We start from the raw sequence: 72089 nt of genomic DNA on the forward strand, positions 1-72089 counted from the left end.
CACTAGAAAGAGAATATACACAACAAAGCATTCAGAAGCTGATGGGTGGGTTGCCTCTGCCCCACTGACCCTGTTTCTGATTTCCATCTCTTCTCCCTGTGTTCCCTGTTGCTCTTGTTGCTTCAGCTGTCACTTACTTTCATCTTTCAGAGTCCACTGTCTTCCATGAGGGTATGAATTTCATTCCCTCAGGGGCTGATGTCAGCATTCCTGTGCTCTGCATGCACTGTCTTGCTAAGTAGCTCTTAAAGTGTATATTTAGATATTGTATCTTCCTTTTGCTGCTTAACAGGGCTCTTCTTTGAGAAAAAGGATTCACTTTCATGTCATCCCTGCAAGCACATTGTTTGATGTTTATTATACCCATGCTATTTACAGTTGCTACTTCCTAAGCAGTAGTGGTAATAATCACTTGGTTTTGTAAGGGTGAGATTCAATATATGTTTTTCTGTGTGCATTCTCTTTCACCTAAAATCCTGCCTTTTGTAAATGTATTCTGCTATTAAAACCACTGGCACATTTGCACAAAACTGCTACTGATTCAATGGGCTCCATATATACAGGACTATTGTAACCAGTTCACACCACTGACTTTCTCCATGTGCACAGAGTGTGAACTGGGTGAGCCAACATAAATCTCTGTGATCAGACAGCATTTTTACCCAGAAGCCATGATTACAGATGGCACCTGGCTCACATATTAGCCAGTTGGTGCCCACCTTTCTCCATGTGGTTGTATATGTGCAAACATAATCGCATGGAGAAATTTGGAATGCCTTCCATGAATGGGTGAATTTGTTCTCTCCCTTTGGATTGACCTGGAAATTAAAATATTTTGCTCAGGAGGGGGGACAGTCTGTTCATTTCTTGAACCAATCCCGGGGCTTGGGAAATGAAGAGGGTCTTCACACCTCCATCAGATCTGTGGCTAATGGGGAAGTGGTAGTTTATGCATCAGTGGCGGGGAGGTGAGGCAACTCAACATGATCCTGCAACTCCCTTACATATTCTTTCATAGCATGAATGGTTTCAATTGAACCACCTTTCTAACACCTCTCTGAAGTGGCAAATAAATACTGATATTCCAATATACAGAAAAGTAGACATTTCCGTTTCTCCTAGGAACTGCTGAAGCCTCTTTAAGAAGCTTGTCCCAGACTTCAACTTTGTTTTGTTGAGCAGGTGCAGTTATCAAATAACTGGATAGGAAATGACATCTGGCTGGGTGACCAGCCAGATGGGCGATTAATAAATTTAATAATAAATAAAAATAAAAAAATCTCAAGCAAAGCTTCTCTGCAATCTGTGATTTATTGATAAAATCCTCAGAGGCCTATGGTGTATTTTTACAGGAAAAGTCATTGGTGCGTGTACTCTTACTAGTTTAGAGTTTTCTGAACCACTGAAAGCACAGCTAAATGTGTATGTCTTTGCATGTGTGCCAGAATGCTACTTTCGGTGCAATAAATAATTTCTACTTGTTGTAGCCTTCTTAAATCACTTATTTCTTTTCTAGATATGCCTTGTTTACATTAATCAGAGCGTGCTATTTATTGAAGAAGCTGGAACAAAATGTGGTCCACTGGAGAAGGAAATGGCAACCCACTCCAGTATTCTTGCCAAGAAAACCCCATGGAACGTATCACAAGGCTAAAAGATATGACGCCGGAAGATGAGCCCCTCAGGTCGGAAGGTGTCCAATATGCTACTGGGGAAGAGCAGAGGGTATTTCCAAGTAGCGCCTGAAAGAGTGAAGCGGCTGGGCCAAACCCGAAAGGACACTCAGCTGTGGAAGTGTCTGGTGGTGAAAAGAAAATCCGATGCTGTAAAGAACAATATTGTTTAGGAACCTGGAATGTCAGATCAATGAATCAAGGTAAGCTGGAGGTGGTCAAACATGAGATGGCAAGATTGAACATCGACATCTTGCGAATCAGCAAACTAAAATGGACAGGCATGGGTGAATTTAATTCAGGTGACCATCATATCTACTATTGTGGGCAAGAATCCCTTAGAAGAAATGGAGTAGCACTCATAGTCAACAAAAGGGTGGGAAAAGCAGTACTGGGGTACAATCTTAAAAATGATAGAATAATCTCAGTACGAATCCAAGGCAAACCATTCAACATCACAGTAATTCAAGTCTATGCCCCAACCACTGAGGCCGAAGAAGCTGAGGTTGATCAGTTCTATGAAGACCTACAACACCTTCTAGAACTAACACCAAAAAAAGATGTCCTCTTCATCATAGGGGATTGGAATGCTAAAGTAGGAAGTCAAGAAATCACCGGGATAACAGGCAGGCATGGCCTTGGTGTACAAAATGAAGCAGGACAAAGGCTAATAGAGTTTTGCCAAGAGAACATGCTGATCATAGCAAACACTCTTTTCCAACAGCACAAGAGGCGACTCTACACATGGACATCACCAGATGGTCAATATCGAAATCAGATTGATTATGTACGTTGCAGCCAAAGATGGAGAAGCTCCATACAGTCAGTAAAAACAAGACCTGGAGCTGACTGTGGCTCAGATCATGAGCTGCTTCTTGCAAAATTTCGGCTTAAATTGAAGAACGTCGGGAAAACCACTAAACCATTCAGGTATGACCTAAATCATATCCCTGATGAATATACAGTGGAGGTGAGGAATAGATTTCAGGGATTAGATCTGATAGACAGAGTGCCTGAGGAACTATGGACGGAGGTCCGTAACATTGTTCAGGAGGCAGCAACGAAATCCATCCCAAAGAAAAAGAAATGCAAGAAAGCAAAGTGGCTGTCTGATGAGGCTTTACAAGTAGCTCACGAGAGAAGGGAAGCGAAAAGCAAGGGAGAAAGGGGAAGATATACCCAACTGAATGCAGAGTTCCAGAGAATAGCAAGGAGAGACAAGAAGGCCTTCTTAAATGAACAATGCAAAGAAATCAAGGAAAACAACAGAATGGGAAAGACTAGAGATCTCTTCAAGAAAACTGGAGATCTCAAGGGAACGTTTTGTGCAAAGATGGGCATGATAAAGGACAAAGAAGGCAGGGACCTAACAGAAGCAGATGAGATGAAGAAGAGGTGGCAAGAATACACAGAAGAACTATACAGGAAAGATCTGAATGTCCCCGATAGCCATGATAGTGCGGTCACTGAACTTGAGCCGGACATCCTAGAGAGTGAAGTCAAGTGGGCCTTAGGAAGCATTACTAACAACAAAGCTAGCGGAGATGACAGTATTCCAGCTGAGCTATTTAAAATCCTAAAAGATGATGCTGTTAAAGTGTTGCACTCAATATGCCAACAAATCTGGAACACTCAACAGTGGCCACAAGACTGGAAAAGGTCAGTTTACATTCCAATTCCAAAGAAGGGCAACGCCAAAGAGTGTTCAAACTACCACACCATTGCGCTCATTTCACATGCCAGCAAGGTGATGCTCAAAATCCTACAAGCTAGGCTTCAGCAGTATGCGAACCGAGAACTACCGGAAGTACAAGCTGGGTTTCGAAGAGGCAGAGGAACTAGAGATCAAATCGCCAACATTCGCTGCATCATGGAGAAAGCAAGAGAATTCCAGAAAAACGTCTATTTCTGCTTCATTGACTACGCTAAAGCCTTTGATTGTGTGGATCACAACAAACTGTGGCAAATTCTGAAAGTGATGGGAGTACCAGACCACCTTACCTGTCTCCTGAGAAACCTGTACGAGGGTCAAGAAGCAACAGTAAGAACCAGACATGGAACAACCGATTGGTTCAAAATTGGGAAAGGAGTACGACAAGGCTGCATATTGTCACCCTGCTTATTTAACTTATATGCAGAGTACATCATGAGAAATGCCGGGTTGGATGAATCAGAGCTCGGAATTAAGATTGCTGGGAGAATTATCAACAACCTCCTATATGCAGACGATGCCACCCTAATGGCAGAAAGCGAAGAGGATCTCAAGAGCCTCTTGTTGAGGGTGAAAGAGGAGAGTGCAAAAGCTGGTTTGAAACTCAACATTAAAAAAACTAAGATCATGGCATCTGGCCCCATCACTTCCTGGCATATAGAAGGGGAAGAAATGGAAGCAGTGACAGATTTTACTTTCTTGGGCTCCAAGATCACCGCAGACGGTGACTGTAGCCATGAAATTAAAAGACGCTTGCTCCTTGGGAGGAAAGCTATGGCCAACCTAGACAGCATAGTAAGAAGCAGAGACATCACCTTGCCGACAAAGGTCCGTCTAATCAAAGCTATGGTTTTCCCAGTAGTAATGTATGGCTGTGAGAGCTGGACTATAAGGAAGGCTGAGCGCCGAAGAATTGATGCTTTCGAACTGTGGTGCTGGAGAAGACTCTTACGAGTCCCCTGGACTGCAAGGAGGTCAAATCAGTCCATCCTAAAGGAAATCAACCCTGAGTGCTCATTGGAAGGACAGATACTGAAACTGAAGCTCCAATATTTTGGCCACCTAATGCGAAGAGAAAACTTCCTGGGAAAGACCCTGATGCTGGGAAAGACTGAAGGCAAAAGGAGAAGGGGACGGCAGAGGATGAGATGGCTAGATAGCATCACGGATGCAATGAATATGAACTTGAGCACGCTCCGGGAGAGAGCACAGGACAGGAAGGCCTGGCGTGCTATGGTCCATGGGGTCACGAAGAGTCGGACACGACTGAACGACTGAACAACAACTGGAACACTGGTTTGTGATGCTAGGGTGCTTTCTGCCCTAGGGAATAAGAGTGATCAAATAGCCGTGCAACATAAGCTGGTCTAATAAAGAGTTCCTGTGCTATTTGAATCAACAGCTATTATTCAATCAAGTTAATAAACCTCATTCACTGATTGGAGAGCTGACATCTGGATATGCTGATATTCAGTCAATAGGATAATTTAGAAAACTTACTCCAGGAAGACAGAGAAAGGAAGAACACACCTTCAAAACTGGATCACAAATTTCACTTTTCCCTGAGAAAGCCCACTCTCAGTGAAATTATATATTTCTTTTCTTATTTCACTGTCTGAAGAGTTTCACCCTAATCAAAGACAGATATATGGATTCTAGTAGCCAGATGGTAATATAAAGATCTTTTTCTGGGGCAAGAGTTGGCCCTAGGAAGAAATATAAAATGTAAAGCAATTGCATTTCTCCGGGTGGATATATGTTTGCATCCCATTTGTTCAAGAAGGCACTAGGTCTGCAGTATCCTTGGCCCTCAAATAGGGTGGCCACTGACACATCATCAAAAGAGGGGAAAAAACTGCATATACCGATTTATAGGTGTAGATGAAAATTTAGCAATAACTATAATTTAAACAGAAATACAACTTGTTCTTCTCCACTATGGTGAGACGACTAGATGATCTCTATGCCTCTGTCCAGGTGCTACCTGTGGATGGGCATCTTCGAGACCTCCGATTCTCCTGGTTAGGGTTCTTTATCTTTAAACCTGACTTGAACTCGACAGCCATTCAAACAGAGGATGTTTCAGCTGCAAGGCTAGGCTCTGACAACCCTTCAAACAGAGGACTGTCCTCTGTCAAATACAGCACGTGGCCATCCAGTCCTCTGCAAAATTCTCAGCCACTGAATTAGTGCAGGAGACTGAGCCAGCCGCTGAGCTCACCTCGTCACTGGCCATTGCCTGCAGCTGCCATGGCCCCTTTATTTGCACATGTTCCACAGCCTCCCACTCCATCTGCTTTACTGACCAGACCTTCTGGTTCACTTTGGGATTGTTTCCAGAATATGTTGGTGCTTCTAGCAAGTTCCCCCTCTCCCTTCTTTCAAGTACCCATTCCCCTTTCTCTGACCCTCTCAGCCCAGACCTATTGAGAACTACTATCAATGGTGTAGAGGTAAATGTTGAAGTGCAGGCACTCATCATAGCTAGGGATGTACGGATTGTGTAAAATCCCTTCTGTCTGACTTTTGTCCGCCCATCCATGGAACTGGATTTTTTGTTGCCAAATTTGTGTATATTCGCATTTCCACAAATTCACATTCTGCACAAATTCACATGTGCGAAAATGCACAATTTCCCCAAATTGCACATATTCACACTTTAGCTTATGGGAAAAATGTGCATTTTTGGCTGGTTTTTTTTTTTTTTAATCATGTGTTTTCCTACGACAAAATTTGCACAAAATTCAGGAAAGTTCTAAAACTGGTCTGCAAGTCTGTGGAACCTGTCTGACAGGGGAGAAGCCGGTCTGCTGCGGAATCCATGGGTTGGATTCATGAAAATCTAACTGATTTGGTTCCACTGCAGATTTCTGTAACATTCCTACCCGTAGCCACACCTCAAGGAGAATTTTAAAATGGAGGCTCCTGTGTTGATCCATCTCTCTGGCCCAGTTCTCACATAGTGGGAAGCCATGGTGGGTGAATTCCCCTACACGGCTTCTCATCACAGTGAGGGGTGCACCGTAGCATGTTGTTATATGCAAACCCAGTGAGGGTGTGTTGTTGGGGTGATTGACAAGCTACCCACAACCCTAAAACAGTCCATGTCCTGCCTTGACAGTAACAAACTCTGACTGCCGTGAAGTCAGGAAAGCTTCAAGCCTACAGTTGGTGATCCAGTGGGGTTCAGGCTACAACAGAGGTAGCCTAAATCCAGGCAGTAGTCAGAACACAGGTAGTCAATCAGACTAGAGGATCAGGCAGCAGGACTGATTAGGAAAAGCAAAAGGTCAACCACAGCAAACCAGTCAGGTACATTACATAATCCAGAAGCAGGGTTGTTAGGCAGTCCAAAAGGATAGGAAGCAGAGCATCAATCACAGAGCATGGTTCAGGAGTCAAGGTACATGGCAGAGAAGGAATGGACCAAGTTCTTCCAATGCTAGCTGGGTTTCTAGTGAAAGTTTATAAGCCCAAAGCCTACTAGACTCCACCCAGAGCTCAGCTGTAACAATCAGAGCTTGCTTTCCAGAGCCCTGCTCCAGAGGACTCACAGAGGTGAGCACTCCTTCACACAGGAGCCCTACTAGCCTGTCACTTGAGGCAATAACACTCTCAGAGATCAGGGGTTGCTCAGCTTCTGCCTCAGAGGCAGAGCCCTTTTCTCCTGATCGAGATTGTCCTGCAACCACCTCCCCTCAAGCTCCTGTGGGTCTGGTGGCAGTCCCTGGTCTGGGGTGCCCTGGGGTTCTGGGGCCACTAGTTCTTCCTCTGAAGAGGACTCCAGTAGTGGCATAACAGTCCATGGGTTCTGGGTAGCTTGTCAGCCACACCAACAACCCACTCCCATTGGGTTCACACAAAACTACAAGCTACAGTGCCCCCTCCGCAGCTTGAAAATGGCAGCCACCACTGCAACAAGGAACCCTGCAGGGAAATTCCCCCAAGGTGGCTTCTTGTTACATGAGAAACCAGATCTCTCTCTGTGAGTGTCTGTATTAATAAATCTCTTTTGTAAAGCTAATGGGTCTTTATTGCTCTTTCAAGACCAAGCTACTGCAAATATTTTGCATTACAACACAGACAAAATATATATTGCTATTGAGAAAATCATAGAATCATAGAATCATGAACAGAATAGTAGGATTAGAAGGGGCCTACAAGGCTATCGAGTCCAACCCCCTGCTCAATGCAGGAATAATTGAATAAATCAATTCCCCCCCAGCTACTGTGAGGAATGCAGCTAAGCTCAGGGGGGACAGAGAAGTCTGAGGGGTATGGCAGATGACATCATCATCCCTGCTCATTAAAAAGTCCTGATGCTTCACCCCTATGAGCCCCGGCCCCACTACATCACTGAGTACCAGACATTTCCTCAAGGCCTTTAGAAGGTTTGGCAAATAGGAAGTTTTCCCTTCAATTCAACTCCTTACACTGGCAAAATAACTAGAAAAGTAAGTCCTAAATCTGCCCCAACATTTTTGGTGGAAAATAATGATTATGAATACACTGTTATTCTTAGTAGTTCTTAACAGTAAAATGTTGTCCCCTTACTTTGCTCCTCTGGTAATTAGGCAATTACCAGACTTATTTGTTTGAGTGTTTGTGCCCCGTTTCTCACCTGTTCTCCTTTTGCTCAGCATATTAGAACTAGCCAAATCACAATGTCTCCCTTTTTATTTTATTCCTGTTCATCACAACAGACTCTGGTGATGCGCTGTTTTATTATGCCACTGGCTATTTGTGTTCCCCTGACATGTCCTTGAAATTGAAGCAAACTTTACTGGTTGTGGCCTATCAAATGAAACTCTCTTCATACATCTCAGAACTTTACATTTACTAACCTAGATGGATGATGCACCTAGTCCTTGATCCCTTTTTCCTCTTAGAACTAGTCAGTAACTAGTAACTTTTTAAATAATCCTGATTTTATGAGTGGTTCAGTCACTTCCTGTAAGTAATTCTGTGGGCAAGATAAAGAGCAAACAAAGCAACTTGCTGACTAGGCTTCTGGAAGGTATATTTTACTGCACTAAACAAGGATAACAGGCCACCTGCAGCTCAGCGAACCAATCCCGAGTGCAGATTGCAAATAGCCCTATAAAGGAATGCTGTGATGGAATTACCTTTTTGAAGTTCCCAAAGCACTGACTGGCTCAGGAATGACACAGTACTCCAGGTGATACAGACTGGAACTAGGTAAACCACTTCACCGTTACTGCTAACAGTGACAGCTAGGGCAGACGAAGCTCTTCAAGTGAGTGTGGATTCGATTTTCCTCTTTAAATAGTTGGCAATGAGATCACCCCAGCAGGCAACGAAGGCAGGAAGGGATGTATCTTGAGTGTCTCATTCTGCCCTAAATGGTTGGGTTTTGATGCAACTGTTGGTGGAGGAACTACTAGGGCCAGCACCACTTGGTCTGCTACTACTATCTGATGTCCGCTTAACACCGACGCAGGATCTGTTTCGTGTCATCATGGTGCTCTATTTGGTCGGGTCCCTTCTGGATCCAAATATGTACATTAAGAACAGTGGAGGCTGGTGGCTCTGATTTTGGTCAGGCTGTGATCCATTCTAGGTTTCGGTCAGAACCAGCCAGAACTCTAAAGGAGCTACCCAAGGTTCTGAACCCCACAGGTTCAGCATGTTGGATAACTCCTTTCGAGTTCCGGCTGGTTCTGACTGAAACCCAGAATGGATCACAACCCAAATGAAATCAGAGCCACCAGCCTCCACTGATTAAGAAAGAATTTTTGTAAGTTTTTATATGGGTAACTTAACATTCTTGACCCACATGGAGAAGAATCAGATCAGATTTAAAGAGGGGATTTCTCTTTCTGCTGCCTCACAAAGCCCCAGGCAGCTTCTAGGCCAGGGGAGGGGCCCACAACTGGAGCCGAAGCCTCCATGGGCTAGATAGGCAAGCTCCACAGGCTGGATTAGGCCCATAGGTCAGAGGTCTATAGGATACATATTCAGGTTATTGGGCTGTAACAATCTCTAACGAGATAACCCATATAGTGGCCAGACATCTTCAGGATAACTTCATTGCAAACATCATAGATGGGAAAGCCCTCTGGAGAGTTTCAAAGATGGAGTGGCAGCAGATGCCACTTGATACAAAAGTGGCAAAATATAGCAGTTTCAATCGTTATGATCGTCTTGCTCATAAAAGGTTCCCTCCATTGTTTTCTGAGCAGCAGGGCCTAGCTCTTTCTGTGTGCCAATTTGACAAACATCTTTCAGCACTAGAATCTGCGCCAGCTGAAAGCGCTTTTGCCAGGTCAGGCAGAGTAAGGCAGCTGCCGCAAGCAGCTGATTTTGGGTACCAGGCCAGCCCCTGAAATATCATCTTCTTCTTCTTCTTCTTCTTCTTCTTCTTCTTCTTCTTCTTCTTCTTCTTCTTCTTCTTCTTCTTCTTCTTCTTCTTCTTCTCCTCCTCCTCCTCCTCCTCCTCCTCCTCCTCCTTCTCCTTCTCCTTCTCCTTCTTGACATTGCCAGGGAGGGGGAGAGGTGGTTATGGGGTTTTCTGCCTCAGGTGCCAGAATAACTTGGCTGGCCTTAGGTACTATGCACCTTCACTGGGGGTGAGGGTGCCATTTGGTGTTCTACCTCACACAGTAAAATGTCTTGAAGCAGGCCCTGCTAGGGGATTAATTCAATGATACAAAAAAGATCCAGTCACCCCAGTTTAAAACCCAGTTTTTTATGATACACATTGCAGGTGCTGTTCCTTGCATTTCAGCTCTTTCATTCACCCTCCCAACCCCTGGACAGTTTATCTCCTTGGGTCATCTTATCTCCTTGATTTTTTTAAGGGTGAGTTGAACACTTTTGTTGAATGAAACGAAGCAGTGGCCCAGCAGTAGGGTACCCAAACACTCACCCATTTCATACTTGTCCCCTATTCACCAATGGCTGCCCACAGCGAAGCACCTGGGACAATTTGCCCTGGCACCCTGCAAAGCAAGCCCCCCCCCAGCCCCTGTGCATGCAGTTGTTCCCTGCCCCAGACCTGTCACATTGCTCACCAGAGCACACGCACACATGCAGAGGGACCAGCGGCAGGGGCCCAACATCACACCTGCCCCGGGTCCCATAAACTCTCTGGGCAACCTTGCATCCACTCCCTCATCTCCTATGTCTCTTTCTACCCACCCTTTTGCTGCTCACATCCCATTTGCCTGTTCATCCCTATGAGACTTAAGTAAAGAGGGTTCAGATAAGGAATGTACAAAATGTCAAGGCGCCATGTACCCATGATGTCCTTCTATGTCACTTCATCGTGACATCTTAATTTTAATTAGAGATGCAAGCAGCAAATGCACCCTGGAGAGCCACGCTTCTAAAACACCTGAGAGCCATTGCAAACCCTGTCCAAAAGGCTCCAAGCTCATTCCTAAAGACAACTAAGCCCAAAAAGAAGAACTGTTCATGCAGCAGGGCCCTTGGATTGACCTTGCAAACAGGCCCTTCGTCTCTTGTGTGGGGCTTGCGGCTTCTGCTGGAACACTTTAAAGACTGACTTTTCATCTTGACATCCAATTCCCACTGGAACCAGGATCTAGGTTTTTATTACCTATCTGCTCTGGAGAGAAAATTGTACAGCCATGGTGATAGACTAAATGAGGGTCAACAATTCAAGTAGCAAAAGAAATAGATCCACTGATTGAAAAAGCAAAGAAAAGAGTTTTCATGCACAGCTTGCTGTAATGCTGTGTGTGTGTGTGTGTGTGTGTGTGAGAAGTATATGTAGTAGGGATTATGGCAGAGCAATCACATGACCACTTTAGTCAATGCATCTTTTCTGGCCACAAAAGTCTGTCTTTCATTATTAAAGGAAAGGAATGTTCAGTGCACTTAGGGGGACATCAGGGTAATTTTGTGCATGTCAGCACATGCAGCTTACTATAATGAAATGCCTTGTTATATGCTGTGGTGTAATCTTTGAAAGGCTATTTTGATTATTTCTCTCATAAGGTTATTGAAGACACTTCAGTTTGGTAATTAAAATGATAGATTGAAAGTGCACAAACATGCCCACAATTTTTTGCATGTACAAGGTCAGTTTGCTAAGTGCTTTCTGCCCTTCTTTTAAAGCTTTGCCATGATGCTTTTCTCCTTCATTATCTATTGCAAAATAAATTCAGTATCATCAACTGTTTCTTTAGGAATCACTGTATATTTTCCACCAGCAAAATGCTGCACTGGCTACAGTGATCCCAAAATAACTTAATGGCTCCTGTCCAGCAATGCAGCCCCGTGCACACTAGTGGGGCTCTTTCGTTGTGGTGGAGTAAATTGTCTATTGTGTTTATGGAGCTCCATCTGCCACTGAGAGCAATAGGAGCATTTTGGGTGGGATCCAGACTTAGTCCCGCCTAAAGATTTCATTGGATTTACTCTAACTATGACAAAGTCTGGCTCTAACCCTTTGTGAAAATGGGACTTTAGATGACTGCAACAAATATTCATGCTGCTATTTTGACACCATTTCTCTTTTACTCTGCATTTGGTGCAGTAATAATCTGACCATGATGGATTCACATTCATTATTATGGGCTGGAGCAACACCCCAGCCTTAGATTTTTCTTTCTAGTTCCTTTCAGTTAATTTCCAATGTTATTTCAGCAATAAACAGCCTAGTTTGGTTAGCCTGTAAATAAACTGAGTAGGATTTTTTGTAATACATATAAAGGTGTTCCTAGACAAAAGGCGCATTGTGGTCTAGATAACACTGTGACATTGAACTCTTAGACTACTACTATCAGAGTAGTAGTACTAGACATGGTTTGGCCAAGGAGAATGACACAGATCTGAGCCAGCATTAATGCTTATGTTAGCATGGGTGGGTGGGGGGATTGTCTACAAGCCTATGAGGAGGAGCAGAGGAAACACTTATATTGTAGCAAGCTGCATGAATAAAATTATTTTTGTTTTAAAAGCACACATGGAGGGAGGGAGAGTAGGAGGCAGACTTAGTATAGTAGTGGGCTTTAGTAAAAAAAAACCCTTCCATATTCAAGAATTTTGAGCTGCTTTTTTTAATCAACAGATTATGTAGCATAATTTCCAACCATGATCCTTTGTAGCAGGTTAGCCCCAGAAGGCATCTGCTAAACAGCCTACTTAAAGGTTCGTTTTGGTAGCCAGTATATTGCTGGTAGTTAATGTTCGCTCTACTTCATTAATTTCAATATGCCATAATATCTGCTCTAGAAAATATAATTAAAAGTTATGCAAGTCTGTCTCATGCATCTTTATATTCCATGTTTAAGTGTATTCACTCCTCCTTCCAGTTCAAGATTTAAATGGGGGCACTGGGCATCATTCTGGTCCTCCAGAGATACTTTATGTGTAACACGAAAATGTTCATGGCACCTCTATCTTGCACAGAAAGAAAAAAAAAGAGAAAATTTTGCCACTTAATTTATCAAAGAATTCACAGTGTGTATAATGAAACACATAAATCTAAAAGAAGGATTTCCATAAATGCTGGAAATCAAATATGAAGAAAAATAACAACAGGTCAAATAGAGTTCTGAAATCAGTCATCTACAGACAAGTTTTATGATCTTAGAAATAGGATGTCAAATACCTTAGCTACAGTTGAAAAGCCATAAAAAAAATAATGTATATGCCATATATCAACCCTTAAGTGAAATAATGTAGAGCTCCTCCTTTTTGTTTTTCAAGCAATAGAATTTGAAGCATATTTTATCACAAACCATGTTGTCCACAATCCAAGGCTACACCCCCTGCCCCATCCTCCAATCCATGTGGTTGGCTGCTTCCTCATGTGATCTCTCACCTGGTTGTCCTAAGTGTGTGAGTTACATACGCAGGGCTGAGCACATTGACCTTCCACACTCAGCTGGAAAAGAAGGCACTCGAATGGGAACGATGCAAACAGCCAGCCTCACCAATAGGGATGCACTATGCACTCACATAGTGCAGCCATGTGGGAGAGCACGTGGGAAGCAGATTCCACCTAGCCAGAGAGACCTGAAGCTATAGAAGGCCTGGATTGGTGGCTTGTGAACCAATAACCTGTTGTAGGGTTGTGGGGTGGTTTGTTAACTACCCCAACAAGTCACCCTCGCTGGGTTCAGATGACACAAGAAGCCGCAGCAGTGGAGGTTTGAAATGACAACTTGGCGCCTGCAAGCACTGCAACCCACCATGGCTAGTAAGCCAAAGTGGGCTGTGGTGATTGTGCGAACCAAGTCAGAGACTGGCTCAAGGTGGGTCTCATAGCCAAGAGGGGATTTGAACCTGGGGCTACCCAGTCCTAGTCCAACATGTTCCCCACTACACATATGGTGCAATCAATCTTATTATAACAGATTGAGAAGTATGTCTTTGAATGGAAGAAGTTAAAATACATTGGGCTGGCTCAAGACAGGAAGTTAGTTCCACTTAAGCCCTATTCAGGCATTAAGGGAAAAGGAGAAGTCACCACACAAGCAGTGAGCAGGGCCCCAGTGACTAGTTCCACCTAATGAATGATGTGATGTGCATCATGTAGACCTGCCCCTAATGTCTGTGCATGCAAAGGCCTGCTCCCTACAGACATTCATGCTATACACGTGGACGTGAGGGGAGGGGTGACATGAAGTATGTCATGTTGGTGGGCGGAGCTACTTGGTGCAACCCCACTCACCACTTGTGTGGTGAGTTACTCGTTTCCCTTAATGCCTGAATAGGGCTTGGGTTCCCACTGAAATCAATGGGACTTAAGTCATGAGTAACTTGTTCCATTAATTTCAATGGGATCTAAGTTCAGCTGTCTAAATGTGGATCCAACCACTGAACCATGCATTCTTCATAACATTCTTCATAACAATAATGGTATTACACTACATGGACTTTTGAACATATAAAATGTGTTTCATAATTAATAAAAATGAAAATATGCATGTAATTTAAGAATTAGTAGCTTATTACATTAACATTTGTGGGGGATTGGGAAAACCTAATTTTTTCAATACGTTAAAAAATTGGTCTGCTAACTATCTCATGAGAAGCAAAGAGGCTTTGTTCTTAATAATGCCTAAATTCTGACTCAATCCTCAATTGTGGGCTTTGATAATTAAAACAACCCCACAGACTAAATAGAATTTCTCTATTGAAGAGATGGACTTGACCATGGTTATTTTAATGAGGGGGGTGGGTCACACTTCTATAGAAGATATAATAATCCCCTTTCATGGATGAGATAGCTTTTGTGTTATCATGAAAGGAATACTTGAATGTTACATTTGTTCACATTTAGACATGGGGTCAAAATCCAATACAGTTTGTCACACTCTGTGCTATGGTTTGAATGGCACGCTAGGATGGCAAGTGACAAGTGATTTCTTGGCAAAGCTGTTGTCAACATGACAGACCAATCACCATGCAAAGGCAAGGTTTCTACTATTCCTGGGGATACTGTATACAAGCTACTGTGATACTGTACGGTATGTATGTACATTGGCAATAATAGGGCACACCAAAATGAAAACACTTTTCTGGGAAAGAGTCACAGATCCTGCATGCTTTCCTGAGAAATTGTTCGATGTGTCCTTCACTCATCACACTGGAGTCACAAATACAAGATTGTGTGGGAGGAGCCAACATGACTCCTTCCCAACCCAGCACTGCTCCAGGTTTCAAAAGGGGCAATGCTGATGGTAGCACATGCATGCTGGTGTTAGAAGTGTCAAATGTTATCCAGGCAAGTTAGAGTCAGTGGAATGTTGGGGTGTGTGTGTGTGAAAGGTGGGAGGGGCTTGTGAGTGAAAGAATTCTAAGGAGTTTAAAAGGAGAGAACAGACACTTCAACATATATAGGGTTTAGAGATTCAGTGAATGTACATCTAGTGAGTGGGGTTTGGTGTGAAGCATTTAGAAGGGATAGGTATATAGGTAGGCTAGGAATAAGTATAGGATTATTAAATAATAACCTACATAACTCCTCTTCTATTTAATAAAATTTTAGTTGTTTTATTATATATATCTAATCCCACGTGTTAGTTTGATTCATTGATGTTACCAAATAGAAAAGTCTATTATCCTGTTACTACTCCTGTATTGGTTAAAGGAAACCAGTTAACTTATTGGGTGTCTCCTTGACACAAAGTAAAAGGGCTGAAGCTTTGGGATTCAGTGAGGACAACTAGCCAAAGCTGAGGCAGACGTCCTGGTTCCCCCCCGCCCCCCAGTTTCAACAGATGGAAACTGGAGGGAGAATAACCCAAAGCAGGGACGTCACACTGATATAGGAAGGATATATGATGGGATCCTCCCACATGCTCTTGGCTCTTTCATTAACAGCCTGGCCCAGGTAGGACACATGCAGTGATAGCTCCTATGTGATTAGGACGCAAAAGTTTTGTAGGACTTTTTTCTGTCTAAACATGGCATGCATAGAATTGCACTCTAAATCTATTTCTTTATTTAACAAGTATATACCCCTTCTTTCCTAACAGTTAAAGGCAGGTAATGATGATAGAAAATACTTAACACATGTTTTAAAAATGTCATCATAAAACATTTCAAACAGAATACATACAACATTTCCTCATTAAAACCAGCAGCAGAAAACATTAACAGTCAAACCAGTCAGAGAAGAAGAAGAAAACAATAAAACCAATCACAGCATAAAACAAAGAAATAGATGATCAAAGCTCAAAGGCTTTCCTTAAAAAATGGAGAGTTTTTGCCATTTGACAGAAAGCCAATAAAGAGGGGGCAAGGCGAGCCTCTCTCAAGAGTGAGTTTCACAGCTTACATTGTGACTACTACGAAGACCATCTACCTGGTCTCAGACAGACACAACAAAGGTTGATGGAAAGAAATCCTCCATCAATGACTTTACTAAGTGGGCAGGTTCATAGGAGAAGGTGATCCTTCAGATGACGCCTAAGTTCACTTGTAGGCTTCTCTTCATAAGAAGTTTCAGTATCACAGGCTTAGGGAGCAATCCTGTGTGGATTGATGGTTGCCTCTGAACCCGGGGGCGACTGCCTATCCAGTGCAGGGCAGGAGGAGTGGTGAGGAGCAGATCTCCTCCTCGCTCCCCCTGCCCTGCTTTCGTGGCTAGGCAGCCAGTTTCAGCTGTCTAGCTGTGGGACCTTGGGGCATGGGAAGCAGCAGCTGGACAACACATAGGATGTATCATACCAGCATTTCTGACCTCTCTGCCCTGCCCCGTCCCTGGGAATGCCCCGTTTTCTCCACTCTGCGCTGCTCTTACAAATGCAGAGCACGGGGCTGATCCGCGCTGCCTACGAGGTGGTGTGGGATGGGGTGGGGGTTGGTTTTCCAGGATCCAACCTTGGAGCATGGGCTCTGAGGTCAGTTCCCGGGAACCGACCTATTCTATGGCCATCTAGCCGCTGACTAGCAGCAATAGGATTGTGCCCTTAGACGTTTTCTGTTAAGATAGTGGGCAGAAGGCGGTGATTTTGCTTTATAATTAACAATAACAAAAGCTGGGTTTTGTTTCCTTATCGGACATACTCCACATGAAGTCCATTACTAATTATAAGAGCAATTCGGTTGTGGGCCCTAGAGGAGATTCAGACATCTCATATGAAAAGACCGCATGCCTGCTAAAGTTGTGGTAGAACAGAAATAATAAACAGCAAGGGGGTGGTGAGATCGAAGATTTGTGAGAGATAATTAGGAAATTTGGTAATTGCTTCCCATAAAAAAACACACACACACACTGCAAAATGAGCAAAAAAAAAAAGTTTCCACTTCATCTGAAGAATGGAAAAGTTATTTGTATTCTATTGTCCACTAGGGAGGAGACTTCATTGCATTTGTCCATGGCATAATGGAGTTACTCTGATAAGTGTATGCTTGCTTTTTCATTAGGAAGTAACTCATGGGAGCATTCTGTTCACTACAGGCAAAGAATTATGGGATTAGGGTGATTTGCTGCACTTTTCCTTTAGTCTCCATGTGGCATCCATATGGAATAGCAAGAAAAGATGCGCTTCAGAGCACACGGACATCAGCTAGTTCCCTTTAGGAATGTATTTTGTTTTCACTGACGTGGTCAAACCACAAAAGATCCAAGGGAGCCTAAATACAGCCCCTGTTGTGAATAAGGATGCACAACCTATTTTTTGAGAGCCTTTACACAGATATTTGGTTCTCACTTAATTCCCCCCTCCTAAACACCATGTTTTTTTTTTTCTTTCCATCATACTTAACTCACATTCATATTATAATAAGAAGCATCTGTCATCAGATTGGAACATTTCTTTAATAACATGCACTTCTTTGTTATCATAGAGTAGACCAAAATTCATTTCAGTGGTGTTAATTATTGGGGCAACATCCCAACACAGGCCAGATTGATAGGAAGAATGGGCAATTTTGTAAGGTTGCTATAGCATCTGTTCCACTGGAGTTCCCCTAGGCTAATGAGTGCTGAAACAAAACAAAACAAAACAAAGCAATAAAGCAATAAAATACAATACAATCTCAATCACAGCCATTCAAAATTTTATACCTATACATAATTTATACATTCAAATGAAGTTTTGACTCCATGCTCCAATTTGAACATATGCAAAAAAGTATCATGTTCTCCAACATTTAGATTTTGATGGTGAAATTCAGGTGATATAATTTCAAAACTGAAGTGACCTGGTTCACACTTAGCCCATGGGTTGAACAACAATGTGCTGTCAGGGCTGAGTGGGAGAAAGAGAGCACACTGCCTTCCATGCATGAGGAAGGAGCCTGGGGAAGGAGGACCAGCCAGCAGCTGCACCAGGTGGATCCTGAGCCTGCTTCTGCCCCCGCCCACAGGTACTTAAGGCGGGGCTGCCAGAGGCTGCTCGGGAAGGAGCCTGGGGAAGGAGGACCAGCCAGCAGCTGCACCAGGTGGATCCTGAGCCTGAGCCTGCTTCTGCCCCTGCCCACAGGTACTTAAGGCGGGGCTGCCAGAGGCTGCTTGGGAAGGAGCCTGGGGAAGGAGGACCAGCCAGCAGCTGCACCAGGTGGATCCTGAGCCTGCTTCTGCCCCTGCCCACAGGTACTGAAGGCAGGGCTGCCAGAGGCTGCTCGGGAAGGAGCCTGGGGAAGGAGGACCAGCCAGCAGCTGCACCAGGTGGATCCTGAGCCTGAGCCTGCTTCTGCCCCGGCCCACAGGTACTTAAGGCGGGGCTGCCAGAGGCTGCTCGGGAAGGAGCCTGGGGAAGGAGGACCAGCCAGCAGCTCGGTGTGCGCCTCGGCGTCGCGCCAAGTGCGACGCTAAGTGCGCACTTAGCGTCGCACTTGGAGTCGCAAGATCTACCCACCTGCCTCTCCAGAGACACCAGCAGCCACAACACCAGCAGCAAATAGCAGCAGCAGCAGAGGGCAGCAGCTTTAAAGACCAGGGGAAGGGGCAAACGTGGACTATCTGCTCCTTCTTAGCTGCTGTTCTCTTTTATCTCTTTTATATTCTTTTAAACTGTTGTATATTTTATATCTTAATATTTTAATATGTGCCTGGGAGGACTATTGGACAACTCAGGGGGTGGGGGAGGTGCCACCATAACTGTGGTCACGGGCAGGGGGAGGTATGGCGTTGGGGAATTAACAGGCCAGCTGAGGAGAAGAGGGGCTAGACACCTTACAGCTGTCCCCTCTTCTGGTTCTTCCCCCAACCTGATGGTTCCTGGCAGCCTTACCAGTCTGCCCTTGGGTCTGGTGGTGCTGCTGCTGAATGCCAGGTCGGCCCAAAATAAGACCTCCCTCATCCATGATTTGATTGTGGATGAGGGGGCTGACCTGGCATGTATTACTGAGACCTGGGTGGGGGAACTGGGAGGGGTCACTCTCTCCCAGCTGTGCCCTCCTGGGTACTCAGTGCAGCACCAACACCGACTTGAGGGTCGGGGAGGGGGGGTTGCCGTGGTCTATAGGAATTCAATCTCCCTCTCCAGGCTTCCTGCTCATTCGAGTGCAGATCTTGAGTGTCTGTACCTTGTGTTGGGTACCCGGGACAGATTAGGGATTCTGTTGGTGTACCGCCCACCCCGCTGCCCATCAGACTCCCTGCCTGAGCTGACGGAGGTGGTCTCGGACTTGGTGTTGAGGACCCCCAGGATGATGGTCCTGGGGGATCTCAACTTCCATGCTGAGGCCGCTGTATCCGGGGCGGCTCAGGACTTCATGGCCGCCATGACAACCATGGGGCTGCCCCAACATGTCATTGGCCCAACGCATATAAAAGGACACATGCTTGATCTGGTTTTCTCGACTGGGCAGGAGGATGGTGATCTGAAAGTAGAGGAATTAACATCTGTCCCTTTGTCATGGTCAGATCACTTCCTGCTGAGGTTTAGACTTCTGGAGGCCTTTCCCCTCTGCAAGGGTGGGGGACCTATTAAAATGGTCCGCCCCCGGAGATTAATGGATTCCGATGGATTCCAGAGGGCTCTGGGGGATTTTCCTGCTGGTGTGGCTGGTGCTCCTGTTGAAGCCCAGGTCGCTCTGTGGAATGCAGAGATGACTCGGGCGGTTGACACGATCGCACCCAAGCGCCCTCTCCCTCTGAGCAGAGCCCAGCCAGCTCCTTGGTATACACCTGAGCTGAGGGCAATGAAGCAAGAGGGGAGACGGCTAGAACGCAGGTGGAGGAAAACTTGTGCTGAGTCTGACCGAACACAGGTAAGTGCCCACTATCGAGCCTACTCTGTGGCGGTGAGGGTGGCAAAGAGGCAGTTCTTTTCCACCAGCATTGCATCTTCTCAGTGTCGCCCGGCAGAGCTTTTCCGAGTGGTTCGCGGCCTGTTACATTCTGGGCCAGGGAGAGAGACGGTGGAACCCTCGGTAGCACGCTGTGACGGGTTTGCGCAGCACTTTGAGGATAAAGTCGCTCAGATTTGTCATGAATTGGACACCACGATTAATGCAGTTCCCTTGGTAGAGGCGTTCAGAGCACCGTCTGGTCCAGTTTTATTGGATGAGTTTCAGTTACTGAGGCCTGAGGATGCGGACAAGGTGCTTGGCCAAGTCCGATCGACCACTTGTGTGCTTGACCCTTGCCCTTCATGGCTTATTAAATCAAACAAGGAGGGGTTGTCCGGCTGGGTCCAGGAGGTTGTAAATTCCTCCTTGAGAGAGGGAGTGGTGCCTGCCGCTTTAAAAGAGGCAGTAATTAGACCACTCCTGAAAAAGCCTAACCTGGACCCAGAGGATGTTAACAATTATAGGCCAGTGGCCAACATCCCCTTCCTGGGCAAGGTGCTTGAGCGGGTGGTTGTAGGACAGCTCCAGGCACTCTTGAATGAAACGGATTATCTAGATCCATTTCAATCGGGCTTCAGGCCTGGTTTTGGAACGGAAACTGCCTTGGTCGCCCTGTGGGATGACCTCTGCTGGGAGAGGGACAGGGGGAGTGCGACCCTGTTGATTCTCCTGGACCTCTCAGAGGCTTTCGATACCATCGACCATGGTATCCTTCTGGATAGGTTGTCTGGGTTGGGAGTTGGAGGCACTGCACTACAGTGGTTCCGCTCCTACTTGGATGGCCGATTCCAGAAGGTGGTGCTGGGGGATTATTGCTCTGTGCCATGGCAATTGTGCCATGGGGTTCCACAGGGCTCTATTCTATCCCCCATGCTGTTTAACATCTACATGAAACCGCTGGGGGAGGTTATCCGGAGGTGTGGACTGAGGTGCCATCAATATGCAGATGACACCCAGCTCTACCTCTCTTTCTCATCAAACCCAGGTGAGGCAGTGGCTGTTCTGAACCAGTGCCTGGGCACGGTAATGGACTGGATGAGGGCCAATAAACTGAAACTCAATCCAGACAAGACGGAGGTACTGTTAGTGGGTGGTTCGTCTGCCCGGCTAGGTGATAATCAACCTGTTCTGGAGGGGGTTGCACTCCCCCTAAAGGATCAGGTTCGTAGTTTGGGGGTGCTCTTGGATCCAGAACTGTCACTTGAGGCACAGGTGAACTCAGTGGCACGGAGCACTTTTTATCAGCTTAGGCTGGTATACCAACTACGCCCTTATCTGGACAGAGATAGCCTAGCTACAGTTATCCATGCTCTGATAACTTCTCGTCTGGATTACTGCAATGCGTTATACGTGGGGCTGCCTTTGAAAACGGTCCGGAAACTTCAGCTGGTCCAAAATAGGGCAGCAAGATTGTTAACAGGGACTGGCCTGCGAGCTCATATTACGCCAGTACTTTTCCAGCTGCACTGGCTGCCGGTCCATTTCCGGGCCCGATTCAAAGTGCTGGTGTTAACATTCAAAGCCCTTAACGGCTTGGGGCCAGGTTACCTGAAGGATCGCCTCCTCCCATATGTGCCTGCCCGGACCTTAAGATCATCATCAGCAGCCCTTCTCCGTGAGCCCCTGCCAAAGGAAGTGAGGCGGGTGGCTACTAGGAGGAGGGCTTTTTCTGTTGTGGCACCCCGGCTCTGGAATGAGCTCCCTAGTGAGGTTCGCCTGGCGCCTACATTGTACTCCTTTCGGCGCCAGGTGAAGACCTTTTTATTTTCCCAGGCATTTTAGCTTTCTAAATTTTTATCTTTGCTGTTTTAAATCTGTATTTTAAACTCCTGTACTGCTGCTAGGTTTTATTGTGGTTGTATTGTTATATTGTGGTTTTAATGTTCTATATATTTTAAATTGTTTTATTGTGTGTTGTTTGGTTTTAGTTTTTGTGAACCGCCCAGAGAGCTTCGGCTATTGGGAGGTATAGAAATAAATAAATAAATAAATAAATGAACCTGTCACTTCTGCATTTACTCAACAACCTATAATTGGCCCATTCATAGGTTGTTGAGCATGATATACGGACGTGGAACACTGGTTTCTTAAGGGGCTGAACAACCCAGCAGTTAACTCTACAACAAACTACATGGAATTCTCAGCCACCAGCACATCACAGCCTGATTAACATCCAGACCTTGACACAGTGGGGGCAGATGAAGATGTGGGACCAAGAAACTGCCTGCTGTGTTTTCCCAGCAGTGATAGTGCCTTATGGTAGGTTAGGCTTGTCTTCTTTTCACCTGGAATGGAAAGTTGTATGAGGACCACTGGCCATTCATGTTGAAGCATCATGAGGCTAAAATCTGAGCCCATAAATATGTCCTCGTAATTGTATGGTATGTTATTTTAACAGAAGTTGAAATCACAGATGCAAATAATCCCTCAATGAAAAGCAACGTGAATTAAAGAAGCTTTGAATGAAGAAAGAATCCAATGACTTAGTTTGACACAACACTTTCAAAGCCTTCCCCATTTGCTTAAAGAAATGTGATCTATAGTAGTAATTGACTCAAGCATGAACAAGTAGACAATGGTCTCAGGATCCATTAATATCTGTCTGATATACCCAACCAGGCCTCACTTCTAAATTAGTGTAAAAAGTGGCATAACATTCTAGCTTTCATTGCTCAATGGCAGTGTGTGTCAAAATAACAGTGCCATGTCGCTGATCGACGTTGGCACTGTTGCACTGCCACAGTTCCTGACTATCATCATTGTAGTAGTACACACTGTTGCCTCTTGTGAAAGTCCAGACAATGCAACTGGCACAGACCTATTGAGTCTGTGCTCTTGGCCACCCTCCTGAAAGTCCAGTATCCTTATCAAGAGGTTGTTTTTAGTTCATATTCATGGCTTCTTTGTGCATGATTTAGGCATGAATGACTGTTGAGTATGGAGTCTTCTTGCTCTCTCTTTCTCTCTCTTTTTCTTAAAAAAAAAACCACCTTCTATGAATAGCCCTTGAGCATTTCAAAGTGTTTCATTATTTGTCCTATGCCAATGATGGCAGGAACAGAGTTCCAGCTTTCTTTGCAGCTGTGTGTATGTAGCACAGGCCAAGGGACATGTCTGCCCCTTCCTGCAAAGTTCAAACATGAATACTCATCATATCATGTCACTACGTTCTTCCGCCAGAAGCAATGGTTCATTCTATCCCACCTGCTAGTTTAAAAGGCCCTCATTTGAATTTCTCACTACAGCTGAGATTTTAATCCTCAATTTGAGCAGATGGGTTGTATTCATACAGAAAAGGCCCTGAACTCATTTAATTAACCCCAGATTTGTATAATGCTGCGTGTGCTTCACCATGGAGTCAGCTAGAACGCCATTATTACAATGGGATTTTATGCAGCCGGCATATACAAAAGAAAGACCACAATTTAACAATTCTAAACACATGCACAGCTCAATCCAATGCACATTTACTTGGAATTAAGGCCCCTGAGTTCAGCGGGGCTTACTTCCAAGTATACATGCATAGAATTTCAGCCTTAGGGCTTTTTCACATGATCCTTTGAGCTCATGTTAACAGTGCTTTTCAATCTGGCTTTCAGCAGAACGTTTCAGCAGCCTTAGCCACATGCTGAGGCGGCCATATGTTTGCCAATCGTGTGAATGATGGATGTATGAATTCATCCTTCTCTTTTGATGTTCATGCAACAAATGAATATATGATGGCTGTATGCCTGCCTGAAATCCTTTGACATATTCCCAGACATTTTTGCCCTCTAAGAAGCAGGTCAGGGGGAAAGTGTGCTGTCAGCAGGGTCAGCCCTATCATTAGTCAGAGTGAGGCAGCCACCTCAGGCAGTGGATGCTGGGGTATGTGAGTGGGGGCAGTGGTAGCAACCCCCTGACCAATCCTCATGAATCCCCTGCCTGTTCCTCTTTGTTGGAGGACAGCAGGGATGGGTGAACCCCCCCAATGTTCGGTCCGGAGGGAGGTTTCACCACGGAGAAATCTGGGTCACTTGGTTCACTGGATTTCCTCAGAGTCCTGTGCGCACCTGCCAGATTTTGCAAGGCACCTTTCCAGTTTAAAAAGGCAAGATCTGCAAATGGCGGCTTCCATCCATGGACCTTAGGGAAATTACAGCCATAAATTGCATATTTTATGCCATTTGCAGCCGTAAAGCGCTTACATCTACATCAACTGCAGCCATAAAAGCGCCTTTATGGCTGCAATTTATGTAGATGCATGTGCTTCATGGCTGCAAATGGCGTAAAATACCCAATTTTCCCCAAGGTCTGCGAATGGCGGCTGCCATTTGTGGACCTTGTCTGTTTAAAACCTGGAAGCCATCCCGTGCAGAGTGTGGTGGGTGCGGATGTAAGGGGAGCCAGTCTCCTGTGTACCCCACAGGTGAGTTTCTTGGGAATCCATCCTTATTTGAGTCTGCAGCAGATTTCTCCAGTGTCCCTAGAGGACTGTGCTGTGTGTGCCACATGGCCTGCCCTTCATCCGCTAAACTCACGTGCTGCTCTCAGGTGCGGTGGAGGATGCTATCCTGTCACCACTGTTGAAATAAGATTCAGCCAGTGGTCTGGTCAGCTTCTGTACCTGAAACAGGAGTAGGGGGCTCCATCTTGTCCTTCAGGCAGCAAAGTGTCTTGGGTAAGGTCTGCAAGTTGTTAGTTCTCTCAGTCAAGACAGATCCATTCTCCAGGCTTTAAACGGCTCAGATTTGGACACACACACCCCAGCATAATTTCTTAAGGGAGAAGAGCTGTGCTATCTCTCCTCATTATTATATCAGAAGGTTTACTGAGCCTCTTAACGGGCTCCCTTGTTTCAGGTAAATTCAGTGGCTAGTCTCACTGCACCACAGATACATATTTTTGTCTGTCTAGAGGCTCATGTTCTGGATAGCTTCCATGTAAGTGACCCTATCTGAATTTGTCTGCACAGAGGAGAACCTTCCCCTCCCCCCTCCTTGGCCTAAAGCCATTTTGGATGATTGCCCATTACTAAGTAAAGAGGCTAAAGTGAATCTTTCAAACTTACATTTAAATACTATTTTAGTTGCATGTGGATGAGATCACTTCCTGAGTTAATAACTAACAGGGATGCTGGTTTAGACTGCTTGCTGGGGTGTGTGTGGAGGGAGAGAGATTAAAGCTCTGGATGGCTGCGCTGAACTTCACAGAATTTCCCATTTTAATCTGGTGCAGTGAAAAAGTCAGGCAGCATGACTGCATAATATACAATTTTTCTTGAATGTGGAATCTCTTTAAGACCTCGCCTTGGGAAGTGGAGGTACTCTGAATGACATTTTGGCATTATTAGATAGCTCCAGATGCAAGAACACCCTCTATGAATGATGGTGCCCCAGGAGTGGGAAACCAAACTGTGCTCTGTCTGTGACCGAAGGGCAGGGCTGACCAAACACATTTTGGTGCCAGAGGTGCGGGACAAGATGGTGCCCCTCGCATTCTATGTACAAAAGCTGACTGGACTGGTAGCTGAATTTTTTCAACACTGGCAATGGTGCAGCATCCTCCACCACACCTGAAAGCAGCAGGCTAGCTTTGGGGCCACACGGCCCACAACTATCACCTTGCTGCCACCTCCCAGCATCTGCTTCCTGAGGCAACTGCCTCATTCTGCCTAATAGTAGGGCTGGCCCTGTTGAAGGGTGCAGTTCCAGAAGAATGATAATCAGGACTGTAGTTACTACCATTATGCTGGGATCACTTACTTCACTTTGGTCAGGGGACTAGAGCTGAGGGAAAATCCCTCCTTCACTTTTGCAGCTCCTTGGGCTGGTGGCCATGAAAGGAGGGCAGCATTTCAGCTATTTTCAGGGGTGTGGAGAGAATTTCGAGGACTGGAGTGCAAAACTCACCAGTGTCCTTCCTGGCTCCTCGGGCTGGCGGCAGCCATTTTTGTTTTGTAAGAATGTTCTGAAATGATGCTGTGTTGTGATGCAGCATCATTCCAGGTAACATTCTAGGGGAGAAAGGTGACCTCCAGGATAAACTATTTCCCCCCAGAAAAATGACACCGTCGATCTGGAGTGACACAAGATCAAGATGTAGTGTCTTTCTAGGTTATTACCGGAAAATAAAAAAGGGTGTATCCCAGCAAAAGGAAGACCTTAGGAGTGCCATTCAATCTTGCCCCCACCCCCAAATTCAACCCATAAACATGAAAGAAGGAACAGAATGTTGCCCCTTCTTTTGCAGTTAACCCCTCCAATTTAACAGACAGTTATCTTTTGAGAGCTTTCAGCCCAGTACTAAACTGGATGTAGTATGACCCACACCTTTTAAAGTGCTGGGACTCTACAGGTATCAATGGCAATATAAGCACCAGGAGAAGTGAATGGACTACAAGCTTTACAACTTTATCTCATAAAGCTCCTTGAGGAGGCTTTGCCTCAAATGGCAGTATACACTGTAAATAAGTAATAAATAAATGAAGTATAATTGCAGATCTCATTCAACAGCTCTACTCATTTCTGAATGGTTTAAGCTATGTTCCAGAGAACCCTGAGGTTCCATGGATGTTCATCAAGGGTTCTTCAGTGAGAAGATCAGAAATGGCAGACAAGCTACACAAAGGCAGCTTCCTCATCACTACCAATATTCTTCTGCAACGTGCAGTTCCAGCAGAGTATTGGGCCTATTATATACTGAATTCACACACAGCCATGATGAAGCTCAATTAGGCCTGCCTTGCATTAAGTCAGGTGCAAACTACACTTTACTTTGAAGACGTAGCTATGCCTTTCTTTCTCTGAAGTAACTGCAGAGGGCCTGATCTGGATTAGGATCACAGTGGAGGGCAAAGAGTTAAAGCCCCTTACAATGCACACCAGGGTCCCACCCCAGATCAGGCTTTCTGTGCTTGCTTTAGAGTAAGTAAGAGCAAACTAACGTGCAACTTGGCCCTTATAGTGCACCATACAACAGTTGGCTGTAACATGCAGTGTTTCCTGAAGGTATAACATTTGAAAACTGCCTAATTATGATGCAACACAGAACCGGCAAATCAGAAAATGTAAAATGCTTTGGTCCATGTAACACATGCACGTACTTCATAATTTTCTTGCCTTTCCATTTTAACAGGCAAGATGTGACCAGCAAATAAAGTCAGGAAATAAAGCATGGACTCTTATTAGTAGTCCTATAGGTTACACATTCATTATGGGTACAGTAACTGACTTCTGGCTAGACTGGTCTGTGAAGCTTAGTTTGCCTTTCAAGAAAACTTTGAAGCTAACATCATGGCAAATAGAGTAAGTGTTTAATTACAGAAGCTTACAGCCCCTTGATACGGCCTTATCAGCTTTGAACTTCAGTGACAGCATCAGAAAGAGAGATTAAAATACCCTTAGCAGGGGAAGTCTTTACTTTCCAAATGTTTCCGATTTCCAGCATGTGAAACACCTTTGCTTTTGAAAGCTGGGGTGATGCAATCATGGAAAAGATCTAGGCTTTACAAAGTATTATTTCCACCAGTTGTTTTTTGTTCACACTGACACCTTAAAGAAGCATCAAAATAATAATGATATGTGAGAGCCTGGCTTTGCCAATTTCTCTTTAGGGTCAGGATCTAGCTCAGCCATGTTCAACAACAGAAGTACTTCTCCCACAACAATGATTACAGGTGTAGTCAATCCAGTTCAGGCAATAGCACAAGATAATTGTAACTCACTCTAGCGAACTTGTTTTGCTTTTCCCAGCCAGTTAAACATGGTGAGAAAATATTCCATTCTACTTTGTTCAAGTCCTCAGAGAAAGATTTGTCTAGAATTTGGTCTGGGTAGCATTAATGCCTCAATATTACAGATGCCATTTGTGGTTTTTAAAGGAAACAACTGCTTCCAAAACTTGGCAAACTGTCCTTTAATACTGAAGAGGTCCAGGTTGCTCCAGCCACATGCAGTACAAGTCTCTGCCCTCTCTATGCTTAAACTTGCTCTCACTATCCTCAGTATTCTGGTGTTGTTTGGAGCCTTGCAAAAATACCCAGGTCTCTGGAAGTTTCTCCCCTTTTCATTGACATATATTTAAAGGTGCATATGATGCTATATATTTTTTGTTTTCCTTATCAGGCAGCTTGATGTTGAAAATTGGCTCAAGCTGCTGTAAAGCAGACTCGCACTTCTAGGTAGCGCAACCTGTGCAACTTTGTCAGAACTACCCAATGGGCTCTCGCAATCCCAGGCCCCAGCCAGGGCAGCACAGGGGTTCTTGCCATCGATGGTAGCTCCCCTGACATTGCTTGGGTCTAGTCAGCTTTGCTAAGCCTTGTTATGGTACACCAGGGATGGGGAACATGTGGCCCACCAGATGTTGTTGGACTCCAGCTCCCATCTTCTCTTCTCATTGGCTATGCTGGCTAGGGCTGATGAGAGCTGTAGTCCACCAACTTCTTGAGGGCCACATTTTCCCTACCCCTGTGGTATATTATTGGCTGAGAGGTTCTTCAGCCTGATCCTAGGAAAATAATGCTGACCTATGGACTGGTCTGCAAGTTTATGTAACTCCGCAGGATCATTTGCCAAGTGGTAACTGGCCATAGTGTAGGGCCACAGTATAATTGACCAAGTGGTAACTGACTACAGCCTCTCAGTAAGCCAGTAACCTATAATATCCTGCTAAATAGCATCCAGAAGAAGAGGGCTCTTGTATACCAGTTGCATAAAAAAGGGAATTTCAGCAACAACAACCTCTCCTGTCCCTGCTTGATAAGCTCCACTGAGCTTGTCTGTAGTCATACTTTTAACAGATTGGGCTTGATTCCGCTCCTAAGATATTCCATTTACATACACTCGGAATATCTTAGGAGCAGGGCTGGATCTGAGCCTGGAGCCCATGATCAATGGCAAGACTCAGCCTTGAAACATGTGACGAAATAATAAGGTAGAGAGTGATGTGTGTGCAGAATGCTCTTCTGGCACAATGATGCAAGTAACCCACAACCCCATCCCCTACATTTGTCATTCGGGTAGGGGTGTCAAACGTCTTTCAGCCCAAGGGCTGAATTAAATTTCAGAGCAGTGCTCGGGGGCTGGATTCCAGTGGTGGGTCCGGCCAAAGGCAAAAGGGCAAACCAAAATTCCAAAAATACCATATTTGGCCTTAAAGCACTTCCTGCCACTAACTAAGCCATGGAGAGGCATTTCAACATTTTAGAATGAAAGAACAAACCTGCGCAAAAGCCAAGAAACTACCAAACCCTAGATAGTCAAAGGAAGGGTGTGTGGCCACCTGAGGAACCCCAAGTAGACGAGGCTTAGGGGGAAGAGTTTCAGGTCAGACAGTATGGTTTCTAAGCAGTCCTGAGCTCAGGGAGGAACCTCTAGGGATTAAATATGGACTACTTCTTAGGATGGGCCCTTGAGTTCAGGCCTGTTTTCTCACTGGCATGCAGCTGGTGAGATGGAAAGCAATGTTAATCACTAGATATTCTGGCTGAGTTGGCTCCTCAGTTTTGCTTGGAGAATGCAGTGGGTTACACTTCTTTGCAGCCTATCCTGAGTGGGGCCACACCCCTAGCCCTGCCTCCAACACTGGGGCCCATTCCACCATGCCCCCGTGTTCCCACTGTCTGCTACAAGTGAGAATCCAGCCCTTGCCAGATTGCTACACTCAATGCATAGCCAAATGGAGCTGGCATGGTTGTGATGGTGGAGTGGGATGAGGAGGTGTGACCCCCCCCACTCCGTACATTAACCCCTGTTGTAGAAGGAGCTGATGAAGAGGGGGATGGAATTTAAACGATGGGAATCTGATGTGGTGGGGAGAGTAAGTGAAGATCATACAGAAGGAAAGGGGAACAAAAGAAGCAGATAGCACATAAGGGGCTCCTTCACATGGAGCTTTTATCCTGCGACTGAGATTGCTCCTTCCTGAAGTTTGCAGACTCTTTATGACGCCATGATCATTCAGGGCATCTCCTGCACTCAATGCCCTTTGTTTCGTTTTTAAATAGATTGCAGATAATGAGCTATCAAATTTCCCTGTTGAGTTCCACACTTCAGTTTCCTCCATGAAAAGAGTAACAGTGGCAAGAAGAGCCGCGAGATCAATGAAAGGTAATGGAAGACTCAGATATGGGGAGAAGGAGGGGGAAAGGGGAGGGGGGAAAGGAAGCACGTGAAAAAGGGAGTAGTGATCCTGCATTGAAAACGGAAGCAGAAAGCCCCATTTTAAATGCAGGATTTTAGGCTGGTATAGAGATGCCCAAGGTCATACAGGGAGTAAGAAAAGAAATACAGGGAGATGGAAAGAACTTAATCCTGTGACAGGAAAGGGATGCTGGGTGACATGTCTTTAAAGGAGGCAGTTTTCTTGTATATTATAAATGTATTGTATATTAATTGTATAATTGTCCATTCTCTTGCTCTTGTGTGCAATGAGGCTCCTAGACCTTGTGTAAATGCACAGATTGATGTCTTCAGCATATTGTTATAGTTAAAATGAAACAGACTTTAGGCTGATAACTACCATGTGTTGCAAGTTTGCCTTTCTTACCTAGAACATCTTCCAAGTCCAACAGCTACTTTGTGGTTCAACAGTTTGTGGAACAGAGAAGATAATTGGATTTCTCTCTCTCTCTCCCCCACCCCCACCGCCTGGTTTGTGTGTGTGTGTGTGTGTGTGTGTACTTTGTTTTGTTATGGAGGCCAATAGCTTTGGCTCTCTGCTTAAAAGGGATTTTTTTTTAAAAAAATGTGCTGTTTAACTGTCCCTTACTCAGACTAATAATTTCAGGAAGAGGTATTCGCCTAAATGTTTGTGATGTTACTGAGATTCAGAATGGGTGTGCGTGTGGTGGAAACAAGCTTTACAACAAGCTTTTTACATACTTAGCCAAAATTACTTTGAATTTTTACTCAGCTTGTGAATAAATGCTGCCCATACTGAGCTACCTCTATGCCCTTCCACCCCTCCCAGCAGCAGTTGTGGAAGGCTGCTCTTTGTGCCTTCATTAGGCCCAACACACCCTCATCAGCGGGATGTTCCCAATGGAAATACCCCTGGAAATTGTAGTTTGTTGATGCTTCTTGGCCCTTAACAGTTCCCAGAGATCTTTGTGTGGAGAATTTCCTGTTGTTAAAGCTGTCAGAGCAAATGAAGTCCTGAGGAGTATTCCTCCCTTTGCATCCTCCTCATTGCCACTGAAAGAAGAGTACATTTTGGAGAATGGGAAGTAAACAAGGGGCTCTCAGAGAGCTAGAGGCTAACTGGCTTCAGGGAAGGTTGTGGGCAGAGAGAGGAAGCCTAGCAGGGATGGATCCAGAATAAGCTAGGTCTTTATGGGATATCCAGGTCCCCAAACCTTTGGGCTGGTGGACACATGGGAATGTTGACAGAGTATTGTGGGTACCCTCACAAACCGGCTGCCGTGAGATAGGGCTTGTGCATTCATAAAATAAATTACAGCCATGATGGGCACAGCTGGTCACAAAGCACTAATTTCACAGAAGACAAACTGCTGAGACTAAAAGAAAAATCCAAAAATAGATACAGCCATTAACAGCCTCATGTTGAAAAATTCTTTGTCAGAATAGGATGGTATTTATAGGCATAGTAGCCCTTTAGAAGGGGATTACACCTGCCCAGAAAAATAGGTGCAGAGGGTTTTTTTGGTGCTATATGCCTTTATGTTTTGACTTAAAATTAAAAGGGGGAACCACCAATAACATTTTTATTTCATGAATGAATTAGATGGGAATTGCAAGGATAGTTGCCCCTTCTGAGGCGATCAGGCCTGACACATTTCAGAATGATAGCTACATGGGGTTTTGTGCAAGAGCAGCCTTGACATTTTGAGGGTATCCAAAAGAGCACATACTTGTCTGCCTGTGTGGACCTTCTGAACCATCCTTTTGAAAGGGACAGACAGCCTAGTGGGTATCTAAGAGCATATTTCCTTATTTGGTCGCTGTAGTCTACGTAAAGATTTCATAGACTACGGCGACCAAATAAGGAATGCGAATGGCGGCTCCCTATGGGGGCCGCCATTTGCGTACGCGCTTTTTTTTTTTTTTAAAGTCACCCGTGATAGGCTACGTAAATGATTAACGTAGCCTATCACGGCTGACTTTGCAGATCTAGCCGTGATAGGCTACGTAAATCGTCACGTAGCCTATCATGGGGGCATGGTTTTTTTTAAAAAACCTTTTTATTTCACGGCCGGGCGAGGCGCCTCCTCCCCGGCCCGAATTTCGGCCGGGCGAGGCGGGAAGCCTCCCCACAAGGCCTGAACTTCGGGGGGAGCAGCGAAGCGCCTCCCCCCCACCGCGAAGCAAGCTGCGAGACCAGGTAAGTGACTTTCGTGCACCCCTAGAAGAGCAACAGCAAGCTGAGGCAGAATAGGAAACTGCGGAGGTAACAAAAATGAAGTAGAGGATACTCCTTGGAGAAGGGTGACAGGTAGTGATGTACGAAAGGGACTTACCTGGTCCTGCAGCTTGCTTCGCGGTGGGGGGGAGGCGCTTCGGTTCTCCCCCCGAAGTTCATGGCGGGGGGGAGGCGCCCCGCCTCGCCCGGCCGAAATTCAGGCCGGGGAGAAGCGCGTGAAAAAGTGAAAGTTTTTTTCTTTCTTCGTGAAAGAAAAAGTGAAAAAAAAAACCCGTGATAGGCTACGTAACGATTAACGTAGCCTATCACGGCTGACTTTGGAAATCTAGCCGTGATAGGCTATGTTAATCATTACGTAGCCTATCAACGGGTTTTTTCTTTTTTTTTTTACTTTATTTTGTAATGGCGGCGGCGGCAGCCAGTCGGAAGACTGGTCGCTGCCCCCACCCCCAACGAAACGCCGATGAAACGCCTCTGGGACCCGCCGCCGGGAGGGACATTCGCAGGAGGTAAGTCCCATCCCGGGGGGGGGGGTGGCGGAGAATTTCACTGCCAATTTCAGGGGGCTGAATGCGTTGGCATTTGGCCTCCCCAAGATTCGGGGAGAAATTCATGGCCATCCCTAGTGACAGGAGCAGAAGAACTAGAAGACACTCTACACCAGTGGAAGCAGTGGAACTATGGAACCGTTTCCAGGTAGTTGAGGATGTGACTGGAGGGCAGCCTGCAAAGGAAGAATTACAGGGGAACCTGCATGAGAGCGATCAAGAGGCTGAAGGTCATTCAAGCAGAGGCCATGAAACCAGGGCCTACAGCAACGAGAAGAGCAGAGTAGTAGTAGTGGGAGACTCCTTGCTGTGTGGGATCGAAATGCAAGTATGTCGTGAAGACCCATGGACTCATCAGGTATACTGTCTCCCAGGAGGATGGATTAGAGATGTGACTGAAGGGTTGCCTGCACTCATAAAGCCCACTGACAGCTATCCCTGTCTTCTCATCCATGTGGGAACAAATGATACCGCCAAGCGGAGCTACAAAGGAATCACGTCAGACTTCGAAGCTTTGGGAAGGAAACTCAAGAACTTTGGGGCCCCGATAGTTTTTTCATGCATCCTTCCAGAAGTTAGAAGAGGGATAGAAAGGGAAAGAAAAATACTCTGCGTGAATGACTGGCTATGAAGGTGGTGTCAGCGTGAGAGATTTGGATTCTGGGACCACAGGCTATACTTCCTGGAAGATGGACTGCTGGCAAGGGATGGGTTGTACCTCACAAAGGCTGGGAAGAATGCGTTTGGCCAAAGCATGAAGAACTTCATCAGGAGGGCTTTAAACTGAATCCTACGGGGAAGGGAGACGTAAAGTTGGGGATAATAATGGACGAAGGCTAGGGATGTTAGAGAAATCCACCACGGATTCAAATGAGGCCGGATTCTTTGGAATCCGGCCTCAGAAATCCATGGCTGATCGGCACCACTTACCTCCGCTCCAGGAGGATTGCAGGCAGAACGGCACTCAGCTGCTTCTTCCACCGGAGCTGTTGGTATCCTCTGCGCCCATCGCCATTTCTTTTCTTTCTTTTTAATGGCAATCGGCAGGATGTGCCCATAGACATATACGCAAATAGAGCTGTGAATCTTGCATATAAGTCTATGTGTCCATAGGCTTATACACAAGATTCACAGCTCTATTTGCGTATAAGTCTATGGGCACATCCTGCCGATCACTTTTTTTTTGTTTTTAAGAAATGGCAATTTGCATGGAGGAGGAAAACGGCTCTGGCTGGCAAGGTAAGTGGCCCTATAGCCGATGTGACTCCACTGAATCCTCACGGAGCAAAGCTGCTCCGGACGATTCTGGGGGGGGGGCACGGAGGAATGGATCGCCTCCCTCCCCATGGATTCCCCACCGGAACGGACGGTGGGGAATCCGCACATCCCTAATGAAGGCTCATGCACTGTGATGGAGAGAACAGCTCTAATAGTGCCCAATAATAGTCTTCAGAAACATGTAGGAAGAAAGCCAGACTATAAAGCACATGGTCTTTGATGTCTATATAATAATGCCCAGAGTATGGGAAACAAGCAGAACGAACTTGAACTCTTAATACAGGAGGGAAATTATGACTTTATAGGTGTAACTGAGACTTAGTGGGATGACTCCTATGACTGGAATACAACAATTGAAGGATATAATTTGTTCAAAAAGAACAGGAGGAATAGAAAGGGAAGTGGAGTTGCACTATATGTTAAAAATACATATCTCTGTACAGAAATACAGGAGGATGGGCTTGGTAGCCCCATTGAAAGCATCTGGGTTAAAATAAATGGAGTAAAGAATAAAAGGAACCTGGTGGTCCGAGTCTACTACTGGCCACGCAATCAAGGAGAAGACGAGGATGAAACTTTTGAAAAGCAAATTGCTAATGTTTCAAGGAAGCATGATGTAGTAGTAATGGGGGACTTCAGTTTCCCTAATATTTGTTGGGAGACAAATTCTGCAAAACATGGCCCCTCCAAGAGATTCCTGAATTGTGTGGTGGATAACTTTGTCCTATAGAAAGTAGAGGAAGGAACTAGAGGATTGTCTATCCTTGATTTGATCCTAACCAACAGAGATGACTTAGTGGATAAAGTAGGGGTGTACGAAAGCCCGCTTACCTGGCTCCGCCGGGCTCCGCAGGTGGGGGGAGGTGCTCCGTCCCTCCTCCCAGAATCCTCGCTGGGGGGAGGCGCTCCGTGCCTCCCCCCTGGAATCCTGGCCGGCCAGCTCCGCTCCGCGGCCAAGCCGTGGAGCCGCTGGCCGGCTCCAGCTGCCCGCAGCCAGATATCTGGCAACTGGGCAGCCCTGCAGGGATGCAAATGGCAGCTGTCGTAGCTGCCGTCATTTGCGTCCCTGCGGAGGCCATGATAGGCTACGTAAATATTAACGTAGCCTATCACGGCAGGGGGAAAACCCCAGCATACGCAATGGCGGTAGCTGCCGCCATTTGCGTACGCTGGGTTTTTTCCCCCCTGCTGTGATAGGCTACATAAATATTTACATAGCCTATCACAGCAGGGGGGAAAAAAACCCAGTGTACACAAATGGCGGTAGCTGCCGCCATTTGTGTACGTTGGGGTTCCCCCCCCCTCGCCATGATAGGCTATGTAAATACTTACGTAGCCTATCACGGCCTCCGCAGGGATGCAAATGACGTCCCTGCGTTAGCCGTGATATGCTATGTAAGTATTTACGTAGCTTATCATGGCTGAAGAAGGAGGAAGCGAATGGCAGCCGCAAGACGGCTGCCATTCGCACAGCAGCGCGGACGGGAACAGGTAAGTGCTCCGTTTCGCACGCCTTTCGTGGGGTGGGGGCGGTGGGCACTTTGTCCCACGCACCTTTCGTGGTTGGGGGGGGCACTGGCATTCGGCCTCACCGAGATCCGTCGCGGAATTCTCTGACATCCCTAGGATAAAGTAGCAGTTACGGGAACAGTGACCATGTCCTGGTAGAAAGTGACCATGTTCTTGAGTTCTTGGTTCTAAAGGAAGCAAAAGCCGAGTGTAGCCAACACGTACCCTGGATTTTAGGAAAGCCAATTTTAATAAACTCAGAACAATGATAAGTAAGGTCCCATGGCAAGTGACTCTAACAAGAAAAGGAGTCCAAGATGGGTGGGAGTTTTAAAAAAAGCAAATTCTCAAGGCACAATTACAAACAATTTCAACAAGAAGAAAAGGTAGAAGACAACAGAAGAAGCCAGTGTGGCTTCACAAAAAGCTTAGAGATGACCTGAAAACAAAAAAGGACACATATAGGAAGTGGAAGGAAGGCCAAATGACAAAGGAAGAGTTGTTGTTGTTGTTGCTGTTCAGTCGTTCAGTCGTGTCCGACTCTTCGTGACCCCATGGACCATAGCACGCCAGGCCTTCCTGTCCTGCGCTGTCTCCCGGAGCGTGCTCAAGTTCATATTCATTGCATCCGTGATGCTATCTAGCCATCTCATCCTCTGCCGTCCCCTTCTCCTTTTGCCTTCAGTCTTTCCCAGCATCAGGGTCTTTTCCAGGGAGTTTTCTCTTCGCATTAGGTGGCCAAAATATTGGAGCTTCAGCTTCATTATCTGTCCTTCCAATGAGCACTCAGGGTTGATTTCCTTTAGGATGGACTGATTTGACCTCCTTGCAGTCCAGGGGACTCGTAAGAGTCTTCTCCAGCACCACAGTTTGAAAGCATCAATTCTTCGGCGCTCAGCCTTCCTTATAGTCCAGCTCTCACAGCCATACATTACTAAAAGGAAGAGTACAGAAGACTAAAGCTGAGAATGAGCTGAGGTTAGCGAGGGATGCTAAAAGCAACAAAAAGGCTTTCTTCAGATATGTGCACAGTAAAAGACAGAGGAAAGAAATGGTGGTTCAACTATTAAATAAGGATGGCAAAATGATAACAGATGACAAGGAAAAGGCAGAAGTGCTCAATTCCTACTTTGGCTCAGTCTTCTCCCGAAAGAGGGTCTATGACCCTCCTGGTTAAGGCAAAGTACAGGCTGAAGGGGCAGGATTGCAGCTTGAGATCGATAGGCATATGGTCAAGGAACAGCTAATTACTTTGAATGAGTTCAAATCTGCAGGGCCAGATGAACTGCATCCTAGAGTAATAAAGGAACTGGCAGAAGAACTCCCAGAACCACTGTCTATTATCTTTTGAGAAATCATAGAGGATGGGTGAAGTGCAAGATGACTGGAGGAGGGCTAATGTTGTCCCTGTCTTCAAAAAGGGCAAAAAGGATGAATCTGGGAACTACAGACCAGTCAGTCCGACATCAATCCCTGGGAAAATTCTGGAGCAGATGATAAACCAATCCATCTGTACGCACCTTGAAAACAATGCAGTGATTACTCGAAGCCAACATGGATTTGTCAAGAACAAACCCTGCCAGATGAATCTGATCTCATTTTTTGATCAGGTAACCTCCCTTGTGGACTGTGGGAATGCTGTGGATATCATATACCCCGACTTTAGCAAAGCTTTTGACAAAGTGCCCCATGATCTCCTGATGAGCAAACTAGCTCAAAGTGGGCTAGATGAAACATCGATTTGGTGGATCCACAGTTGGCTACAGATCGGACTCAAAGAGTGATTGTCAATGGGATCTTCTCAAACTGGGGAGAGGTAACGAGTGGGGTACCACAGGGCTCAGTCTTGGGCCCAGTGCTCTTCAACATTTTTATTAATGACTTGGATGAGGAGGTGCAGGGAATGCTGATCAAATTTGCAGATCACACAAAATTGAGTGGGATAGCTAATACCCTGGAAGACAGAAACAAAATTCAAAATGATCTTGATAGGCTTGGGCTCTGGGCTGAAAACAACAGAATGACATTTAATAGGGATAAATGCCAAGTTCTGCACCTAGGAAAAAGAAACCAAATGCACAGTTAGAAGATGAGGGAGACTTGGCCCAACAATACTACGGGCAAGAAGGATCTTGGAATTGTTGTCGATCACAAGCTGAATATGAGCCAACAATGTGATGTGGCTACAAAAAAGGCAAATGCTCTTTTGGGCTGCATTAATAGAAGTATCTCTTCCAAATCCTGTGAAGTACTAGTTCCCCTCTACTCAGCACTGGTTAGGCCTCATCTGGAGTACTGTGTCCAGTTCTGGGCACCACACTTTAAGAAGGATGCAGAGAAACTTCAGAGGGCTCAGAGGAGGGCAACAAAGATGATTAGCCTTGAGAAGAGAAGACTGAGGGGAGATATGACAGCACTCTTAAAGTACTGGAAAGGTTGTCACAGAGACGAAGGCCAGGATCTCTTCTCGATCATCCCAGAGTGCAGGACACGGAATAATGGGCTCAAGTGACAGGAAGCCAGATTCCGGCTGAACATCAGGGAAAACTTCCTGACTGTTAGAGCAATATGACAATGGAACCAATAACCTAGGGAGGTAGTGGGCTCTCCCACACTGGAGGCATTCAAGATGAAGCTGGACAGCCACTTGTCAGGGATGCTCTGACTTGGATTCCTGCATTGAGCAGGGGTTGGACTGGATGACCTTGTAGGCTGCTTCCAACCCTACTATTCTATGATTCTATGAAACGTAGTAAATGAAGCTGACTGCAGACCCCAACCCCTCCACAGCCAGTTACTGTCATTCTCAGGTGCATAGGGTCAGCTGATTCCATGGGGGCTGCTTCACCACGGTTACTAGCAACTCCACCACAATGACTTGGTTGATTGGCAGCATCAGTGCAATGCCTTTGAATTGTCATCAATATGAATGCACATTCATTTCCACCCTTCCCCCTCATTTTTGTACAAGCCAACATACCTGCTGGTCTTCTCCAAGTCACCCAAACTGAAACTGCCATCCATAAAGGGGTATTTCTTCCTGGGGTCCCTGTGCTGCTCCTCTGTCTGCTGGATCTCCACACATGTGGATGAAGAGCAATACCAACAGCCTGAGATAAGTATGTACCTATTGGGATAGAATGCAGAGGAAAGACAAAAACAGGAAGGATATGATTGTTTTTGTTTGCTTTTAAAAAATCACATTGATACATCTACAGGTAGAAAGTCAACCTGATGGTTATGCCAATTGGCTGTGAAACCGGGCTACATTTCTGGCCTTAGATTTCCTGCATCAATATTTATTGTTAGATGATTGGAGTATTTAAATCAAGTGCCATCTTGAGGGCCTCTAGTGAGTCAAAAGTTGGGGCAAGAAAGAGAGAAAGGCACTGGGGTTTCCCCCATCTGTTCAGACTTAAAGAGGAGGTGGTACTACTTTACTTCCAGTTTCCAGTCTGCTTTGATTAACAGTATTAAATTTGGGTCAGCAAATCTTGACACCTATCTTTGGTGATGATCGTCATGGGGCTTTTAATGGAGCATTGGGCCCGAGGGCTTTCAGTCCATTAGTCATTCCCATTTTGTACATTCTAGCCATATATGTTGGATAGAATGGTGTGAGCACACATCATTATTAAATATTTTGAAATGATGCCTATTTTAAAAATCTGCTATAAAGAAACCCTCCATAAACATGGAGGGTTGGATCCAGGATCTGCCTTCTGTGAGGAAGGGACCTTCTCTGAGAGGAAGGGTTCCACTTGTGAAAAGTCACTCTGCCTGATTTTTAGGGATACCCCCTCATCCCCTACAGTTCACCCCATTCAGCAGGGTCTCCTAACACTCTATGTAGCATTTCCTCCAGCACAGCTGATCCAGCTTGAATCAGGATCCAACCTTTCCATTTTATAGTCTCTGATGTAGGGAGGGTAAAGGTGAAAGTTTGCACATTGTATCAGGACATCTTTCCAGATTTACGAGAACTACCAGAATCTACAATCCCTGGCCAGGAGATATTGCAAACAAAAGGTTGCAAACTCTGCCAAGAAGTCTGCCCACCTCTGATTACAGAACACTTGAATGACATGCAACCAACAGACCAGGGAGAGGCACTGCAAAATGCTGTGGCTGACAATGTAGAAAAACCTCACTGAGCTGAATGGAAGATAAACAACAGTGATACTTGGCTCTACTCCAGCTAAACTTAGTTGTGACCGCCCCCCCCCCCCCCAAGTTACCCACAGAAGCATGCAGGACTGCTGGAAAGAGTCCAGCACTATAGGAACATCTTGAAAGGGGAAGTTGTATGAATCGACACCATTACATGGGGACTGTTGGTGTAGCCCTAGCCATCATGCAACTGAAGTCATGCTCATATGAATGGTGGGAGTTGCATCAACAACAGTGGTGTAATGGTACATTTTGAAGTGCAGGGGTTCATCATGCACTTCCTCATAGCTATGCCACCAAGGAGAGTCCAAAAATGCAGGCAGCCATGTTGATCCATATAAACAAACCACCAGGAGGTCTTTTGTAAAGCTAATGGGTCTTAATTGCCCATTCAAGACCAGACCACCTCAGAATATGCTACCTCCTGTATCAGAGGCAGTATGCCTATGTACACCAGTTGTTGGGGAACATGGGCAGGAGGGTGCTGTTGTACTCATGCTCTGCTTTTGGGTTCCTGGTCAATAGCTGGTTGGCCACTGTGTGAACAGAATGCTGGACTAGATAGACCCTTGGTCTGATCCAGCAGGGCTCTTCTTTATGTCCTTATGTAAAATACTTTGTATTACAATAGGAAACAACATATTGTTTCTGGAAAACTCCATTTTTCCCCAGCTACTGTGAGAATTGCAGCTAAGCTCTGCAGGAACAGGGAATTCTGATCCTGTGTGAGGCAGACAAGGTCAGCATCCCTGCTTATAAAAAAGTACTAGCACTGCATCCCTGCGAGCTATGTCTGCTACACTACTGATCAACGACCTGCCAAAGAAGGTGTCCATTCATACAATTGTGCCTCCATTCAATTCTTGCTGCCCCAGGGGTCTGCCAGTATTCCACACATTCCCAACAGTGATCACATGGAGGCATTTTTGATGTATGAACCAGGGCACACAGCCACTGAAAGCAGTGGGTGGCATGTTGGTTGCAACTAACTTCTTCTATTGGTTCCAGCGGGGACACAGTCACGACTCACTTTAGCAGGAATGAGGCCATAATATGTTTCTGGGTGTATCATTCTGGGGAACAATGGACAATAGCTACAGAACTGCCCACTGCAGCTGCTTCTAAATAGAAAGTACCCCAGGGAAGCTGGCATCGACAGCAAACACTCATAGGAACAATTTGCCATGCCAACAGATTCGTCGAGCATTTTAGTTAATGCGCAAAATGTGACTAAGTGGAAAAGGCTGACTTGGACTACTCTTCCTTCCCAGCTGCTTGTCACTTTTCATTTCTTGTTCCTTCTAAATTGAGGAAGCCCTCAGGACCAGGACAGAAGAAAGTCCAACCTATTCCTGTAAAGGCTTAAAGAAAACCAGTATAATTTGCTGATTGTGATATTGGGTTTATATGTGTTTATTTAAAACTCCTAATAGCTTCCAAATTTTGACATGCAAATTCCAGTGAGGTAGTAAATAAACCATTTTGACATCTAAATGTCACCCTTTTACCATGCATATTGCTGTCTATAAATACAGGGTGAGGAAAAAATGCTATGTACCCTATCAAAGGGTACAGAGTAGTACAGCTGTACCCTTTTGAGCTGGATGTTTTCCTGCAAAATTCAATTCCTTCCCCTGAGTGTTTCCTTGACCCTGTTGAGTGAACTACTGTGTTCCTTAGACCAGAAGCTAGTTCATGGAGAGAGGAGGTGCTATGTTTTAAGGTCAACTGCTAATTAAAAATTGCTGGCTTAGATCTTCCACCACAGAAATAACTTTTTAGCAAAGTGTGTCAAATCCTGAGAGCTTGTGGAAATGTCAAAAGACTCATCCATATGAAGGGTTAATTCATGCTTTAGCATTACAACTAAACATTTGGCATAAGCATTATTCTGGGGTTGTCTTCACAGAAACAGAAAATCAAAGAAAGGAGATGCATAACCCATTTTTAGTGAGCTACACTGAAGTGTATTCTGTGCTAAGACTAACTCATTCTTGGTAGTAGAGGGGAAAAAGTCCAGCTGGCCTCCAGACACTGCTCCCAGACATGTGAAGCCTACTTTTCTATGATGTGCTTCCCTGAGGCTGAAATGTCGATTCAGTAGGAAAGATCCACATGATCGTTCCCAGGGCCTACCAAGACATTTTGCTGCCTGAGGTGAAGGACAAGAAGTCACCTCCCTCCTATTCCACATACATGCAGAATCTGACTGGACCGGTGGTTCAGTCTTATTTTAACACTGGGACAGCATCCTTCACGGCATCTGAGGGCAGCAGACTAGCCTAGGAGATGCACCAGTAGGGAAGCAGCCTAGCTTAAGGGGTGCAGAGCAGGCTTGCTTAGGGGGCTAAGAGGGAATGGAGTCCTCCATTCAAAAATGCATACAAAAGCATGCATGTTAGGGGAAAAGGCACAGAAAATGCATATGTTCATGAAAATAACATTTAAAATGCATTAAACTAGGAACATTACTACAAAAACATTTATATTAAGCAAAAATGCATATATTAGAAGAGACGGGCACAAAAATGTGTATGAATTCTCATGCAAACAAAAAGAGATCTCAGAGCTTGGGACCGAATGAATTGATGACTGAAAAAAAATTGAAACTGAGAGAAACTGAAATGGACACATTCTTCCATCCTTGCTGGTGAACCACTGAACTGAAAATAGCAGCTTCTCAATGAAATACTTTCAGGCCCTGGATTGACTCCTCCCACCATGCTGGCCATTGGATCCCTACCTCCCAGCCTGGGTTTATCCGCCAGTGGAGGGTGATGGCCCCCATGTCAGTGGGGTGGTGATTCCACTCCGGGTTTCAGTCAGAACCAATCAGAACTCTAAAGGAGCTATCCAAGGTGCTACTTCAGGGATAGGGTTCAGTAACCTTGGATAGCTCCTTTAGAGTTCTGACTGTTTCTGACTGAAACTCAGAGTGGATTCACCACCCCATTGACATTGGGGCCACCAGACTCCACTGCCCCAGACTGCTGCCTACAGCCCAGTCCTCACCCTGCCACCCTGTGAGAATGACACCTGCCAAACCTCTGTTTCCCTCAGAGTGGAAGAAGTCCTATGCCTATATAGCTATGTGTGCACATGCACAGGCTATCTCAAATGTTCTTCATGTGTAGACTACTTCATAAAACCAGCTGTTGATTTCCTCTAAGTGTTGGTAATAAACTGGAGGATACAAGAGGGAAACCTTTTCAGACAGACCTGAGAAGTATGGAAGTTAGGGATACACACACATGTGGGAGGGGTTGGTGTAAAGCAGCAAAACAGCAAAACAACAAGGAACCTCTGGATCTACAGTAGATGCAGGCAGTCTTAAGGTAAAATATATAAGAAAGGTAGAAAGACTAAAAACAGAATATTCAAAAATATATTTAGGCTAAAGGGTTTGGCTTCCACACTCGTCAGTCCCTCTGCTGGTAAATGGGTATAAGGGGTGGCAGTTTGGGATGCCTGGAGATGAAAGTTCCGTGGGAGAGGGGGAAAAAGGTTTTAATGGTATAATGCCTACAAATTGTCCACCAGGTTAAGGTCATTGGGACTAAGACTTCTCAGTCTATAGATCCAGAAATTTTCCCTTTTGTCAAACATGCCATTTTCTTTTGTTTGTTCTATTGGAAGCAAGTGTAAATCCGAGAGACTATGAGAAGGTGAGTTGAAATGTCTTGCAACAGGCTGCTTCAGTTTTTTGGTAAGAATCACAGATTTGTGGTTATGGAATCCATTTTTTTTTTACATTCAATTAAATTAGCCACATTAGAAGAAGTGCAAGTTTACAATTGCCTAATGCAATACTTTTTGTTAGTAACTGTGCTCCTGAAAGAAATGGTTTCTTGGAGGTAACTGCAGGTAATGAAACACATTGATTTACAATGGTATGATCCTGGGTTGCAAGTACCTTGTTTAAGTGCAGTCTGAACTAACAATATAGTTAGTTTTCTGAATGCAATGCATGGTGGAGAATTAATGACTTCCATTAAATGAGCTCAATAGGATATAATGGGGTAACTATCTTTAATTATCTTGTGGTAATTAGGGGCAGCAGGATGGTAGTCCACAACAAATGGAATGTGATTTTCCTTTGGAGAGTTAGCCTTTGCATCACAGAGAAGGGTTTCCCTGGATATTACTGATGCTCGATTGATGTTGTGGTCAATTATGTGACTAGGGTATCCGCATTGTTGGCGATGTTTAAGTTCATCACATCTTCTTGAGAAGTTTTCTTTGTTATTCCAAACTGCCACTCCTGGTATCCAATTAAAAGTACAGCTATTGATGAGGGGGGAAGCCAAAATGTTTAGCTTAAATATATTTTTAAATACTCTGTGGTTAGTATTTCTATCTATCTGTCTTATATATTTTTACCTAAAGACTGCCTGCATCCACAGCGGATCCTGAGCCTCCTTGTTGTTTTGATGTTGTGCAGCTTTATACCCCCCCTCTATATAAAGGCAATATACAAATATTGTAAATAAGTCAACAAAGACATAAATAAATCCTAGGCATCAAGCCATGGAAAGGGCTTCCCATAATACCCAGCATTTCAGGAGCTATGCAGGTAACCATTGCAGCCACACACGGTGTCATGTGGCTTTGCTTCCTTTCAGTGTTGTGTCGATGGCAGCTCTCCAGTATCTCCAAAGGCTGTTATTATCCTGCTGTATTCCTCCATAGCACAGTGTGAGTTCTTTGTTTCCCTTGCAACACGATTTCCCATGCCATTCATAGACCTTGGTTATGTTCCAAGTGTTCCTAATCAATCTAGCATTGAAAGCTGTCAGATCTCATTTTCATTCCTAGCAGCTCAGATGACTATGCATTTAATATCAGCACCATGCAAAACTGTCTTTTTATGCTCTTGTTTACTAGATCCTTTTTGTCTCACAGTATCCGCCACCCCACTTTCATTTCTGGCATCCTTACCACATAATCTCTTGTAAAACTGCATCAGAATAACTGTGAGAAATATTTTAAAATAAACAACAACAACCACATCTATGACTACTCTATTTGTTGAGTGCCAACAGGGTTCTAAAATACTGTTTTATTTCTTTGACTGTCAGTACAGAGGTTTCCAGCAGCCTTTATTAGGAGGATTTGCCAGAAGAACCTATTTATTCAGGGATGCATATGCTTTGTCATTTTTTTAAAACCTGGAATTTATCTGTTTATTTAATTTGTTTACTGTGCCTTTCTACTAAATTTCTTACTAAGACAGCACACCTTGGAGGGTTTTTTTTAAACTGAAATACAAATGCTGTAAGTAAGTAATTTAATAAATAAATCTGTAAGAGGCTTCTCACTCATAGTATGTCAGAAGGCTTGCAGGTATCCATTAGAGCAGGGGTGGGGAATTTTTTTTTTCTCCAGAGGGACACATTTCCCTGGGGAAAATGTTTGAGGGAACACATGCCAATGGTGGGCAGAGCCAGAATCAGAGCCATTCCTCTCTCTCTCTCTCTCTCTCTCTCTCTCTCAATGGGCTGCTTTGCATGATCGCCACAGCAGGGTTTGCTGCATGCCAGTGGCCATTTTGAGTATTCAAGCTGTGGTAAATGGGCACCATGGCTTATTATGATGTCCAAACCTGGTGTAGGGTGGGTTGCTAGCATGGTGAACAAACCACCCATGAGCCTAAAACAGCCCATGGGTTGTGGTGGTTTGTTAACCATGCCAACAACCTGCCCTGTGATGACACAATATGCCACAGCACCAGCCAACCCTGGCTTGAGTATTCAAAATGGCCACCAATACGTGCCCCAAGCCACTATGGCTTAAACACTAGAACACCACAGTGGGCTGTGGTGATTGTATGAACTGTCTGTCTGTCCCTCCCTCCCTCCCTCCCTCCTTTCCTTCCTCTCTTAAGAGAAAAAGAGCATGGGTGATGATAGTACTGAGAGAAAGAGAGAGATAAAGACTGGTCGGTGATGATCTTAACTTAAGATCCAGATGTGGACAGACTTTTAGGCTTATGGGATCTACTTTGTTTTTCATTAAAACACCAGGATCCAACAACACCAAGATGCATCAGATGCAAAATAGTGATTCAGGAAGGTGGACATAGAATTGAGGAACAAGGTACCTCCGAGCACATGCACAGCCCAGAGATTTGTTTTCGGAGCCAGAACTGTAGGTTGCACACAAATCCTTTCACATACAAATTTACTCTTATTTTCCCTCCAAACTTTAGGAACATAAGAAGAGCTATGCTGGATCAGACCAAGGGCCCATCTAGTCCAGCATTGCGAGCGGAGATGGGTTAAAGAAGACGCAGACAACAAGCTTGGGTTGAAAATTGGGCCACATTTATTGAAATAGCTGCAAAGGGGTAACTAGGACGGACATCTAACTGTGTCAGTGGCTAGCTGGCACTTCTTGGGTGAAAACACACCCAGCCTGAGGGGTGGCGGTGATCTCACCATTCCTCCGGACTGCCCCTTCTGGGGGAGGTAGACCTTCCGGTGTCACCCCCGACCCGGTGCCGCCCAACACCTGGGTAAGTGAGTAGGGTTGGTCTCCCAGGCAACCCTTATCCCCCCGCCGACCCGCACAACCCGTTCGGGGGGCCTCAGGCGTCACCTGTCACCATAAGGTGCCTCTGCATGCACACCATCCCTACTTTCCTGTTTTTGCCCGTCCTAGCCGCTAACTGGAATGTGACCGATGATAAAGACCATATTCCTTTACAGGACACACTCGACCCGCAAAACAGTGTGACGTAGGCAAAAAAGATGCACAGTAATAGGCCAATCGAACTGTGAGCCAAGAAATTCCTACATGGTTCCCAAAGGGCAACCGGTAAAAAACCCACACTGCTTAGGGGAGGGTGGGAGGGAGCTGCGTCGAGCCAGAGAGCTGAGATTGGGAGGGGGAGCTGAGTTTAAGGCAGTTCAGCCTGCCCCTCCCTGCATGGTGGTGCCACTGGGGTGCACCAATCAGAGGCCCCTATGTCTTGTCACCCCACCCGCCCGCAATGCCCCCCCCTTTCAGCCAGACAAGCTGGCCCCAGGTGAGGGCATATGCAAGCGGAGATGGGTTAAAGAAGACGCAGACAACAAGCTTGGGTTGAAAATTGGGCCACATTTATTGAAATAGCTGCAAAGGGGTAACTAGGATGGACATCTAACTGTGTCAGCGGCTAGCTGGCACTTCTTGGGCGAAAACACACCCAGCCTGAGGGGTGGCGGTGATCTCACCATCCCTCCGGACTGCCCCTTCTGGGGGAGGTAGACCTTCCGGTGTCATCCCCGACCCGGTGCCACCCAACACCTGGGTGAGTGAGTAGGGTTGGTCTCCCAGGCAACCCTTATCCCCCCGCCGACCCGCACAACCCGTTCGGGGGGCCTCAGGCGTCACCTGTCACCATAAGGTGCCTCTGCATGCACACCATCCCTACTTTCCTGTTTTTGCCCATCCTAGCTGCCACAGGAGTCACAAGCCTAGAGCTTGTGAAACTCCCCCCACCTGCGCAGAAGAACTTCCCGCAGGCCCCTTTGCAGATCAGACAGAATTATGTTATACACTACATGAGACAGGCGGACACCGTCCTTCCTGTAATGCTCCCTCCATGTCCACAGAATTCCCTGGCGGGTGGAGCATCCATCACCTCATTCGCATAGGCCATAAGCCATTTCTCTGTGCACTTTCGGACGTGCCCTGCCGCTGGCAACGTCATTCCATTCCTTCCCATTGATCCATGGGAGCATTGAGGGCTGCAATAGGCTACTTCCGGCCAGGTATGCCAGACCACCTGCATCTCAACCAAGGCCTGTTCGATCAGGTCCTCGCCTGGCTTACAGCCGAAGTCATTCCTCTCAATGTGCAGCACCTGGACCTGCGGAGGAAGATTGACAAACTTTGGTGGAACTGAGTGAGGAGGGGACTCCCACCGTATGCCACGTCTGTGAAGCCACTGGATCTTAATGTGACAGGGTGGCAGAAGCTGAAGTCTGAAGATGACATACAAGCCCTTCATGCAACTCCATACGTCATAACGAGCCCATGTAAGAGCACCCGTACCGGCGTATGATGAGTCTGCTGGTCTAAGGAATAAGCACATTAGGGCAAGCAAAGCGAAAATTGTATCATGAAGAAGCAGACAACTCGTGAACGCAGGCCAGAACGCTGTGAAGTCCCATTTTTGAAATGCCATAACATGCCTGAGAAACCTCCAGCGACTACCATGGAGACTTCTTTAATGTAACAATAGTGGGTTCTGAACTGCAAATTACCTAGGCCTAGCGGGGTAGAGCTAATGTAGGAACTGCCAAAATTGCCTTTATGTCAACAGTGAGCCATTGAAGTGATAAAACCGAGGCCCCTCCACAGACCCGCGGCATTCCATAAAACCCATAAGGTGCCGACGGGGCATAACCCATTGACTTACGTTTGGACGTGGGCCACTGTTGTGCCCTTGCCATACTGATCAGTTTGATCACCAATTACGTAAATGGGTTACATTGGGCCAGACCTGTACTTCGAAGCATATCAAGGCCCACCAGGACAAGTCGGTCTTGGGAGCCCAGCCCAACCCTGAATTCCTAAGGGAGGGGTTTGAAGAAGGCCGTTAAGGCTGCTACGTGGAACAGGGAAATGTCTTACTGGAAGGCTCAAATGGAGGGCCGTTACCCCAGAGCCCGAAAGGGGTATCCGGAGAGAGAGGGTGGCTAATTTATTAAAGTAGGGCCACATCTGTGCCCAACCTTATATTGCACACCGAACCAAAAATCTGACATGGAGTCAGTGCATCCCACCATTGTGGGCCAGAAGGCTAAATGGCCAACTTGCAACTTATGGTCCCAGATAGTATGTTGTTCCTTAAGGAGGCGCAAAATTGCAGCCCATGATCTATAGGTAAGGGCCATGAATCCTATCGCTGAAGCTTTGCCTAACGCGCGGCACACCCTACCTGCTCTGTAGCAGGTGGCTCCTGTACGGAGAACCATGGAATGCAGTATAGCATGCCTAGCTTCAGTATTCCGGTCACCCATAGCACTGCAAGGATGGGATCTGGGAATGGAGCACCCACGGGGCTAAGGCCCGGAAGTCGTTGACCTAATTTCATGACAAAGCATCGACAATTGGGTATTGCCTAACCCGGCACTTGGTGGACCCAGAACCAGATGTTGTAACACTAACACTGGAACGCAAACAGACTGACACATGACATGACCCTCTGATTTCAGGAGGACGGAGAGTGAATAACGTGGTCACATTGTCATACCGAAGCGGGGGGGTTACTGACTTGGCTATAAGGTCATCCAAAATGTGCTTGGAGGCGGCAGCGTTCACTCTACAGGCCTCTACCTACTGCACGATCGGACCTGCCCTAAGAGTCTGAAACCCCCTGGGGTAGCAGCGGAACCATGTGAATCTGCAGTCCAGCTTTTAGGAGCGGCTCGCACCTCCGTAAGGAGGTGCCATTAAAGCCCTACTTGAAGCCTTGCCCATGGATTCGTGTGCACAGCAGAAGTGATCCTGGTTCAATGGTGCAGAAGCCGCAGTCCTTGCACTGCCCAAACTGAGCCGGCGCAAGAAGACACGGTCAGGGGCCGCTACCCTAACTGTGAAAAGAAGATGCCCTACAATATCTTTGCATGGCCCCCCAAAGGAAAACCCTAGGAAGATGTATAACTGCTTGAAGTTGTGCTCAAATGACCTGAAAGTTGTCCTGAGGGAGGCGAGAATAACGCCTAAGAGTATCAAATTGGCTTCACCCAATGTTGATGTAGGAAACAGGCCCTCAGCCTTTGTGAGCTAAGCGACACCGAGGTAACAGAAAAGGGAAGCAATACTTGCTTTAGGTCAGAACATTGACCAATGTCTTTGGACTCCAAGTAGCATATGCCCACCAGGGACCCGTGGTTGGATCCCAAACCAAGACAACTGCCACGTCGACGAGGTGTATTGCACTGAATGCAGATGATCAGGGATCTCGTGATTAACAGGCTGGCGCTCCGGGCAGACAGGTTACACAAATCAGGATAAATTCCCTAGAGGATTTCCTGGGCACCATTTCAAGAAGGGAGATCCCTAGAGTAGATAACGGGGTGTAGAAAAAAGGGGAGGAACTATACTCCTTCTGCTAGTACTGCCTTGTTAACTTCTCAGGAACCTGTCAACATCTGGCGAGGAGAAATGTTGCTTATGAGGTAAGGATGGCATATGTTGACGTAGAAAAAGGGGGAGGGGTCCTAGAACCTAGCATAAAACCATGTTCCAAGTTAAAACGTGTTGCCCCTGTTGGGGTAGTGTCTTAAAGCCGGAGTAGCAGCACAACCTTACCGGGCATAGGCCCATCAGAGCTTCCTACTGCCTTGGCCTTTCCAAGGTGGGACCTACCATCCCCAGGCATTGGGCAAGAGGTGGACGAGTACTGACTGCTACAAGGGAGCACTTCTGACGGAAACAGCACGTGTTCTGGTAGTATGCACCCTTGGGGCTGTATTCCCAGCACAGACAGCAGTGCTGAAGCCATGGACCTGCCATAGGCCGAGGGCCAATGTGGGAGACAGACTGGTGAACGTGGCCACTGCCAGATCTGTCGCCGAACAGGCCAGGAAGGAGTCAAAATTGGCATGAAAGGTCCTGGTCCCACAGGTCCCTGCACAGAGAAGGGTCAATGGCGGCCCTCCTGTGAAAGGCCTTGACATAAGCCAGGCACACACCTCCTCAGGTGAAAGCCATTATGAGAAGGAGTAGCCCTGGTGGCCTCACAACTCGCCAGATTAGCGTAGGGACCCGATATGCCTCTTACGTGGATGCCCAAGCGGGTGGGGGCAGGGTGAGAGATCCTAAATTGCTCTAGCAGAACCCTGTAAGATGCTGCGTTAAGTGGCTGAGGGTACTGTGGGGTGTGACTGGCAGGGATGCAGATGACCCGGGTGTCATATAGGGAGATGACATTGGGAGGGACAGCCATCCCAGGGAAGTAAGCTAAGGTGGCAACCGCACGGCCTTGCAGGTTGCCCGTCTGGACAAGTGGGGTGAGGTGCAGTCATCTCACCCATATCCAGGTCGGCCACGACCGGGTCCCCGGGAGCAAGGGAGACGATGCCGCTTGCAGTGCTCCTGACGGAGATGCCCCAGGAGGGCGGACTGCCCCAGCTGTGGACCGCCCCAGCTGTGGAGTGGGTGAAACCACAAAGGAGGAGATGGAGGCTTTAACAGCATCCAGATGAGCTGCACCCCGTGTGGCTGTGTTCTGATCCTTGACTGGAAAATTGGATGTTGATGCTTGGGCACTCAGGGAAGAGGAGGCTGCAGAAGGGAGGAGCTCAACCGTGGGCAGTGAGCCATCCAGAAGAGCTAATGGAGAGGAAGTGGAGGCTTCAACAGCATCCAGATGAGCTGAAATAGAAAGTATTAGTGAACGTTGAGTCTGGTGTCATGTTTGCTTGGGCTGGACAGCTGAGGGTTTCTATGGTCTGGCCGGGGGTGGGGGAGAGATCCCTGAGGAACACTCATCGGCTTCCAAAGGAACAAGAATTGATGCCAGTATCGGGTCTGCTTCCTCCTCAGACTCAGGTTCGGGCCTTGGCAGCGGTCTCTTGGGGAGGGGAGGTGGGGCCCTACCCTTCCCTTTCTTTCTACCTTGGCCTTTCTTGGGGGGCATGATGTGGAAAGTGGGTTAAGCTTGGCACCGTGTTGGCGAGAAAGGGGCAAGGGCCTGGGTGCCCGGACCTAGTCCAACACTCCAACCAGCACCCCATAGAAAATGAAGCAGGAGGCTACACGCTGGGCTCCGAGGGCAACAGGCAACACCCCCCAGGACTCGAGATCCGCGGACCCGAGATCAAGCCAAGGCAGAGTGTCTTGGATGCCAGATAGGAGGGCCACACTCCGTGGCCGATGACGGCTAAAGAGGTGAGTGGTGCGGAGAGGGGGGGGATTGTCGCCTGTTGTAAGAACCGGCACCCACAAGGCGCGGGAAGGGCCTGCGGCCACCAGCCGGGCCTGAATACGGGCGCTGCCTTTTTCTTTCTTTCTTTCTTTCTACCTATTCATTCATTCATTCATTTAAAATCTATTCAGTTATTTATTTACTTATAATTTATTTATAATTTATTTATTTAATTTTTAATTTTTAATTTTGGGGGGGGTGTAAGGACACCGCAACCGCTGGAGGAGGAAGTGGGTGGGGCGGGCAGGCAGGCACGCCACCGCCGCTGCCAGCACCGCTGCCCCCGCAGGGGAGGACAACACAGGCGGCGCTCCCAGATGCGTGCTGCCGGCGTGGTCTGGCGGCACCCTGGGGGTGCGGCGGCATTCACACGCTGCGACCCCTGGAGGAAGCGGAAGAAGGGGGTAGGCGCGCCCCCGCCATAAACGCCGGTGCCCCTGCAGGGGAGCGGGACAGAGGCGCCACGCTTGGGAGCGACGGCAACCCCGGGGGCGCGGCGGCGGCGGCATGCCGCGACCGCCGGAGAAGGTATACAAGGTGGGGGGGGCAGGCAAGCAGCCGCAAGTGGCAGTGCCCCCGGAGGGGAGCTGGACAAGAGGCGCCACTCCCGGGCGCACACCGCCGGGCCTCCTACCGACGTGGCAAGAGGCGGCCAAGGAGGGGGCGGCACCCGGACACGAGCGCCCAAGCCTCGCGCACCAGGAAACCCGGAGCCGGATAGGCACGGGAAAAGGGGGGCGGGTGAGCTACCGCCGTAAGCCCTGGGGCCCACAGGGGCCCGCAAACCACCGGCAGCGACAGGCCCCGAGCCCCAGCACCTGCTGCCACCAATGTCGGCGCTCCTGCCAGGAGGGCAGGCGCCAGGCACGAGGCAGCTGCGCAGGAGCGCGAGCGCCCCGCCGCGAGCACCGGGAATGCTGGAGCCGAGGCAAGCGTCAACGTGAAGCGGTTTGGGCACGCTGATTGCACGCGGAGTCCGGAGGCTGCAACGATGACGAAGCCGACCTCCAGCAGGCAGGTGTCCTTCATTTGTTTCAAGGCAGAGCTGTCGTTCTCTACAGCTGCGTCGAGCCAGAGAGCTGAGATTGGGAGGGGGAGCTGAGTTTAAGGCAGTTCAGCCTGCCCCTCCCTGCATGGTGGTGCCACTGGGGTGCACCAATCAGAGGCCCCTACGTCTTGTCACCCCACCTGCCCGCAATGGCCCCCCCCTTTCAGCCAGACAAGCTGGCCCCGGGGTGAGGGCATTTCTGTTTACACAGTGGTCAACCAGCTGCCCACAAGATACTCACAACCAGGACATGAGTGCAACAGCACCCTCCTGCCCATGCTCCCCAGCAAGTGGTGTAAATAGGCATACTGCCTCTGATACTGGAGATAGCCATAGCCATCAAGCCTAGTAGCCATTGATAGCCTTCTCCTCCAGGAATTTGTTCAACTCCCTTCTAAAGCCATTCAAATTGGTGGTCATCACTACATCTTGTGGTAGCAAATTCCGTGGTTTAATTATGTTAACTATGTGCTTTGTCAGTTTCAGTAGCCTAATTTAGGAGGGAAAACAGGTGTTTTTGTTGTCACTAATGTTAAAGGATTAGGAATTTGAAATCCTTGCTAATCTACTGCAATCCCCTGGAGTTCTGCTCCTAGATCCCGATCTGCTATCTACTTACACCTGGGCCCAATCTACAGGGCAATTTACTGTGGTGCTACCGCACCTCACACAGGAAAGTGACACATGACGTTACCCCCAATCTGTACCAGTCCCAGATTTTCTTGCCTAAAACCCACATTTTCATAAAGTCCTTTTGTGAAGGAATTTTCCCTGTACTGGAACTTCCCTGCGTTTTGAGACTTACTGTGTCCTAAACTTGCAGTACTACTCCAGGGGGAGAAAGAGTGGTTTCAGTGCCAGCTGGGGGGAGTGGCACTGGGGGGAGTGGCACTGTGAGGAGGAATGGAAAGTTGCACCAGCAAAGGTGGACCTGACAAGAAGGGGTTAACTCCTCTCATGGAGGAGAGGAGTTAACCCATTCCTGTCCACTTCACCCTCCACTGACAAAGGTCGAGGGTTTGTTTGTTTTTAAACAGTGTTTGCTAATGTTACCTGTGGAGGTGTGAATCTGTGGATAACACACACACTTTTCTTCTGGCTTCTCTCCCTGGCTTCTCACTCTCTGCCCTACCCAGTGAACGGAAGAGTGAATGCAGTCCTGTTTTTCCCCTCCCCTTGCCTTTGAAAAAAATAAATAAATACAGTTTGGAATGTCTTCCCAGTTCTCTCGTTTTTCCTTTTTATTTCTTTGCCTCAAGGAAAAACTAGCTCAAAATGCACCGATATACATGTCTGCTCAGAAGTAAATCACATTGTCTTCAGTGAGGCTTACTCCTGAGAAAGTCAGCACTTTGCTTTCCTGATGACTGTTATGTAAAAAATCTCCACTCCTTTGCACCTTCACACCTGTGTGCATAGCTTAATGGATGAAAAAAGAAGAAGGAAATTTGTTGATGTCCCGAGACTCCACCTACCTAGCCAAATTAATGCAGTTTAAGATTAGGTTTGCCTCACAAAAGCAAGATTTATATCAAGTCTACACTGCATTAATTGGCTACATGTGCCACAGGAGGAGTAGATGCAAATTCAAGAAAATGCCTTTTTAAACTGTATCGGCGTCAGAAGACCCCTCTGTGTAGACTGGGCCCTGGAGTGGTCCAATAAATCTAAGGGACTGATTAAATGTATTGACTGGAACTATCATCCAAAGATTAGTACAATACGTTCTGGCCTAAGTCCTTATGCGTTTCTTCCTTGGTTGACTAGTATTGGCAAAAACAAATTATTTTAATTTTTTTGTTTTTTCCCCCGTCTTACTTTAGTATGTGCAAATAACTATTTACACACACACACACACACACACACACACACGAATACTGGGTTAGGTTAAAATAACTCACTTGAAAATGTTTCTGCTGTTCTGGAACAAACTTTTAGTTAAAACATCCATTAATATGAGAGCTAAGTAATAGAACTGTCAGCATACAATGCAGAACATATCAATCTCAGATTATTATTTTTTTAAAGAAATGGTTATATTTTATTTGATGTAAAACCAAGGTATATTTCTATTTGGGCAGCATGGGGGGATGAATCCAAAGCAAGATGTACACACTTACCTCAGAGTAAGTCCCATTAAACTCACTGGGACTTACTTCTGAGTAGTCATCCATAGGACTGCAATGTAAGAAAGGATACATTTAGAGCAGATAAATATTTAGAAGACAGAGGCTGCCCACTTAAATGAGAGTAAGCCCTATTGAACTCAGTGGGCTTACTTCTGAGAAAATATGCATAGGACTGCACTGTCAGGCAGGAAAGAGAAAATAATGTATTTAAACATTCTGCTGATAGATTTGAGATAAGATTTATCCCAAACAAACCCTAATGGGAAAAAAATGCATTCCTGTCACATCCAACAGTTTCCATTTTGCAAACTAAAGGAGCTGCAGGTGTATACAGTCATTTTGTTCCCGTTTATGTCCTACATTTGCCCACCTGTTGGCCATTTTGATGTGCTTTTGTTCTTACTAGAGGGCAACTCCCAAAGCTCTTTGCTACAGCTGCCAGTAGGGATGTCACAAATGTTTGTTTCCAGCTTGGTGTTCAATGATCGTCTTGCAGTTCGGTCTCCCGAACTGGAATTCGCAAACTCTCCCTCTCACCTGGCACTGCTTGGCTGCAGTCGACCAATCCCCCAGAGTCTTGGGCCCTATGGTGATCCTGCTGGCACACTTTCCCCAGCTCTCGCCAAGCAGCTGTTATCTCTTCCGTTTTTGCGCATTTGCCCCCCCCAATGTGTGCATCTGGATATATGCGCATTTTCTGTGCCTAAAAAAAATTAATTGTGCAGTTGCCAGGATCCTTCTGATTTTACGCATTTACTTGATTCAATATATGTGCATTTTCTGGGTGAAAAAAATTAATAGTGCAGCTGACAGGTCCCTTCTGTTTTTGGGCATTCAATGAATTGAGAAATGCCACAGCCACAGAGAGATCCAGCATCCAGGTGTTCTGGGGGGGGGGGAGACGTTGAGAAGGGGAATAGAAAAAGAGGAGAGCAAGCAAGCCCCTTCCTACCTGAATGACAGTTGTTCCATTCAGATTGAAATGGGCCATTGTCCTCAATTTCTGCATAACAATTACGAAGTACTAGAGCAAGAAGATGTGTGCTATTATGGGGCAAATCTCTCCTAGAACTTAGAATTTTACTCCAACATTTGAGAAAATATGTTCACAAGCAAAAAATACAGAAAGAAAAAGATAGTTCCTTCATTCATAAATCAATATATGAGCGCATATCTTTGGGCAGTGCTTTTCAATAGGGAAATAAATTATTGTTTTACTGTGTGCTTTTTGATTGTCATGTTTGTGAATGGTGGCCCAGAGAGTTTTGGCCATTGGGCGGAATAGAAATGAAATACTTAAATAAATAAAAACAAAAATAAATAATAAAAAGGGCTGTGTGGTCTTGGTCTCTTGGTTGTGGTGGCATTTTGTGTGTTTCTGTTTCGGCTTGGCTGGGTTGACCACTGGGCTGTGAGAGAACCAAAAGGACAGCCCAAGAAATATGCCAGGAGCAGACCGACATACCTACGTAATTCTTTCCTCCAGTTCCTCCTTTCCAGTAGGGATGTCAGAGAATTTTGCCACGAATCTCAGGGAGGCTGAATGCCAGCACATTCGGCCCCCTGAAATTGGTGGCGAAATGGTCTGCCCCCCCCCCCGGGATGGGACTTACCTTGGGTGAATCTTCCTGACGGCGGCGGCTCTGGCGGCGGTTCGGCGGCGGTGGCTGCGGCGGCCGGTCTTCTGACCGGCCGCCGCCGCCGCCATTTCCAGTAAAAAACAAAACAAAATAAAAAAAGTGATATAGGCTACGTAAAGATTTACGTAGCCTATCATGGCTAGATTTTAAAAAAATACCGTGATAGGCTACGTAAATGTTTACGTAGCCTATCACGGCTGAGTAAAACAAAAACAAAAAAATGCACGTACGCAAATGGCAGCGCCCATGGGTGCCGCCATTTGCATTCCTTATTTTGGCATGTCTAGTCTACGTCAACATTTACGTAGACTGCGGCGAAAATAAGGGGAACACAAATAGCATAGACGCTACGCTATTTGCGTTCCCCTTATTTTCGCCGTAGTCTACGTAAATGTTTACATAGACTAGAAGTGCCAAAATAAGGAATGCAAATGGCGGTGCCCATGGGTGCCGCCATTTGCGTACGCGCATTTTTTTTTGTTTTTTTTACTCAGCCGTGATAGGCTACGTAAACATTTACGTAGCCTATCACGGCTGACTGCAGGGACGCAAACTGCGGTGGCTACGGCCGCCGCCATGTGCAGACCTGGCCGTCCAGGATTCGGGGGGGAGGGAAGGAGCGCCTCCCCCCTGGCCAGAATTTCGGGGGGGAGGGACAGAGCACCTCTCCCCTGGCCAGAATTTCGGGGGAAGGGACGGAGCGCCTCCCCCCCACCTCGAATCACATTTTGTTAAAAGATAAGTGACTTTCGTACATCCCTACTTCCCAGTCATGCAGACTAGAAATACGCACAAACCTCATTTTCTGCAATTATGCTTCCTGCATTTCTGTCAGTCATGGTGAAATGCGCACAAACCTCATTTTCCGTATTTCTGCTTCTAGTATTTCTGTATGTCTGTTGCAGTGTGAAAGCCATCAGAACCCCACCCCCTAAAACAAGGGTCCAGATGTCTCATAAGAAACAGCTGGAAGACCTTCATGAGTAGGAAGAATCAGTCCCCTGCCCCCACAGCCAGGCATGAATGAATATCTGGATATGAGTGTGACTGACCATAGTCATATAGATTCAGTTATCCCCAGGCAATTAGCAAAAGAGAAAGAATGAAGTACTCAGTCATCTCCCCTAGCCTGTCTTTTATCATGGAAATGCATTCTTAAAATAAGGGAGAGAGGTGATTTTGCTTATTGCCCTCAGTTAGCAGATGAACAGTATTTCTGATTTCTGAGCGAGTGGGTCTTCCCATGTTTTACCAAATGAACCAAAAAAACCTGTACTGATTGAGAGAAGTGGTCAGACTGTTCATTCAGAATTGTGGGGATGGCATCAGGAAGGCTAAAGCTGAGAATGAGCTGATGTTAGCGAGGGATGCTAAAATCAACAAAAAAGCTTTCTTCAGCTACAGGAATAGTAAAAGACAGAGGAAAGAAATGGTTCAACTATTAAGGAAGGATGGCAAAATGATAACAAATGACAAGGAAAAGGCAGAAGTTCTCAATTCCTACTTTGGCTCAGTCTTCTCCCAAAAGAGGGTCTATGAGCCCTCTGGCGAAGGTGAAGTACAGGCTGAAGGGGCAGGACTGCAGCTTGAGATCGATAGGCATATGGTCAAGGAACTAGGGATGTACAAAAGTCACTTACCTTTTCAAAGGGTGGCATTCGTGGGGGGGGAGGTGCTCCGTCCCTCCCCCCGAAATTCTGGCTGGGGGGGGAGGCGCTCCGTCCCTCCCCCCTGAAATTCTGGCCGGCCGGCTCCGCTCCACAGGGATTCTGCGGAGCCGCCGGCCGGCTCCGCCAGCGGCCAGACATCCAGCTGCTGGCTAGCAGGGACACAAATGGTGGAGGCCATAGCTGCCGCCGTTTGTGTCCCTGCAGTCAGCTGTGATAGGCTACGTAAATGTTTATGTAGCCTATCACGGCTGATTTTAAAAAAAACAAAAAAAGTGCATACGCAAATGGCGGCGCCCATGGGCGTATACGCTAATAGCGTCTACGCTATTTGCGTTCCCCTTATTTTTGCTGTCTTAGTCTACGTAAATGTTTACGTAGACTAAGATGTGCCAAAATAAGGAACGCACGTTTTGCGTACGCACATTTTTTTCTTTCTTTTAAATCATCCGTGATAGGCTACGTAAACATTTACGTAGCCTATCATGGTGTTTTTTAAAAATCTAGCCGTGATAGGCTACGTAAATCTTTACGTAGCCTATCACGTTTTTTTGTTTTTGTTTTTTTTAAACTGGACATGGCGGCGGCGGCAGCCAGTTGGAAGACTGGCCACTGCCGCCGCCGCCACCACCGCCACCACCACACCGCCACCGCACCGCCGCCAGAGCCACTGCCGCCAGGAAGATCCGCCCAAGGTAAGTCTCGTCCCGGGGGGGGGGGCGGGGGGGGGCAGACCGTTCCGCCACAGATTTCAGGGGGCCGAATGCGTTGGCATTCGGCCTCCCCGAGATCCGTGGTGGAATTCTCTGACATCCCTACAAGGAACAGCTAATTACTTTGAATGAGTTCAAGGGCCAGATGAACTGCACCCTAGAGTAATAAAGGGACTGGCAGAAGAACTCTCAGAACCACTGTCTATTATCTTTGAGAAATAGTGGAGGATGGGGGGATGCTGATCAAATTTGCAGATGACACAAAATTGTGCGGGATAGCTAATACTTTGGAAGACAGAAAACAACAGAATGAAATTTAATAGGGATAAAAAGCCAAGTTCTGTAGCTTGAAGCCTACACACACACACACAGAGAGAGAGAGAGAGAGAGACAGAGAGAAGGAAAAGTAGGGGTGGGTGGAGAGGAAGCAACAATTTGTAAGAGCCTCCTCCCAACAAACAAAAGCAATATATTTTCTTGTCTGAAGCCCTCTTGTGCAGACAGGAGCTAGTGTGCATTGCAACCCACACATCTTCTGGACCAGAAGTATTCCGTTTTCAGATGCAGCAGCACCAGCATGCACCTAAATCAGTCCCCCTCCCCACTGCCCTTTTCACAGCAAGGCATGTGAATAAATATCTGACTGACCATCGTCAATCAACATTCAGTTATATCCCCAGGCAGTCAGCTAAAGAGAATGAATGAGGTCTCAGTCACCTGCCCTGGCCGGTCCTTTATCATGGAAATGCATTCTTAGAACAAGGGAGAGGTGATTTTGCTTATTGCCCTCAGTTAGCAGATGAACAGTATTGCTGATTTCTGAGCAAGTGGGTCTTCCCACGTTCTACCTAATGAACCTCCTCCTCTCCATTTTATCCTCACAACAACAACCCTGTGAGGTTGGCTGGGCTGAGAGTCTGTGACTGGCCCTAAGTCACCCAGTGAGCTTCATTCCAAAAATTCCCAGGTCTGCTAATCTGCGATAGCACTGAACTGAACCTGACCCCTGACACCCCTGCCAGCATATAATTGTGCATATCCTCAGACAACAAAAGACTGAAGTGCCCAATGTCCCAGAGGCTCCTTGTCAAATGTCAATGCATTAGCAAAACAAAGGAGAGGAGAGGTGCAGCAGGCAGAATCAATGAGTGAGTCATAGAGATGACTCATCATTCTAATGGCTTACAGAATGAAAAGTGGTTGGATTCATTCACTACACGAAAGATCATTGTTCAATTGGGAAACACGGGGGCCTGCCTCACATCGTCCGTCCGATCAGGGGAAAAAATTAGCACATCGCAGCAACAACTCAACACTCCTCATGTTCCCTCCTCCCCAAAATCACTGCAAAGGTGAATGGATGATTGAGCAATACTGTATACAAATGTTGCACAGATGTAGCTGAAAGTACACATTTCAGAGATTTAAAAGTATGCAAATTCGAGGCTTTGTGTGCGGACATCCCCTTTTTTGCGCATATTAATCACTGAGTTTAAAAAAATCGGTAAAGGCGCAATCAGTTCATGGGGTGATCGACAGTGATGGATGATCACTTGAATGCTTCGACGAACAGGAGGAGAGGCAAGCAGTGAGGAGTTGTCACATCCTTAGCAGCCAGCCCAAACTAATCCATTTGAGTCATACTGGTCTCTCCCTTGTTTGAAATTCTTTTTGCTGGCCATTAAGTGGATGTGACCCCTTCATGGATCACTGCCTTGTTGTGGCGAAGGGGCTTGCGTAACTCAGTGAAGCCATAAGCTATGCCGTGCAGGGCCACCCAAGACGGACAGGTCATGGCAGAGAGTTCTGACAAAATGTGGTCCACTGGAGAAGGAAATGGCAACCCACTCCAGTATTCTTGCCAAGAAAACCCCATGGAACGTATTCCTACAAGCTAGGCTTCAGCAGTATGCGAACCGAGAACTACCGGAAGTACAAGCTGGGTTTAGAAGAGGCAGAGGAACTAGAGATCAAATCGCCAACATTCGCTGCATCATGGAGAAAGCAAGAGAATTCCAGAAAAACATCTATTTCTGCTTCATTGACTACGCTAAAGCCTTTGATTGTGTGGATCACAACAAACTGTGGCAAATTCTGAAAGTGATGGGAGTACCAGACCACCTTACCTGTCTCCTGAGAAACCTGTACGAGGGTCAAGAAGCAACAGTAAGAACCAGAGATGGAACAACCGATTGGTTCAAAATTGGGAAAGGAGTACGACAAGGCTGCATATTGTCACCCTGCTTATTTAACTTATATGCAGAGTACATCATGAGAAATGCCGGGTTGGATGAATCAGAGGTCGGAATTAAGATTGCTGGGAGAATTATCAACAACCTCCGATATGCAGACGATACCACCCTAATGGCAGAAAGCGAAGAGGATCTCAAGAGCCTCTTGTTGAGGGTGAAAGAGGAGAGTGCAAAAGCTGGTTTGAAACTCAACATTAAAAAAACTAAGATCATGTCATCTGGCCCTATCACTTCCTGGCATATAGAAGGGGAAGAAATGGAAGCAGTGACAGATTTTACTTTCTTGGGCTCCAAGATCACCGCAGACGGTGACTGTAGCCATGAAATTAAAAGACGCTTGCTCCTTGGGAGGAAAGCTATGGCCAACCTAGACAGCATAGTAAGAAGCAGAGACATCACCTTGCCGACAAAGGTCCGTCTAATCAAAGCTATGGTTTTCCCAGTAGTAATGTATGGCTGTGAGAGCTGGACTATAAGGAAGGCTGAGCGCCGAAGAATTGATGCTTTCGAACTGTGGTGCTGGAGAAGACTCTTATGAGTCCCCTGGACTGCAAGGAGGTCAAATCAGTCCATCCTAAAGGAAATCAACCCTGAGTGCTCATTGGAAGGACAGATACTGAAGCTGAAGCTCCAATATTTTGGCCACCTAATGCGAAGAGAAAACTCCCTGGAAAAGACCCTGATGCTGGGAAAGACTGAAGGCAAAAGGAGAAGGGGACGGCAGAGGATGAGATGGCTAGATAGCATCACCAATGCAATGAATATGAACTTGAGCACACTCTGGGAGAGAGCGCAGGACAGGAAGGCCTGGCGTGCTATGGTCCATGGGGTCACGAAGAGTCGGACACGACTGAACGACTGAACAACAACAAAGTGGATGTGATGAAAGCTAAGGGCAGGAGCAAAGTAATGGTAACATTGAATCACAGAGACTGTGGTACTAGTTGGGTTTTGGACAAGAAATTTGGCTTATCAAGGCAGTTAGGGGAATCCCCACACTGCTTAAAATGTGCTCCTTCTTCCACAAAAGATCTGCCCTCCTCAATGTCTTTTGTTCAGATCTGTTTGTGGCATTGGCCTAGCTGATTTTCTTTATGATAGTATCCTCTAGCATCACATACAGGGGAAGAGCTTTGCATAACTTAGAAATACCATAATTACTTTTATTTCAGAGAATACCCAAAACTTTTGTATGACCTAGCTAGAATCCCACAATGGACATGTTTGCATGACATGGCTGGTTCATCATGAGTTATTTAATAAATGGTAAGCCACAGGATATGCGGCTGCCATTCTGAATATGCAACCCCTGATTGGGGATTACACCATGTTGTGTGAACCCAGCAATTGTGGGTTATTCAAGAGTGAAACAACCCTCGCAGAACACTACTAATGTGAGGGTTATTTAACCCTTGAATAACCCATGATGCCCAGGTTTGGATGACACTCCGTAGCCTCCCATCACCCCGAAAGAGGGTTGCGTATTCAAAACAGTGGCCACACATGCCCAGCATGTGCCACAGATCATCATGACTTAAATAACCCAAAATTAGCTGGCCATGCCATGTGAACCAGGTCATTATTTTGTGAAGCATGAACACTGGGAGGAACTTTCTATATTTGCATTAATCCTGAAGGGACATTGAATCATCAGCTCAGGCTGCTCTCACTGTGATGATGGATATCAAGCACTCAAAATCAACTCTGTCTTATGTGTACAGATGTTGATTTTTTAGGATCCATGGCACTTGCTTCTAAGATCGCCATGTGTCCTTCTTTCCAGAGGACAGTGCTCTATCTGAAGGCCTGTCCAGTCTTTTAAAGTGTGCTTTAAAAATAAAGAACCTTAAAAAGGGAGAGTAGAGACTTTGAACTCACCCATCCACAGCTAGCTTCTGGAAACACAGGTCACCTGGACACAGTTTTCCCCACTATGGTGAGATTTACTGCATTTCTATTTAGATTATAGTAATTATTTCTATATTTGCCTCTATACATATTAATTGGCATATGAAATCTGAGTCCTCTGTTGTACTCTTTTCTGGTGATGCATTTCCTCTTTTTTGCTGCCCATCTCTGTCCCTGTCCCCACCCTAGTTGCTTTCCTTCTTAGGCTATCAGCTCTAATCACACAGCCATAGCCTGAAAATCAATCAATCTTATGAAGAGAGGGGAAGTGAATTTTGTTCAGGGAGGATGGCACAACTGAACCCCGTCTCCCAAATGGCATATGCAGATGCCCCCATGAAGAAAACATCCAATAATTAGTTATAGAGGTGTAGAAATTCTGTTCCCTGAGAGCCTCTTGAATCTGGTACAGACAGTTGTTTCCCCCTCCCAGGCTGTGGGTTTCTTTTTCTCAGTGTCGTTTCTTTTGATTTTATGTGTCATTTCTTCCCCTTAAAGGTAAAGGTGTCCCCAACCAGTCATGTCCAACCCTAGGGTTCGGTGGTCATCCCCGTTTCTAAGCCGAAGAGCCAGCGCTGTCCAAAGACGCTTCCGTGGTCATGTGGCCGGCATGACTGAACACCGAGGTGCACGGAACGCTGTTACCTTTCCCACTGAGGCGGTACCTATTTATCTACTTGCAATTTCTTGCTTTCGAACTGCTAGGTTGGCAGAAGCTGGGACTGAAGATGGGAGCTCACTCGGTCACGCAGCACTCAGGTCTTGAACTGCTGACCTGCCGACCTTCCAGTCTGCAGTTCAGCGTCTTAACCACTAAGCCACCGCGGCCCCTACTTCCCCTTACTAGCTGGAAAAGGGCAATTTTGACTTGAGAGAGGGCTTGAGAAAGACAATTGCTGTATAATACGTAGTCAAGGCAAACACCACAATATAAGTTACTAAAAAGTCCCACTTTCCCCTCTAGCACAGTTTAGCACTGCAGAAGTTCCAGAATTTTGTCTTATGGAGACTTTGTAGAAAGAATATCAAGCCAGAACTATCCAATTTAATGAAAGGGAATGCACAATCTTGGCAAGTGGTTTAGATACAAATGAAAAACATAAAGCAGCACAGGGAATGCTCTTAAATTATTTTTATGCAATGAGTACAGATGTGTTGCCTTTATACACACTTGAAAAGAGTCATCTGTAAAGTTATAAGACACATTTTTGGGGGATGCTGCCTTTCTTGCAGCATAAAAGAAGTTTAGCTGTGAGGTCAGAGAAGAAAGCCCAATGCTTGCTGAAGAAAAACTATATATGGCAAAATGGTAAAACATACTTGCTCATTCTAGAAAAATGCCCATCATTAAGATGGGTGGAATGTGTGTGGAGGAAGAGTTTGCATACAGAAAAGACCCCTGGTGTGGTAATGCACAAGCTAAGACCACATTCTCTGCTTCCCCCTTATTGTTCAAAATAAAGACAATGGGTTGGATCCAGATTCAGTCAGAGTATACCCATTGAAATCACTAGAGCTTAAGTTAGTCATGACAAACTTAAGTCTCACTGATTTCAATGGGTCTAATTCTGAGAGTGCCTTGGACTGCAAGAAGATCAAACCAGTCCATAATCCAGGAAATAAAGCCAGACTGCTCACTTGAGGGAATGATATTAAAGGCAAAACTGAAGTACTTTGGCCACATCATGAGAAGACAGGATACCCTGGAGAAGATGCTAGGGAAAGTAGAAGGCAAAAGGAAGAGGGGCCGACCAAGGGCAAGGTGGATGGATGATATTCTGGAGGTGATGGACTCGACCTTGGGGGAGCTGGGGGTGGCGACGGCCGACAGGAAGCTCTGGCGTGGGCTGGTCCATGAAGTCACGAAGAGTCGGAAGCAACTGACTGAATAAACAAACAAACAAAAAACTACTACTCTAACAGTGGAATCCTGTGCATTTCTATCAAAAATAAGCCCCACTGATTTCAATTGGATTTACTCCCAGGTAAATGCACACAGGATGGCAGCCCAAATATAACTAAATGGGATCCAGCCCAGCACAATCCATTTTGAATGCTTTTTCTTCAAAATAGATTTTAAGTTTAGGGCTACTCCAATTTCTAGCTGTGACAAAACTGAGGCATTTTTGAAATGCCAGGAGATACTTCGCTAGTCTGGTGGGCAGATATAGGTCATCTGCCCACTATATATTTAAAAATATATATAGTCCATTGATCACAGTAAGATTTGGGAATCTAAAACAGTAAACTGTGACAAAGCATTTAATAAATCACATCCTGGAAAACATACCATTTTCAAATAGAAACTATATATTAATTGACATTTTATATCAACCCAAAGTGAAATAATATTGCTATAATATTTTTCTGCAGGCTTTCCCACAGGGAACAGGGCTTATAGCCATACAAGGTTTGCTGAATTCAGTAAGATGAGCAGTTGCACTTCATGTACGAAATGCAAACCAGCTTTTCCTGATATACTACATAAAAAGTATTTTATTAAATAGCTTCTCTCATTTTCAGTGGTACTGAAATACGTCCAGCAGAATTTGGAAGGAAAATGGAGTCACTCTGGATTTTGTGGATACGATAGTGTTGTACAGAAAGTACCATATAAATACATACACTGATCAAATTTATTTCCAGAAACACTTTATTACAGAGTATCATGAGCAAACACCGCGGGTTTATGAAGCACTGAGGCTGTCCATAAAGAAGGGTACTTCTTTCTTTCTTTCTTTCTTTCTTTCTTTCTTTCTTTCTTTCTTTCTTTCTTTTTTCCTGTTTTTCCAATAAGCTAACTGAAGAAATAGAAGATGGTATTATTAAACACTAGCCGCTAACACAATATCTGTTAAAACAGGACTGGCAGAAGGTAGATCCGGGTCTATTGGTAGATCTCTGGGTGATTTGCAGTACATCAGAAATGGTTTCTGAGTCCCAACAGCAACAACAAAAAGGGTGATATAGAAGAAAGCTTGGGAAGGATGGGGAACCAGGAGTGGATTTTTGTGTGACAGGATTGTGAGCTAAGTTTTAGTACCAAAAACATATTCCTAGGGTTGAGTATGCATGGAGAGGCACCCTTATTCCTTAATTCTAAGAATATCCCCCCTTCTCAGCCACCATTTTGCACTTGGCTCCCATTGGTAGACCTCACAGTTATGAGAGTTCTGGTTGCTTTCAGGCTTTGTACCTCCCTGCTGAGTGTCAGGTTTCCCTTTTTGCCCCTGCTGTAAACTTCAGAACCCAAATCAAAACACAGACAAGAGGCTTCTTTCCACGGCTCTTTAATCTTTTTACTTCAATGGGTCGTACAGATGCAAATTGTCAGTAACTCACAGTCTACGAAGGAAATGCCTTCAGGGAATTCAAAGGGAAGCTATGAAGGTTGAAAGTTGCCCACCATTTGAGAAAAGGCGGGCACGCTTTCCTAACTTAAGGGGTGGGGTGGGGTGGGGATCTCCCTCTATCTTGCGAGGTCTCTACACGTAGCTGTTCCCGCTGGGCCAATCAGGCAGATCACCTAAGCTCCACCCCTGCCATCTCTCTCTTGGCTCTGCATCTGTGCCTGGCGTCTAAGAATTCAGGCTCTCCATGCCCCACCTCTCCCTGTTTGCTATCTCTCACAGGGGTGTGTGAAGAGAGGCCCTCTCCATCCAGCTGGACTATTGAAACCTGAGGAGTCTGTCTCTCCCTGTCTGGAAGAGACTGGGAAAGTTCCTCCCCCACGTTTTGCCGTTCCTCTTTGGAATCTGAGCTACTCTGCCACTGCCTATGCACAGAGGCACCCCTGACACTGAGGGAAACTAGGATGGCTCTCTCTCTGCTGCTCTTCTGCAGCAGGCAAAGGTGTTTTTATTCAAGCAGGCCTTTGGCATATAAACTGTTGGGTTGGGTGATGTTTCTATTCCTTTATCAGTGTGGGGGTTTTAAAACTGTGTTTTTAATGTATTTGTTTTATGATTGTTTTAACTAAGTTTTTATTTTAAATTTTGGTTCTTATTACTATTAGCCACCTTGAGTGATATTTCCTTGGCAGAAAGGCTGGGTATAAATCAAATCAATACAGAAATAATACGTTAAACAAATGAGTAGCTCCTGCAAGCTTGAGGTTTGCGCACTCTTGCATTAAAACACCTACTTGTTTGCTGCTAGCTTTGGCATATAAAATAAAATAATAACATTGAGTAAAAGAAGGGGAAAAGAACTGTCTATAGAAGTTTATTAATACTCAGTTTAAAAAAACTCTCTGGGAACAGCATTTCTATACCATTATAACTGATCATTGAATTTTTCCTTGAGGGAACATCTACATGGCCATTTTGGAGGGATTCAACTGCAATAGAAGCAACATCCATGACTTTGCTCTCCCCCCCCCACACACACACATGTACCTCATATGATTAAGTGAATCATGTGTTTAGCATGGCATGTGCAAAGAATTTCATTTGCGGGATACGGAAATCTATATGTTATTATTTTTCTAATATATGATTGTGACAAAACTTCATGGGTTGGATCCAGACTAATTCTTAACCAAATGTGCTCTAGAGGAAGGAGACGGGGAGGTGATCATTGTTATTCCTCCTACACCCTGTGGCTTCTGAGAAATTACCCTGGAGGACTGGGAGTCCTCCGGACCAGCATGAGAGGCAATGCAGAGGGCTGTAGGGGGAAGGGGGGATCAGCAAAGATTACCTCTCTGCCCCATTCTCATGGGCATCCACAGGAAGGGGTGAGCAATAATCCCCAGATTCCTAGCTTTCATTTTTAAAAGGCCAGTCTTTCATTCTTGTAGAACCTGAGATGAGGCAAAATACACAGCCACTATTCTGCCCAGTTTTGTGAGCAAAAATAGCCAGCTCCTACCTGTCAGGGTTTTTAGCCAATGAATGAAGTCATAGCAACATTTGTTGTTATTCCCATTTTACTGGGGGGCAGGGGGCAGAGTAGTATATGACAACTTTACACTGAAGTCCAGTGTTGTTATCCAGGCTCCTGGCGTGTTGGTTGTTTTAGGGAAATGCAGGGGGCTGTAAAATTGATTGTAACAGCAGCACAATTGATTAAGGTTTAGAGGGTATATATATAACTTTAGGAGAACATGCAAGTTTTAGTTCTGGCAGGATGCCTGGGTGGGGCCTCTCTCCCTCTTTTAGTGCAGGCCTTGGAGCTTAGCCAGTGTGCCATGTGGCTCCTCAAAAGGTAGTGTTTTCTCATGTACTGTAGTGATAAAGAATCCTGTTGTGAAATTACTTGAATCCATTGTCTGTTGCTTGCAAAGCAGAACCTAGCAAAGGACTGCAAGCTGAGCAAGTCATCCCCCTTCCCAGTATTAACCATGTCCTTCATACTTGTAATGACCTTTAGCCCAAGAGCCGTTATAGGGGTGAAAGAAGCCAGGGGAAAGACTCAGGGTTTCAGCTGTAGGTGGAAAGACATCTGGAGACTAGGTCTAACTATTGAGAAACTAATTTAGTTTAAGACACTAAGGGAGCAATCCTATGGCTGCTAGCCAGCAGCTAGCTGGCCACAGGATATATGGTTTTCTGGGAACTGACCTCCCCCCGGCCCCGTGCGCTGCCTCGCAGACAGTGCAGAATAGCCCCATGCACCACGCTCCAAAGAGAAGCACAGAGCAGCCAAAACAGGGCGTTCCGGGGGGCATTCCAGGTCAAGGAAGGTGGAAATGCCAGTATGACACATCCTATGTGTTGTCCAGCAGCCTCCTCCCCCACTCCTGCTGTCTAGCCGCAAATGCAGGGCAGGAGAAGCACAGAGGAAACAATCCCCTCCACGCTTCTCCTGCCCTGCCTTGGATAGGTGGTCGCCTCTGTGTTCAGAGGCGGCCGCCTATGCCCATAGGATTGCGCCGTAGGTCTACTTATTTTGGTAGAACTGGTGCCCAGGCCTTGTCACTGCTCAGTCACCAGATCTATCAGAAATGGTGGACCTGTTCTTTGGTGCTGTCAGGCTTTTTTTAAAAAAATGTGCAACCTTACCAACATCAAAAATCCACAGTTGGGCAATAGCTTTATTCCAAGCAACTACAATTCTATAAAATTGGGCAAGCCTTAAAGTTCTCCAGAACAGGAGTGGGCAGAAGGTAGATCTTTGAGAAATTTGCAGTAGGTCAGCAAGGATTTCTAACCATCAATTGTTTAGCAATAGCAACAATAAAATGATTTCCCACTACCTCAAATTATACTGTTGAAATGAACAAAGCATGGGGGTATCCAGAAGTGGATTTTTGCGGAAGAACTGTGAACTCTGTTCAGTCCTAGACTTCAAAACAAGTTCCTGGGCTCAGAATTCCTTACTTTGAAGTGTATGTCTTCTGCATCAGGTTCCAGTCAGTGGAACTCAATGTTCTAGTGAAAAGCAAAGTAAATGCCACAAGAAATCCTTCCTGGGGAAGAAACAAAGTCCAAAACATTGACCAGATGAAGTCTGCAGTTTAGATAAGAGTCTGCAGTTTAGATAGACCCAATCTCAAAATAGAGATTTACAGTCTGAATTAATTGGACAGTGGTACATGTTGCAGGTATCAGATTACACCTAAGAATATAGGAACACTGGAAGCTGCCTTACACTGAGGGGCCATCTACATGGCCCCGCTTTCAAATTTACCTCTGTCATAACTGCGCAGCATTGCAGCTGAGAATTAGCTTCTGCTGTGGTACATGAGCAATTTACTGCGGACTTCTCCAATGGGAAAATCCACTGTGCCCTGACACACAGGCGTTGAAGCGACGTAAACTGCAGCAGTCACTCTGCTCTTTTTTTTACCATTATATTTAAATGCATAGCTGCGCACCCCCACCCATGAGGGTGGGGGTGCGATAGTTTGGATTTTAGTGGTTGTTTTGTATTTTAGGGGTTCTTCTGTGTCTGTCCGTTCCTCATTAGTTAGAATCTGCCCCTTCATTACCATGCCAACTTTTTGACAGTTCTCCAGCCCGAGACTCTCACTGGTTCGCACACTCCAAGGTATGCGCCCATGAGAGGTATGTGCCTACTCATCATTCCAAAATGGTGGCTGGAGTGAAGTTCATCCTGGAGCTTCTCCTCCCCCGACACCCCCCCCCCCAGCCTTGGCCACTGACTCCAAAGCAGCCACTGCAAAGATACAAAGCTGTGAAGGTGTGGTTGAAGAAATGAGCATGCTTCTCCATGCCTCTGTAACTACTCAGCCAGGAAGGAACGAGGAGGAGTGAATGGGCATCACAGAGTGACACAAGCACTAGGCACGCCTACCACATGCCCACCACAAAATGCAAAGTCAGTTCGGGGAAGGGACAGTCAGCTCGCAACGGTGGGAAGCCCACAGCAAGCAAAAAACATGGCAGCAAAACACATCTTTGGAAATCCACATTTTCCAGGTGACGCCGCAGTTTGGCTGCAAAGTGGTGACTGTGTCATTTGTCCTGAGGGTCTTCAAATCACAGCAGCCCTGAAGTAAATGGCCCATGTAGATGGGGCCTGAGTCAGACCACTGGTCCATCTAAGCCCAGTATTGTCTCCACTGACTGGCAGCAGCTCTCCAGGGTTTCAGGCAGGAGTTTTTCCAGCCTTGCCTGGAGACAGCAGGGATCGAATCTGGAGTCTTCTGCATGCAAAGCAGCTGCTCTGCCACTGAGCCATGGCCCCTGCCCTTCTGAGAAGGAGAAGCAATGGCTGATCTTCGTTTCTGAGAATGCCAAGGCTAGCTGTAAATAATCCGCCTCTTGCCTTTGGCAAAGCGCACAGGTTCCTGAAGTGGCACAAAGCAGAAGTTCAGAGAAACATGACAGGAGCTTAATTTTAGGTGGTTCCCTAGATAAAAAAAATCTAAATTGAGGCCACATTGTATTATTACCTAGTGGTAGGAATGGATGGAACCCTCCGTGGAAAGCTCCCTTCAGGTAGTAAGGGAACCTGTGTGTTTCCTCTGGTTCCATTCCAACCACTGACTCATTCATTCAACTGCAAGTCACCATTTTGGGACTGGGTCTGTTTAAATTGCAAACCACATGGCCATAACACCAGGCCAAATTTTTGGAGTTTGTTTCTTCCCCCATTTTTATACCACTTAGCTAGGAATGTCATAGGAGTCCCGAAGGGGGACTTCTCCCCACTCAGCATCCTGGATTCCAGTCCACGGACCGCCATGCTTGCCTGACTCTGAGCGAGCTGAGCCAGGCAAGCATGGATGGCAGTCCCCGCTGGTCTGCTGAGCCACCATTTTGCATAAAAATGGCGGCTCTGCCTTTTTCATAAATCCCCATTTACACAAATGGCAGCTGTAAAGGGGCCATTTACACAAGATTAGATGCGTAAATGGACCATTGCTCAATCAAGCATTAGCATACACATTTCTCCTCCCCATGCCAAAAACACTCTTAACAGACTCCACTGCTAGAGTGAAGCTTCCAAGATAAAGGAAATCATTCTAGAACAATTTCTGTGATGTTGTCAGTGTTATAGTAAGGACAGGGATGTCATAAAATACCCAATATGACATTCTTAAGACTGCTGTTCTGTGTTGGTGCATCTGTTTTCAGTGCTCTTGTTCTTAGGGTGTTTTTTTTTACATCCCTCACTCAAAATAAAGTTTAGCTGGAGTTCACAATGCCTCTTGTATGAAACTTGGCTAGAATACTCTTCTACATTAGTGCTATCAATTTCCCAAGATTTTCTGCCACTCTGTGTAAGATACAAAATGTCATGGAATATGACTCTAAGCAACAAAGCATGTGCAGACACAGAAGAAAAATGCACAGCTGCGTTACAGCACTTCATGCCACATGCGCGAATTACAATCACACTCCACTG

Source organism: Heloderma suspectum, chromosome 2 (genome assembly GCF_057233095.1).
Source record: "Heloderma suspectum isolate Gila_16-S chromosome 2, 16-S_ref, whole genome shotgun sequence".
Classification (NCBI taxonomy): Eukaryota; Metazoa; Chordata; class Lepidosauria; order Squamata; family Helodermatidae; genus Heloderma; species Heloderma suspectum.